General features: G+C 38.3%; 1 long non-coding RNA gene across 1 annotated transcript; it reads left to right on the forward strand.

The window, feature by feature from the left end:
- The first annotated feature begins 34023 nt into the window (after positions 1–34023).
- LOC148768003 (uncharacterized) lies at positions 34024–35829 on the forward strand. The gene is made up of 5 exons (XR_016033618.1): positions 34024–34474; positions 34800–34862; positions 34953–35017; positions 35145–35270; positions 35572–35829. It is a non-coding gene; the product is annotated as an uncharacterized LOC148768003 (long non-coding RNA).
- Positions 35830–67500: the final 31671 nt, after the last annotated feature.

The raw sequence follows: 67500 nt of genomic DNA on the forward strand, positions 1-67500 counted from the left end.
CCTTCGATACATATGTCCCGATTGAACTAGAGGCATTGGTTCGTCGAGACCTCTTTATATGTTCAATGACGGTGCGACCGTTCTAAGTGTTGTAATCGTTACGTGCATGACTTAGAGAATCGAATTCCCTAATCATCACTTAGTCAGCTCTGGCCAGAGACTTAGAATGATTACAAACTTTCAGAACGCACAGGACATCCAAGACTATTCTAGCGATCGAATCCCCGACTACAATGCACAGACCTCCCACTAGATTTCGGAGTGCACGATCACTGGCCCTTGGGATGGTCCTCGGTGGAACTCAGGGACAGGTCACGATACAGCTGGTCCTCTAGTGAAGTCACGGTGATGTCTAGGTCATAAGGACTAATGGTGTACAACTATACCATAGATATCTCTACTCGATTATTGGGAACCACTTAGAGATTTCTAGGGTGAGGGAGTTCAGTGAACTCGTCAACTTACGAGCACCCACTTATGCATGCCGATATCACAATACCGTTTACTGATGAGATGCAGTACACATACACTAAGTGCTAGTCTCTTAATGGGAAAGGCCGATATCCTCATTGGTGGCGTAACCCTTCGACTAGGAACACGTTTAACAGTTATAATACTTAAGTAAATATCTCACGATCCTAACGATCAATTACTAGTACTTGTAATAACTGTAAGGACTATATCTATGCTTGTGACAAAGGGACAAAGATATAGAATGCCAAGTTGTTTTATCATTAATATGAATAAATGTTCGTTTATTACAATAATAAATACGAAAGACCACAGCCACATGTTGGCTTGTTGCTCACCTACTCTAACAATCTCCCACTTGACCTAAAACCAACTACCCATGAATCGCAATCCCATCGACTCTCGATGTTTCTCATGGACCGATCTTGGTAAAGGCTTCGTGAAGGGGTCTGCAACGTTCTCTTCCGAGGTCACTCGTTCTACTTTAACTTCACCTCTATCAATGATCTCTCGGATCACATGATACTTCCTCAGAATATGCTTCGACTTCTGATGAGATCACGGCTCCTTAGCTTGTGCCACGGCTTCGGTGTTATCACAGTACAACGGTACTGGATCACTAGCATTAGGAATTTACAGTTCCATTCTTGTGGTGTCAAATTTACTGGAATCATCTATATTATGTGGAATATTTTCCAGTTTGTACCCGTTTTACCCAATTCGAGCTCAAAATTTTGAAACAAGATGATCATAATATGTATTTCTTGTGGCAGGTCACTTTACCCGGTTTTTTTTTTCTTCCGGCGGCAGGTCGTCGGAGCTATGGGTAGCTGACTCTGGATTAGATAACTTTAACATTAGTTGACATTCCATTTTCTTTTATCTATTTTTTTCCTTTTAATTTGTTCGGTGATGAGTCGTTGGAGCTTCGGTTACCTGACTCAACGTTAGTTAACTTCAACATTAGTTCACTTTAACATTTGTTGACACTTTGTTTTCCAGCGGCTCTTCGTCGGAGCTCCAATTAGCTTACTCAACATTAGTTAACTTCAACATTGGTTGACATATCATTTTTTTTTGCGTCGGCGGGTCGTCGGATCTCTGATTAGTTGACTTGCATTAGCAGACTACGTATTAGCTGACTTCAACATTAGCGGACATCCAACTTTTTTTCTGATGACTCAACACCGGAAAAAAAAATAAAAGAAGAAAAGAAAAAAAATAGATTGTTTAAAGTTAACTAATGCTGAGTCAGCTAACTAGGGTTTCGACGACCTGCTGCCGGAAAAAAAAAATTCAAAAAAAAGTACAAAAAAATATAAAATCTGACCGGTTGGTCCGGTCTGGAGGGCGGGTGTGATGGAATGGGGGTAGGTTGGCTTATCTCAAATAGAAATATGTAGTGCAATTTAGGGAATTCATGTTTTTATGGGTTTATTTAAAATGAAAGTTAAAGGATGTGTCTATTTGTAGTGAAACTTGGATTCGTGGATCTTTGTCAAATTCGTCCAATAGTAAATTAAATATATATATATATAGATATATATATTGATATGCCTAATTGGGCCAACCCAATTGACTTACAATTTATTTACCTACTGGGCCACGAGCCCAATATTGAAGACTAATATCACCGAGGCCCAATCACCTTCAAATAAGGTTTGGGCTCAACGATCTCATCTATGGTATAAATAACGATATAATTCATTTGCTAAAGGTACGCCCTATTATTTGAGTAATACGATAATTTGTATTCTCTCAACTATTTCCACGATCCGCACGTCTGACTTGAGCGTCGGAGGGGTTTCCGCCGGATCAACCCCCGGCCTAGTTCATGTGTTCTCTCTTCGCAGGTATCTCAGGACCATCTAGCACGTGAGCAGTGATCCACTTTGCTCTCCCAACTCCCTCGATCTCAACTACTTGAGGTGATCTATTTTTAGCATCATCATAATGGCGCCGTCTGTGGGAAGGCAGACATAATCACGTAGCGCGCATGATGGCCTTGAGACATTTGCTCAGGGGGAGTGTGACACTGCTAACAACCTCCCACCTCGTGGAGGCTCTGGCTTGCCACATCCTCCTCCTCGTGCTCGGGATCCACCACGAGACCTTCCTCGGATGTCCCACCAGATCCTCAACAGGATTCACTTCTTCCCGCCCCTCGATCGGTTCAGACAACCGACGAGGCCCTTCAATGCTAGCATGGGTTATAGACTCCCTAGGGGCTTACCTCTGCCCCGAAAATATTTCGTTCGCCAAGGGTTATCGATTCCCTGGGGGCTTACATCTGCCCCCAAAATATTTCGTTCGCCAAGGGTTATCGACTCCCTGGGGGCTTACCTCTGCCCCCAAAATATTTCGTTCGCCAAGGGTTATCGACTCCCTAGGGGTTTACCGTTCCCCATAAACTTTTCGCTCGCCAAGGGTTATCGACTCCCTGGGGGTTTACAATGCCCCCAAAATATTTCGTTCACCAAGGGTACGTGATCGCCACATCATAAGTTGGGGGTTATCCCACCCCAAGGTTAGGCATCTCACCACAAGGGTACGTGATCGCCTCATTCTAAGTTGAGGGTTATCCCAACCCAAGGTTAGGCATCTCATCCCAAGGGTACGTGATCGCTTCAACCTAAGTTGGGGGTTATCCCACCCAAGGTTAGGCATCTCATCCCAAGGGTACGTGATCGTCTCATCCTAAGTTGGGGGTTATCCCACGCTAAGGTTGGGCATCTCATCTCAATGGTTGAACTCCACCCTTACTTTTCAACCTCAAGCGGGTTCACATCCCACATCTCCATCCGGATTTACATCACTCTCGGATCCCTCTGATTCTTCACTATCACTCCTAAAATCTACAAATTGGGATCTAAAACGTCTCCTACTAGCACCAACACATCTATAATATTGGTAATTCCATTATTCGATACCAAAATTATCATCCGGAGAAGAAACAAGTTGACGCTCCGCGAAAACGGGCGAAAAAGGGCCATCCACGCGCCCTCACGCGCGAATCTGCCCCCACCCCAGCCCCCCCCCCCCCCACCAACACCCACCGCGCGCGGGGTACCCACCCCACCCCACCGCGCGTCGCGCGGGGTACCCCACCCCCCACCCGCCACCCCTACCTCTCTCCTCTCACCCACCAACCAGCCTACACCTACCCTACCCCTCCCCCCTTTCTCTTTCTCTCTTTCTCTCTCTTCTCTCACCCAACATCCCCCCACGTGACCAACCCCACCTACTCTATCCCCCTTTTCTCTCTCATCATTAATCACCCTCTCATCACCTCTCTCCTCATTAATTATATATGCCATAACACTCTCTCTCTCCGCATTAAATGCACATACAAAGCGCGCGCGACCCCATGCGCGCGCGTGCACGTGCTTCCAAGCGCGCCGCCTTCTACTTTGGAGTGCGCGCAACTCTCGCTATTCTCTACCCAATTGCGTGCGGATTTCACCTCGCTTCACCAAATCGCGCGAGAATTTCAACGCGCTCCACCAAATTGTGTCTGGATTTTTATGCGCTTCACCAAATCGCACGCGGATTTCAACGAGCTCCACCAAATTGCGCACTCACTCCTACGCACCTCACCAAATCGTGCACGCTCTCCAAGTGATAAATACAAATTATTATTTCTCCACGTCACGCCAACAATTAACGGAATACTACAAAGTCGATCTACTCTCGACACGATTCGGTACCCTTCTCATATCGAATCGAGAGTGGGGGGCTTGCGAGACAACTCCCGCGAGGAGCCAACTCGCTCGGAACTACTCCCACGAGGAGACAACTCGCTCGGTCATACAACTAGCAGCGAGACAACTCCCACGAGAAGACAACTCGCTTGGTACTACCAACCCGCAGCGAGACAACTCCCATGAGGAGCCAACTAGCTCGGTCCTACAACCCGTTGCGAGGCAACTCCCACGAGGAGCCAACTCCCTCGGCACTACAACCCGCATCGAGACAACTCCCACGAGGAGCCAACTCGCTCGGCACTACAAATCCAACCTTAGAAACACTTAGAGATATTACGAGAATCTATATAGCCTGGCCAGCTTGATTACTCAAATTTCTCTACTTGTTTTCGACGGGTCGTTTACTAAAACGTGGCCACGGTCCAAACATATGTACGACCCACGAGGTCTAACAAGGGGCACGATCCCCATATAAAAAAAATCTTGAGAGCATGATCCACTCATCAAGTACATCACGCACAAGGCTATATGTAAACACATATAAGCAACGCGTCAAACCATTGACAACGTCAATAAATAAACAACTCCCACGAGGAGATAACAACGCCGACGACTCAAGTAATTTACATCGCGACATTTTGGTCGCGCTACGCGCCAACGCGCCTTCACTCCCCTCCAACACACGCTCCAACGCGTTTTCGCACACCATCAGGCCTTACGCCAACGAGCGACTACTACAATTTTTACTCTCGACACGATCTGTCACCCATTTCGACATGGCCCCCACATCGACTCGAGAGTGGGGGCTTAATGATATGCCTAATTGGGCCAACCCAATTGACTTACAATTTATTTACCTACTGGGCCACGAGCCCAATATTGAAGACTAATATCACCGAGGCCCAATCACCTTCAAATAAGGTTTGGGCTCAACGATCTCATCTATGGTATAAATAACGATATAATTCATTTGCTAAAGGTACGCCCTATTATTTGAGTAATACGATAATTTGTATTCTCTCAACTATTTCCACGATCCGCACGTCTGACTTGAGCGTCGGAGGGGTTTCCGCCGGATCAACCCCCGGCCTAGTTCATGTGTTCTCTCTTCGCAGGTATCTCAGGACCATCTAGCACGTGAGCAGTGATCCACTTTGCTCTCCCAGCTCCCTCGATCTCAACTACTTGAGGTGATCTATTTTTAGCATCATCATATATATATATAATACACATATATGTATTTTCATTGTAAAAATATTATATATAATATAGAAAAACAACAATGCATGCAACACACTCACATCTAATAATGTCGCATATTTGCCTATCGTGTTAAAAGGATTGGGATCGGGCAGCCCACGAAGTGGCTAGACTTTCGATTAAAGATTATTAACATGTCTAATGTTTTATCTATTGAGCTGTAGCATATTGTAGCTACTGATTTCAAGTCTTGAAATGAAATTCATTTTTTATCTAAAAAAGTAAAAAACAAAAGTTAAAATTCTGGTCGGATGAGCCGATTATTTGCAATTACCGGACTCCACCCATATTTTGCCACGTGGAATATTAAATCAAATAATAAAGATTAGGATAATTGTGAATTTATGGTTAACAACTAACGAGATAAAGAAACATAAAAGAATATAAGAACATTAAAGTTACAGTAAACCTTATACGCAAGCAATAACTATGTCCAAAAAAATATTGGTGAGTATTATGATAATTTTTTTTTATTTTTAATTATTCTCTAATTTGAAATTGTTAAATAATTTTATTGGAAAAGTTTTTATTTTTACTACGGTTCATTTTTTTTCTTGTATTATGTTTTCAATACAATTACAAGGACTTCTTCGACCCTACACCTGATGATAAACACTAGGTGAGTCTTCTGCTGCCATGTGTCATTTTTTTGTATTCCTTCGCTTAGGTTTACCTTTAGGTATTCTAAAAAGAATAATAAAAAGGCATATAGCAGCAGAAGACCCACCTGATGTTTATCGGGTGTAGGGTCGAAGTAGCCCCGTTACAAGCTCATATATAAATTTATTTTTACTGGTAAATTATTATTATTTTTGTGCGTAAATTAATGATACACACATTTATCTACCATACAAAATAAATAATAAATAGATACATAAAAATAAAAAGGAAAAAGGGAAACAATTGACAGTCACAAACAAAATTAGCTAGCCATGTAGATTAAAAAAAATGTAATAATTGTTGAGAGACCCACTACGAGGGCCATTACTGAAAAATAACAATTTAAAGCCTTATTCTAAATAATCTATTTAATTTCTATCAACTAGACATTTAAAAATAATATTAATATCCTATAAATCTTATTCTATTTTTATTTTTTTAATAAATATTAATTTTACGGAAATTAGGAATTTTGAATTATTTTTAAAATTAAAATTGAATTAGAATTAGAAATTATATATACGTTTTTTACTTCGATGCAAAAAATATAAAATAAATATTTAGTTATGTTTTAAATATATATAGAAGTAAAATAATTAAATAATATTAATTAAGAAAACAAAATATAAAGAATAATGAAAATTCATTCAATAGTGTAAAACATCACAATATATTGATTATTTTTGGCTAAAATATTACTAGAAATTGAGGTGGGTTGCATGATACGATCCTGTCGAGCTCCAAGACTAAGAATTGGAACATTTGTCCGGATTTGATGACGAATCCTTTTAAAGAGGGGGAGTATGATACGATCCACACAAGCTCAAAGATGAAGAATTGGAAGAAGAGAAAGTGAGTGGAATTAATGGAGATTGTTCGTGTTGGAATTGACAATAATCTGTACAAGTGGGTTGTTTGAAGAGTTCTTGGTGAGGGATTGGAAGTAAAGAAAAAGGGAATTCATCGGACTAGCCGAATTCCATGCATTCAAAATTCTCGCCTATGTTTGGCAGTTTTAGCATGTGGGTTATAACTCTCTTATATCACGTCCAATTTAGGTGATTCACATTGCTACGGAAATCAAACTGGAAGATCTAAAACTTTGATGTTTTGATTCGAGAGAGATTTGGAGTGGAAGAGGTCAGTAAATCGAGCTTGAAGTCAACACACGTGCACAACCAAGTGTCTGCTTGAGTTATGACGAGTGTTCGTGTGATCGACTTGATGTTTGGAGTTTATATTTTATTAAATTACGTATTTATTTAGGATTTATATTATTTTGGTATTTTAGAGTACTTTTATAGTTAGAATTAGGTTAATTAGAAGTTTATTTATTATAGTTTAGGTAAGAGTCATCTTCCTTGTGAAAAATGAGTCTTTTTAGATCTTATAAATAGGTTGTCAATTTGGCCTATTTTAATGGATGAATTTTAATCCTTGTACTCGTCCGTGCTTGCTTTGCTGGTGGTATGTTGATTGCCTTTGGTGTTTCTATGCCTGAAAAATATAGGATAAAGTTTCTAAGTACTTGCACTAAAGGCTTAGTCATTTCATAAGTTGAGGTGATGTGTGTGTAAAGGGTCACGTACTCAATATGGGGATTGCTTCTCTTTTCTCGCATTTCGAGCTATTAAATCAGCTCGTGAGTTGGGGTCATGCCTGTCAAATGGGACGATATTACTATATTAGTAGAGATATCGAATATATTTGTGTGTGATATCACTTAGTAGAAGTGGGGTTACCCTTCGTGAAAAATTGCGGAGTATCTTCTCTCTTTGGGCAAGTGATGGGGGGAAGGCATCCCCTCGTAGTTGATTCTCAATCTGTAAGAAGATGATGAAAGATGGTTATGGAATGTTGAGGTAGGTTATACTAATAACCCCAGTTTGGGTGGGATGTTTACGCGCGTCGCTATGGAGTAGGAACTTCTCGAGTGTTTAGAGACATTTTTGCAAGACCATCAAGGTCGCGAAGCCTGCGAGGGTAGTTGTTTTTAAGCGAATTTTTTATGAGTAAGATGCGGATGCTAACATAAATAACTTTGAATTAAGGTGGGTGTATACCTCTAGCGCAGAACCTTTTGAGGTTCCCTATATTCGAGGTTCTGGATATAGGGTGTCCATCAAGGTTCTCGAGGTGATATGTTCCCGTGTTGACCACTTGTGTTATTTTATATGGTCCTTCCCACTTGGGGTCGAGTTTACCAATGGGGCACGAGGCTTTAGCTTTTCGGAGGACAAGGTCTCCCACTTGGAACGATTGAGGGCAAACTTTAGAGTTATAGGCCTTAGCCATGCGCGTTTTGTACATCTGTTGTCGGACACATGCAATCTCTCGTAGGTCATGTACAAGGTCGAGTCTCCCTCGCATAGCTTCTTCGTTAGCTTCGGGATTATAATTTGTGACTCGCCAAGATGGTTCACCGATTTCAACAAGTGCGATAGCCTCAGTTCTTAAAGCCAAGTTAAAAGGCGATTCTCCGGTTGTTGCTCGTGGGGTTGTTCGATATGCCCATAGGGCGCTGGACAATTCTTCCACCCACTTCCCCTTGGCACTTCCAAGCCTTGTTTTGAGGTGTTGGAGTATGTTGCGATTCGTGACCTCAGTTTGACCATTTGCTTAGTTGGTTACGGATGTGAAGAACTTTTTGATATCTAAGGCAAGGCACCAATTCTTCACTTTGTCGCCACAAAATTAGGTTCCATTATCTGAAATAATAGAACGTGGGATTCCGAAACGGCACACGATATTTTTCCAAAGGAATTGAATGACTTCTTCTTCTCGGATGCGCGCTAAGGGTTCAGCCTCCACCCATTTGGTGAAGTAATCCACGGCTACAATGAGGAACTTGCACCCTCTGGTGGCGGGTGGAAAGGGACCGACTAAGTCTACTCCCCATTGAGCAAAAGGAATGGGGCTGTCAATCGGTTGCATTAACGCCGCTGGTATGTGAGGGATGTGGCATGATCTTGGCAGGGTTTACACCTCTGTACTAATTTCTTCACGGCTCTATGCCTTGTTGGCCAGTAGTAACCTTGTCTCAATAGTTTGAGATCCAAGGTTCTACCAATCAAATGATTTACGCAAATGCCTTCATGTACCTCTCGATGTGACTGGAAGTAAGGTCAGAGCTTCGGAGCTGCATTGATGAGGGCGAGGGCGAGCTTCTCCATGTTGGTATACCGTTGTTCAGCTCCTTGCAAGGCTCGACTTATGTAGTATATTGGTTGATGACCTTTCTCTCGATTTTGAATGAGGACCGCGCTGATGGCATCAGCTGAGGTCGCTAAGTAAAGGAGGAGGGTGTTTTCGGGTTGACGTTTCGTGAGTAAGGGTGGAGATGCGAGATACAACTTCAATTCGATGAAAGCTTTTTGACATACTTCATCCCACTCACACTTTTTTCCACCCCTTAGAATCTTGAAGAAGGAGAGACCTCTATCCGCTGACCGAGAGATAAGTCGGTTCAATGATGCCAAACAACTGTTATGTTGTTGGACCTTCTTGTTTGGTGTTGGTGGAGCCATGGAGGTGCTGGCGTTGATTTTCGTGGGATTAGCTTCGATTCCTCGATGTGATATCACGTATCGCAAGAATTTGCCTCCTTGAACGCTGAAAGAACATTTGAGGGGGGTGAGTTTCATCTTGTACTGTCGTAGGATGGAAAAGCACTAACTTAAATCGGCTAGGTGGTCTGAGACCCTGATACTTTTTAGGAGCATGTCGTCGATGTACAATGCCATATTTTTGCCAATTAGATCCGCGAATATTGTGTTCACTAGACGTTGATAAGTAGCCCTCGCATTTTTGAGGCCAAAAGGCATGACTTGGTAGCAGTAGATGCCTTGATCTTTAACAAAGCTGGCCCTCTCTTGATCTTCTGGGGCGAGCAAGATTTGATTGTATCCTTGATAGGCGTCAAGGAATTTTAGGAGCTCGCATCCCGAGGTCGAGTCAATGAGTTGGTCAATCCTAAGAAAAGGAAAAGGATCCTTGGGGCAAGATCTATTTAGGTCGGTGAAGTCCACGCACAGTCTCCACTTACCCCCGGGCTTGGGAACAAGTACTACGTTGGATAACCATTCAGGATACTGAAGTAGTCGGACGTGCCCCGCTTCTAGAAGTTTTGCAACTTGCGCTTTGATGTGCTTGTTACGTTCGGGACCAAATGTCCACTTCCGTTGCTTGACTGGTTTCAACCTTTTATCGACGTTGAGTTGATGTAGAGCCACCTTAGGGGGGATTCCCGACAAATCATGGGAGGCGCATTTGTTGGCATCGTGGGAGGAGAATTTGTTCGCATCGCGGGAGGAGCATTTTCTCCTGTCGGGGTGATGTATTGGGCCACAACCTCAGCGGCTGCGCTAGTAGAAGCTTCTGCTATCATACGTTGGAGTGCTTCCTCGGTTATCTGAACCATTTGGGGAGCAGGGAGCGGTGGATCGGCGAGTGGCGGATCAGTGAGTGGTGGATTCCGAGGGGGATTCACTTGGACATCGCGAGGTGGATGCGGAGCACGGGGAGGAGGTGGCAAGCCAGAGCCTCGCGAATTGGGAGGTTGTTAGCTTTCTCATTTTCTCTCCGAGCGGATGACTCAGGAGGATCTTGTAGGCTACATGATCTGGTATGCATTCTCACAAACGACGCCAAAATGATGATGCTAAATACTTAGATCACCTAGGATAGTGTGGTAAATGAGTTGGGAGAGCAAAGCGGATCACTAGCTTGTCAATTGGATGGTTCGGAGGTCCCTGCGAAAATAACACACGTGAACTAAGCTGGGGGTTGATCCAGCAGAAACCCCTCCAACGCTCAAGTCAGATGTACGGACCTTGGAGATAGTATAGAGAATATAAACTTTAGAATACTCGTGAATAATGGAACGTACCTCAATTGGGTTGGGTTTATTTTGTTGTGCTCAAGCCTTATTTGAAGATTTTTTGGGCTTTCGTGTAGCGGGCCTAATTAATACATGAATCGTGGGCCCATTGAGTCGACCTAATTAGGTATATCAATCTCAAATACCAAATGAATATTTGATAATTCAATTTTAATATTTAACATTGCAGTTTCTCTAAAAAAAAATGGTTATCGAAAGAAAATCTCTACTAGCTCTTACACTTACATCAATATTTCTCTCTGCCGCCACTGCTCCAGTTCTGGGCCAAAACTGTGGCTGCGTGTCGGACCTGTGCTACAGCTTGTTTGGCTTCTTGTGGGGTCATGCACTTCGCACTGCCGCGTATTTGCTGAATAGAGTTAACACAAAAGCAGTTAACTCCACACCTTATGAACTTTGGCATGCCCGCCCAACTACAAACATATTAGGATATGGGGTTGTCCCGCTTATGTGACACGATTAGTGGGAGACAAGTTGGATAGTAAATCCGACTTATGCTATTTTGTGGGATATCCCGAAGACTCAATGGGATACGAATTCTATTATGTCAAGGAAGCAAAGACGTTTGTTTTGAGAAATGCCATCCTTTTGGAAAAGGAGTTTCTATCCGATAGAAAATGCAGCATGATAGAACTTGAAGTAGTTCAAGAACCACAAATTGAAGTTCAAGCGCAAGAACAAGTAATCGAACCAATACAACAATCCACTGATATACCTCCTGAACCTACGGTACGTAGATCCGAAAGAGTTCGGAAAATGCCGGATAGGTTATTCGTTCTCGAGAATGATGAAGATCATGTTGATCTTGGACAAGATCCAAGAACATACGATGAGGCCGTATCGGATGCGGACATGGGACATTGGATAATTGCCATGAAATCCGAGATGGACTCCATGTACTCCAACAAGGTGTGGACCTTGGTAGATCCACCTAAGGGAATTGTTCCTATAGGCTGCAAGTAGATCTATAAGAAGAAAATTGGAGTGGATGGAAAGGTATCGACCTATAAGGCTAGACTGGTAGCGAAAGGATACACTCAAAGGCAAGGTGTTGACTATGAGGAAACCTTTTCGCCCGTCGCGATGCTGAAGTCCATTAGGATTTTGCTGGCCATAGCTGTGTGGTACGACTATGAGATATGGCAAATGGATTTGAAGACCGCCTTCCTTAATGGAGATATTGATGAAGAAATTTACATGGCGCAGCCGGAAGGGTTCATATCTTCTGGACGTGAGCAAAAGGTTTGCAAGCTCCAGCGATCCATTTATGGATTGAAACAAGCATCTCGAAGTTGGAACATTAGGTTCGACTCAACTATCAAAGAGTTTGACTTTGAGAAGAATCCGGAGGAACCTTGTGTACACAAGAAGGTTAGTGGGAGGGCAGTGATATTTTTAGTACTTTACGTTGATGACATTCTACTCATTGGGAATGACGTAGGAATGTTGCAACAAACGAAAGTATGGTTGTCCACACGTTTCTCGATGAAGGATTTGGGAGAAGCATCTTATGTATTAGGAATACACATATATAGAGATAGAGCAAGGAAGATGCTTGGATTATCTGTACATAGACACCGTTATGAAACGGTTTAGCATGGAAGAATCGAAGAAAGGATTCATGCCAATGTCCCATGGGGTTCGTCTCTCGAAATCTATGTGTCCGCAAACACCTAGTGAAATCGAGGAGATGAAAATGATGCCTTATGCTTCTGCCATAGGAAGCATAATGTATGGCATGCTATGTACGAGACCCGATATTGCGTATGTTGTCAGTGTCAGAAGCAGATATCAGTCAAACCCCGGCCTGGCTCACTAGAAGGCCGTGAAAGATATCCTCAAGTACTTACCAAGGACTAAGGATATATTTTTGGTCTATGGGGGTGCCGAGTTGAAATTAGAGGATTTCACCGACTCTAGTTTTCAATCGGATGTGGACGACTCGAAGTCGAACTCTGGATTTATATTCACGCTTAATGGTGGTGCCGTGTGTTGGAAGAGTTCCAAGCAAAGCACAACGGCTGATTCCACTACCGAAGTGGAATACATTGCAGTGTCTGAAGCTGCAAAGGAAGGGACTTGGATAAGGAAATTCATCCAAGAGCTGGGTGTCATTCCTAATGCTAGTGATCCAGTACCGTTGTACTGTGATAACATCGGAGCCGTGGCGCAAGCTAAAGAGCCGCGATCTCATCAGAAGTCCAAGCATATTCTGAGGATGTATCATGTGATTCGAGAGATCATTGATAGAGGTGAAGTTAAAGTAGAACGAGTCACCTCGGAAGAGAACTTTGCAGACCCCTTCACGAAGCCTTTACCGAGATTGGTCCACGAGAAACATCGAGAGTCGATGGGATTACGATTCATGGGTAGTTGGCTTTAGGTCAAGTGGGAGATTGTTAGAGTAGGTGACCAACAAGCCAACATGTGGCTGTGGTCTTTCGTATTTATTATGGTAATAAATGAACCTTTATTCGTATTAATGATAAAACACCTTGGCATTCTATATCTTTGTCCCTTTGTCACAAGCATATATAGATATAGTCCTTACAGTTATTACAAGTACTAGTAATTGATCGTTAGGATCGTAAGATATTTACATAAGTATTATAACTGTTAAACGTGTTCCTAGTCGAAGGGTCACGCCACCAATGAGGATATCGGCCTTTCCCATTAAGAGACTAGCACTTAGTGTATGTGTACTGCATCTCATCAGTAAACGGTATTGTGATATCGGCTTGCATAAGTGGGTGCTCGTAAGTTGACGAGTTCACTGAACTCCCTCACCCTAGAAATCTCTAAGTGGTTCCCAATAATCAAGTAGAGATATCTGTGGTATAGTTTTACACCATTAGTCCTTATGACCTAGACATCACCGTGACTTCACTAGAGGACCAGCTGTATCGTGACATGTCCCTGAGTTCCACCGAGGACCATCCCAAGGGCCAATGTTCGTGCAGTCCGAAATCTAGTGGGAGGTCTGTGCATTCTAGTTGGGGATTCGATCGCTAGAATAGTCTTGGATGTCCTGTGTGTTCTAATAGTTTATAATCATTCGAAGTCTCTGGCCACAGATGACTAAGTGATGATTAGAGAATTCGATTCTCTAAGTCATGCACATAACGATTACAACACTTAGAACGATCGCACCGTCATTGAACAAATAAAGAGGTCTCGACGAACCAATTCCTCTAGTTCAATCGGGACATATGAATCGAAGGGATCGTACTGTACGTTAACTATATCTGAAGGTTCTTGCAGGCACTTCATTTGTATCTAGGGAATCATGACGCGTAGTTTCTAGACGCCAATCTTGATTCGTTGGGTGATTAAGGTGAAACGAGTTTCATCTTAATCATAACTCTAAGGGACGAGTTTTGACCACAAAGGGTTGTGGGCCCACGGCTAGCTTACACCTGAACCATCGAGGGTCACACTGCTCGTGCACATGAGATCTTTAAATAAACGGTCAGAGATTAAAAGATTTATCTTTGCATGATTGGAAGTCAATATGATTGAGTCCAACATTCGTAATTTGGAATTATGAATGAGAATAAGAAAAGGAAAAGAATAGGCAAACATATTAGTGGACTTTCTAAATTGTGAAGTTTCCAAATTTAGAAAGTGCACTTAATTAGGGTTTCCACTTTTGGAAAGTTGGAAATCGAGAGTTGGCACTCGTAATGACGAGGACATTATAATGATTCCGAAAATGTAATCGTTACAATTTTCCGATCATTGAATTGAGAGAGACGAGCAAGTAAAAGGACTAACGAACTTAAGCTGTTGGGCCCGGTCCAACTTAAGCCCGTTAGGGTTTTTATGCAAGACAATGTAAATACTTGATTTATAGGTCTTACAAAAAAGGAGGACACACGAACTAACCGTAGCCGCTCCCTCTCTCGCTCGGCCATCTGTTGGCCGATCCTTTTGGTAGTTCTTTCCTTCTTTCTATTCTTCCGTTTTTCTAACTATTACATGTCTAGTGCCACGTGTTTAGTAGATCGAAGTATACGAGGTGAAATCCGAGAAGAGGAAGATTGAAGATCGAAGAATCGAGGAGCTGCACACGAGCCGACGCCGCACGCATTCCCACGCGCCGCCCGAAGACAATGCGTGAGCTACACGCGCCGCCGTAGCTCGTCTTGCTGCTGCTGCCATTCCGCCGCTGCTGCCCCGGGTTGCACGGATTTTTTTCCGTCGCAATCTCGCTTTGCTTAGTGCGCCTACCTCACGCTTCAAGAGGTAAACTTTCGAATCAATGGTCGAAAAATTCGGTTACGTTTAAATTGAATATATATGTTCGTTCTTGTATGATTTTATATGACTACATGAAATTTTTTATTCATTACGAGCATGATTATTTGATTTGAACGTGAGCATGCTAATTGATTTAAATTCGGTTGAATAATTAAGCATGTATGTTGTTTTTAATTTCGCTGGAAGCGCAAAGGTACGCAATTAGTTGTTTTCAATTATCGGGCATGTGTTTATGTGTTTTAAATTTTTTTAAATTTTTGTTTTCCGCTGCGTACATGTGTCCGATTCCCAACAACGCCGACTCGAAACCACTACAATTTTTACTCTCGACACAATCTGGAACCCATTCCGACATGGCCCCCACAGCGACTCGAGAGTGGGGGGCTTTATGATATGCCAATTGGGCCAACCCAATGGGCCTACAATTTCTTTATTCCATTAGAAGAAGACTAATGCTTAGCTCGAAGCTAATGCTTAGACGAAAGTAAGAATTCTTATCATAAGCTAATTCCATAAGGAAAGGAATAATGCTTAGCTCGAGGCTAATGCCCAAAAGAAAAGTAAGAATACATAGCACAAGCTAATTCTATAACGAGCGGAATAATACTTAGCTTCAAGCTAATGCCAAAAGGAAAGTAGAAATGCATAGCTAAAAGCTAATGTCAAAAGGAAAGTAAGAATGCTTAGCACAACCTAATTCCATAAGAAGAGGAGTAATGCTAAGCTCGAAACAAATGCCAAAACGAAAGTAAGAATGCTTTGCACAAGCTAATTCCATAAGAAGAGGAATAATGCTTAGCTCGAAGCTAATGCCAAAAGAATGTAAGAATACTTAGCTCAAAGCTAATGTCCAAAAGAAAAGTAAGAATGCTTAGCACAATCAAATTCCATAAGGAGTGAAATAATGCTTAGCTCGAAACTAATGCCAAAAGGAAAGTAAGAATGCATAGCACAAGCTAATTCCATAAAGAGCGGAATAATACTTAGGTTGAAGCTAAAACAAAAAAGAAAGTAAGAATGCTTATCTAAAAGCTAATTCCATAAGGAGAGGAATAATGCTTGGAGAGGAATAATGCTTAGCTCGAAGGTAATGCCAAAACAAAAAAAAGAATGCATTGCGCAAGCAAATTCCGTAAGGAGAGGAATAATGCTTCGCTCGAAGCTAATGCCAAAAAGTAAGTAATAATGCTTAGCACAAGCTAATTCCGTAAGAAAAAAACATAAAATAAAAATTAAAAGAAAACAAAGACAACAAATAAAAAATAAAAATAAAACTATTTAACACAAATAAGTATATAAATAAATAATAAAAGAAAGCGAATTCCATAAGAAGAGGAATAATGCTTAGCTCAAAGCTCATCCCAAAAGGAAAGAAGAATGCTTAGCACAAGCTAATTCCATATGGCGAGGAAGAATGCTTGGCTCGAAGCTAATGCAAAAAGGAAATAAGAATGCTAAGCAGAAACTAATTCCATAAGAAAAAAAAAGAAAAAAAAATAAAACAGAAAATAAAAATAAAAATAAAAACAAATAAAACAAATAATAAAACTAAAAAAAAAAATATATAAAATAAATAAATATATAGATAAATAAGAAAAAAAAATTAATTCCATAAGGAGAATAGTAAGGCTTAGCTCGAAGCTAATGCCAAAAGAAAAGTAAGAATACTTAGCTCGAAGCTAATGTCAAAAGGATTGTAAGAATGCTTAGCACAAGCTAATTCCATAAGAAAATGAATAATGCTTAGCTCGAAGCTAATGTAAAAAGACAAGTAAGAATGCTTAGCTCATTCTAATTCCATAAGGAATGGAATAATGCTTAGCTCGAGGCTAATGTCCAAGAGGCAAGTAAGAATACACAGCAAAGGCTAATTCCATTAGGGGCGGAATGCATATATATATATATATATATAAACAAGCTAGTTCCATAAGGAGAGTAGTAATGCTTAGCTCGAACCTAATGCCAAAGGGAAAGTAAGAATACTTAGCTCGAAGCTAATGCCAGAAGGAATATAAGAATGCCTAGCACAAGCTAATTTCATAAGAAGAGGAATAATGCTCCACTCGAAGCTAATGCAAAAAGGTAAGAAGGAATGCTTAATAGAAGCTAATTCCATAAGAAAAAAAAAAATATAAAAATAAAAATAAAAATAAAAATAAAACAAATAACACAAATATAAAAAACATTACATATATATATATATATATATATATATATATATATATATATATATATATATATATATATATATATATATATATATATATATATATATATATATATATATATATATATATATATATATATATATAAATATAAAAAAATAATAAAAGAAAACGAATTCCGTAAGAAGATGAATAATGCTTAGCTCAAAGCTAATGCCAATAGGAAATAAGAATGCTTAGCACAAACGAATTATATATAGCGAGGAAGAAAGCTTAGCTCGAAGCTAATGCCAATAGGAAATAAGAATGCTTAGCACAAACGAATTCCATAAGAAAAAAATATACGAAAAATAAAAATAACAATGAAAATATAAATAAAAATAAAAATAAAAACAAATAAAACAAATAGAAAAACTAAAAATAAAAATATATAAAATAAATAAATATATATATATATATATATATATATATATATATATATATATATATATATATATATATATATATATATATATATATATATATATATGTAAATAATAAAAAAAAAAAGTTGATTCCATAAGGAGAGTAGTAATGCTTAGCTCGAACCTAATGCCAAAGGGAAAGTAAGAATACTTAGCTCGAAGCTAATGCCAAAAGGAAAGTAAGTATGCTTAGCACATGCTAATTCCATAAGAAATGGAATAATGCTTAGCTTTAAGCTAATGCCCAAAAGGAAAGTAAGAATACATAGCACAAACTAATTCCATACGGAGCGAAATAATACTTAGCTTCAAGAGAATGCGAAAAGGAAAGTAGGAATGCATAGCTAAAAGCTAATGTCAAAAGAAAAGTAAAAATGCGTAGCACAAGCTAATTCCATAAGAAGAGGTGTAATGCTGAGCTCGAAGCTAATGCCAAAACGAAAGTAAGGATGCTTAGCACAAGCTAATTCCATAACAAGAGGAATACTACTTCGCTCGAAGCTAATGCCAAAAGAAAGTAAGAATACTTAGCTCAAAGCAAATGCCAAAAGGAAAGTAAGAATGCTGAGCAAAAGCAAATTCCATAAGGAGAGGAATAATGCTAAGCTCGAAACTACTGCCAAAAGGAATGTAAGAATGCATAGCACAAGCTAATTCCATAAAGAGCGGAATAATACTTAGCTCGAAGCTAAAACCAAAAGGAAAGTAAGAATGCTTATCTAAAAGCTAATTCCATAAGAAGAGGAATAATGCTTGGAGATGAATAATGCTTAGGTCGAAGCTAATGCCAAATTGAAAGTAAGAATGCATTGCACAAGCAAATTCCATAAGGAGAGGAATAATGCTTTGCTCGAAGCTAATGCCAAAACCTAAGTAAGAATGCTTAGCACAAGCTAATTCCATAAAAAAAAAGAAAATAAAAATAAATTCATATAAAAATAAAAATAAAAATAAAAATAAAAATAAAACGAATAAGAAATCAAAAATAAAAATATATACACCAAATAAATATATAAATTAATAATAAAGAAAGAGAATTCCATAAGAAGAAGAATAATGCTTAGGTCAAACCTAATGCCAAAAGGAAAGAAGAATGCTTAGCACAAGCTAATTCCATATGGCGAGAAAGAATGCTTAGCTCGAAGCTAATGCCAAAAGGAAATAAGAATGCTTAGCACAAGCTAATTCCGTAAGAAAAAAATAAGAAAAATAAAAATAAAAGCAAAAATAAAAAAAACAAATAAAAAAAAAACTAAAAATAAAAATGTACAAAAGGAAAGTAAGAATACTTAGCTCGAAGCTAATGCCAAAAGGAGAGTAGTAATGCTTAGCTCGAAGCTAAAGCCAAAAGGAAAGTAAGAATACTTATCTCGAAGCTAATGCCAAAAGGAATGTAATAATGCTTAGCACAAGCTAATTCCAAAAGAAGATGAATAATGCTTAGCTCGAAGCTAATGTCAAAAGACTAGTAAGAATGCTTAGCTCATTCTAATTCCATAAGGAATGGAATAATGCTTAGCTCGAGGCTAATGCCCAAGAGGCAAGTAAGAATACACAGCAAAGGCTAATTCCATAAGGAGCGGAATGCTATATATATAAAAACAAGCTAGTTCCACAAGGAGAGTAGTAATGCTTAGCTCGAACCTAATGCCAAAGGTAAAGTAAGAATACTTAGCTCGAAGCTAATGCCAGAAGGAATATAAGAATGCCTAGCACAAGCTAATTTCATAAGAAGAGGAATAATGCTCCGCTCGAAGCTAATGCAAAAGGTAAGTAAGAATGCTTAGCACAAGCTAATTCCATAGGCAAAAAAAAAAAAGAAAAAAAAAAAAGAAAAAAAAAATAAAAAAAAAAAATAAAACAAATAACACAAATAAAAAAAATTATATAAGAATGCCAACAGGAAATAAGAATGCTTAGCACAAGCGAATACAATATGGCAAGGAAGAATGCTTAGCTCGAAGCTAATGCCAAAAGAAAAGAAGAATGCTTAGCACAAACTAATTCCATAAGAATCAAAATACGAAAAATAAAAATAAAAATGAAAATAAAAATAAAAATAAATATTATAAAGACAAATAAAACAAATAGAAAAACTAAAAATAAACAAATATATATATATATATATATATATATATATATATATATATATATATATATATATATATATATATATATATATATAAGTTAATTCGATAATTCCATAACGAGAGTAGTAATGCCCTAATGCCAAAGGGAAAGTAAGAATACTTAGCTCGAAGCTAATGCCAAAAGGAAAGTAAGAATGCTTAGCACATGCTAATTCCATAAGAAATGGAATAATGCTTAGGTTGAAGCTAATGCCCAAAAAGAAAGTAAGAATACATAGCACAAGCTTAGATTTAAGCTAATGCGAAAAGGAAAGTAGGAATGCATAGTTAAAAGCTAATGTCAAAAGGAAAGTAAAAAAGCTTAGCACCAGCTAATTGCATAAGAAGAGGTATAATGTTGAGCTCAAAGCTAATACCCAAACGAATGTAACAATGCTTAGCATAAGCTAATTCCATAAGAAGAGTAACAGTTCTTAGCTCGAAGCTAATACCAAAAGAAAGTAAGAATGCTAAGCTCAAAGCTAATGCCAAAAGGAAAGTAAGAATGCTTAACACAAGCTAATGCCAAATGGAAAGTAAGAATGCGTTGCACAAACAAATTCCATAAAGAGAGGAGTAATGCTTCACTGGAAGCTAATGCCAAAACCTAAGTAAGAATGCTTAACACAAGCTAATTCCATAAAAAAAAAAAAAAAAATAATTAATATAAAATTAAAAATAAGAATAAAAATAAAACATATAAAAAATGAAAAATAAAAATATATAAAACAAATAAATATATAAGTAAATAATAAATGAAAGAGAATTCCATAAGACGAGGATAATGCTTAGCTCAAAGCTAATGCCAAAAGGAAATAAGAATGCTTAGCACAAGCTAATTCCATATGGAGAGGAAGAATGCTTAGCTCAAAGCTAATGCCAAAAGGAAATAAGAATGCTTAGCACAAACTAATTCCATAAGAAAAAAAATAACAAAAAAAAAAAAACAAAAAAAAAAAAAACAAAAAAAAAAAACAAAAAAAAAAAAACAAAAAAAAAAAAAAAAAAAAAAAAAAAAACAAAAAAAAAAAAATATATATATATATATATATATATATATATATATATATATATATATATATATATATTTATATATATATATATATATATATATGTATATATACAATAAAAAAAAAGTTAATTCCATAAGGAGAGTTGTAATGCTTAGCTCGAAGCTAATGCCAAAAGGAATGCAATTATCAAGCTAATTGCATAAGAAGAGGAATAGTTAAGAAGAGGAATAGTGCTTAGCTCGAAGCTAATGCCAAAAGGAAAGTAAGAATGCTTAGCACATGCTAATTCCATAAAGAATGGAATAATGCTTAGCTCGAAGCTAATGCCAATAAAAAAGTAAGAATGCTTTGCTCAGAGCCAATGCCAAATGGAATGAAATAATGCTTAGCTCAAAGCTAATGCCAAAACGATAGAAACAATACTTAGCTCGAAGCTAATGTCAATAGGAAAGGAAGAATGTAAGCTCAAAGATAAGCATGTAAAGAAATAAGAATGCTTTGCAGAAGCTAATCCCATAAGGTGCGTAATAATAGTAAGCATTAAGCAAATGCCAAAACGAAATCAGGAATGCTTAGCTAAAAGCTAATGCCAAAAGGAAAGTAAGAATACTTAGCTCGAAGCTGATGCCAAAAGGAAAGTAAGAATGCTTTGCACAAGCTAATTCCATAAGAAGAGGAATAAGGTCTAGCTCAAAGCTAATGCCCAAAGAAAAGTAAGAATGCTTAGCACAAGCTAATTCCATAAAAAGAGAAATATTGCTTAGCTCAAAGCTAATTCCATAAGAAAGGGAATAATGCCTAGATTGAAGCTAATGCCAAAAGGAAAGTAAGAATGCTTTGCACGCGTAATTCCATAAGGAATGGGATAATGCTTAGCTCGAAGCTTATGCCAAAAGGAAAGTAAAATTTCTTAGCTCAACGCTAATACCAAAAGGAAAGTAAGACTGCTTCGCACAAGAAAATTACATAAGGACATGAATAATTCTAAGTTCGAGGATCCAGATCGCGATCTAGCATTTCAGATCGCGATCTGAGGGGTGTTACAGAGAGCAAAAAGGGGTTAGATCCAGATCGCGATCCAGCACTCCGTATCGCGATCTAGGGAGTCTTACAGAAGCTAGAAGTTGCGGACCGAGATCGCGATCCAGCCAACCCGAATCGCGATATGGGGGGTTTCACAGTAAGTTATAAGGACAAACCCAAATCGCGATCCAGCCCTCATAGATTGCGATCTGGGGGCGGAAACAGTACTTATTAAAAAAAACCCTCTCTTTTTCTCACTTCTTTCTTTTACAAAATTCGAAAACCCCTTTCCCCCAAACCTTAGAACATCAATTCTCTATCAAATTTCCTCTTCAAACTTGAATATTCTTAGATTTTCATCAACTATTAACGATTAATGCTTGTTGTTATTGAGAATTGGGGACGAATCTTCAACAAAGGTATGTGTTTGACCCAAATTTTTGAGTTTTGCTTGAATATTCAAATTTGTTCCAATTTACTTGTTTTGTCCCTTTATTCTTCAATTGTTATTTCTTGTACATGTATGTGTACTTTATTTTGGGATTTAAAAGCTTGATTAATTGGTTGAACCAATGTTTAGATATAGGAATTGCCCTATTATACTTAATTTCGAATTTCTTGTGAATTATTGATTTGGTCAAGTTATATTATGCCAATTTTTGCTCGTTGATCGTTATTAATTGTTGTTGTTGTGTTGATTGATGTAGGAGGGTTAGTTTTCGAAAGAAACTAACATTCAATGAATTTCAAAGAACTTGCGCACGCCAAGTGTTCGACGAATTGTCCGAACCAATTCCAAGTTTTATTTTGCACCCTCATTCACATCATGACTTCACCGGCAAACAAAGTCCAAAAAACGGGTGAGAATTCCAAGAAAGCCCAACCAAATGGCAAGGGAAAAGCGCCGGAAAAGAAGAAGGGCAGGGCTCAAGGCAAAAAGGGGGAGAAGGCTCTTCACACTCGCCTTCACATTCGGAGAAACCAACCGAGCAAGCCATGCCAAGAACCGGTGACTTGCCCCTCAACACGGTCGATGCTGCCTCAAGTGGATCACTGCAAAAAAAGACTCCCACAGACGCTCGAGACATTGTCGAGCGAATGTGTGATAATGCCTACCATTGGCCGTCCGAACGAAGTGGTATACAAAAGGTGGCCGGAGTCCACCAACTCGATCCTTTAGCCTCGGTATCAGCACATTTAGCGACCCTTTCAAATCAGGTCACCCAATTATCAGTTCGAGGGCCATATACCAAACGAGCAGCAGCAGCAAGTACTTCGCAAGCCACAAATGACGATTGGGAGCAGGCACACTTTATGAACCACCGATTCAACAACTTCCGGGGAAACAACAATTAGAACCAAAATCCTACTCAATACTACCCGGGAATTCAAAATAACGAGAACTTCTCCTACGGCAATCTACAACCACCTTCCAATTTCAACCATCAAAGAGAGCAATGAGGGCCGACGTATGATAAGCGCCTTCATCGACAAAAATAGGAGATGGAGGGCCTGAAGTCAACAATGAAGAACATGGAAAAACAAATAGGGCAAATCGCCCAACCCATGTCCACAATGGCCAAGGGTGGATTTCCGAGCAATACCGAATTCAATCCAAAAGAAAGTTGTCAAGCCAGAACCAGCCGAAGTGTTTTGCAAATGACCGATCCTCCTTATCCGATAGACGAGTCACCAAGGCCAGCTGTACAACCGCCCCCTGTCGAGCCGGAAATCACCATTTAAGGGAGTAGTACAAAAGAGGATACTAAGCCTAATAATGTTTCTTTTCTTGATAATCCTCCTCTTATGATAAATCCTATTCCTTTTCCAGCAAGACAGAAGAAGAACAAGTTCAAGGATCAATTGAAGAAGTTCATGGAGAAGATCAAACAAATTCGAATCAACATCCCTTTAGCAGAAGCCTTAGAGGTAATGCCAAACTACACAAAGTTCATGAAGGAAGTTCGATCCAAGAAAATTCGGATCGAAGAAGACACACCAGAGACACTCATGGCAACTTGCAGTGCCATTCTTCAGTCGAATCTACCACCGAAAATGAAAGATCCAGGGAGTTACACTATTCCTTGTATTATTGAAAATTCTACTTTCGATAAAGTTTTATGTGATTTGGGGGCAAGTATTAATTTGATGCATATGTCTGTGTTTCTAAAACTGAGCTTAGGAAATTTGAACCGCACTCGCATGACTTTACAACTAGCTTATCGTTCATTGAAATATCCCGATGGGATTGTAGAAGTTGTGCTAGTTAAAGTAGATAAATTCATTTTGCCTGTTGATTTTGTGGTACTTGAAATGCCTGAAGATGATGAAGCACCAATCATTTTAGGTCGTCCATTCTTAGTCACTGGTAAGGCGATGATTGATATGGAATTAGGATCTTTAATGCTTAGGGTAAATGGGGAAGAAGTTGTTTTTAATTTGACAGATGCATTTAAACACTCTGAGCATGTTGAGCATTGTAGTAGAATAGACGTGACCGAGGACTGTGTTTCCTTCTTTTTTGTTTTGTATGAATTATGTGATTCTGTTGAGTACTGCATCGTTAAATCTATTGATTTGTATTCTGCCTCCCCTGAAACTCCTATTGAAAATGATGTGCTTGATTGTGTGTTGTTTCTTGAATGTGCCGAGATTTTAGGCATAGACGAGGTAGGAATCATTCCCGAGATACCAGTTAGTGTGGAAACGGCCCCCGTATAGGAATTGAAACAATTACCGGATTATCTTTGTTATGCTTTTCTTGGAGCAGATAAGACTTATCCTGTGATTATTTCTTCTAGTTTGAGCGAGGCTGAAACAAACACACTGCTGGAGGTCCTTAGAGAATATAGGTCGGCTATAGGTTTGTCTATTGAGGATATTAAGGGAATTAGCCCATCTATTGTTCAACAAAAAATTCTAATGGAAGACGTCTATAAACCGAGAGTCCAACCTCAGAGGCGGTTAAACCCGTCAATGAAAGAGGTAGTCAAAAATAGAAGTCTTAAAACTGTTAGGGGCTCGTATGATTTATGCAATTTCTGACAGTCCGTGGGTCAGTCCGGTGCAGGTTGTGCCAAAAAGGGGTGGGATGACGGTTAGTGTGAATGATAAAAATGCACTTATTCCGTCTAGGATAGTCATTGGGTGACGTGTATGCTTCAATTACCAATTATTGAATGCAACCACTAGAAAAGACCATTTCCCCCTTCCCTTTATCGATCAAATGCTAGACAGGCTAGGAGGTTTCGAGTATTAGTGTTTTCTTGATGGTTATTCGGGGTACAGTCAAATTTCAATCGCCCTAGAAGACCAAGAGAAAACTACTTTTATTTGCCCCTACGGTACTTTTGCATTTCATAGGATGCCTTTCGGTTTGTGTAATGCACCTGCTACCTTTCAACGATGTATGATGTCTATTTTTCATGATATGGTAGAAGAACTCCTTAAGGTGTTTATGGATGATTTTTCTATGTTTGCATCATCTTTCGATCATTGTGTGCACAATCTAGAACTTTTTTTGAAAAGATGTACAGAAACTAACCTTGTTTTAAATTGGGAAAAATGCCATTTAAAGGTTCGTGAAGGTATTGTTCTAGGTCACGAGGTCTCAAAAAAGGGTCTTGAGATGGATAGGGCAAAAATCGAAACGATTGAAAACTTGCCTCCACCGAAAGATGTCAAGGGGGTTAGAAGTTTTTTAGGGCATGCTGGGTTCTACCGTAGATTCATTAAAGACTTTTCGAAAATAGTAAAACCATTATGTCATTTGCTTGAGAAGGAAGCCGTCTTTGATTTTGATTCTGCTTGTTTGCAGGCTTTCACGTTTCTCAAGGAGAAGCTAACCCAGTCACCGATTATGATTACTCCCAATTGGGAGGAACCATTCGAGATCATGTGCGATGTGAGCGACTATGCTGTAGGTGCAGTATTGGGACAAAGGAGGGACAAAATGTTCAAGCCCATCTACTATTCCAGTCTTACACTTGACCAGGCACATAAGAACTATCCAATGACCGAAGAAATGATTGCAGTTATTTTTGCAGTTGACAAGTTCAGACCGTATATTTTGGGCTCTCAGGTGATCATTTACACTGACCACGCAACTATTCAATATCTGTTCGCAAAGAAAGACGCCAAGCCCCGACTCATCAGATGGGTACTACTACTCCAGGAGTTCGACTTGGAAATCAGAGACAAAAAGGGGAGCGAGAATGCGGTAGCAAATCATCTTTCAAGACTCATACTTGACGAAGTTTCAGCCGAAGGAAATATTCAAGAATCATTCCTAGACGAGCAATTGCTCGCCATTAGTACTCACACTCCGTGGTATGCTGATGTGGCCAACTTCTTGGCCAGTGGAATCATACCTGACGATCTATCTTATCACCAAAAGAAAAAATTCCTTCACGATAGTCGTTTCTATCTATGGGATAAGCCGTTGCTTTTCAGAACCGGCCCCGATCGAGTCATCCGAAGATGTGTTCAGGAAACTGAAGTACGTGAGATTCTCACACATTGCCACTCTTCACCTTGTGGCGGGCATCACGGGGAATCTCGCACAGCCGCCAAGGTTCTGCAGTCAGGCTTCTATTGGCCAACACTATTCTGAGATAGTTACGAGTTCGTGAAACGGTGTGATCGATGCCAACGGACAGGGAACCTATCCAACAAAAGCCAAATGCTACTGAACAACGTGCAAGAGGTGGATCTTTTCAATGTTTGGGGCATAGATTTCATGGGACCATTCCCTTATTCGAACGGGAAGTTATACATTCTGCTTGCCGTGGACTACGTGTCCAAATGGGTCGAAGCAATTGCCACCACTGCCAACGATGCTCGTACGGTCCTCAAATTCTTCCACAAGAAAATATTCTCAAGGTTCGGGACACCTAGGGCGATCAATAGCAATGAAGGATCCCACTTCTGCAACAAACTGCTCACTAATCTCACAAACAAGTTGGTGATCCGACACAAAATTGCGCTAGCTTATCATCCGCAAACAAATGGCCTTGTTGAGTTGTCAAACTGAGAAATCAAACAGATTCTAGAGAAGACCTTGAGCACGAACCGAAAAGATTGGGCGTTGAAGCTCGATGATGCACTTTGGGCCTATCGAACCGCATTCAAGACACTGATTAGGATGTCTCCGTACAAACTCGTGTTTGGGAAAGCGTGCCACCTGCCAGTGGAATTGGAGCACCGAGCGTATTGGGCAGTCAAAAAGCTTAATTTTGATCAAACAGCTACCGACGATCATCGATTGCTTCAACTCAACGAAATGGAGGAGTTCAGAAACGATACTTACGAGAATGCCAAGATTTACAAAGAAAAGACGAAAAAGTGGCATGACAAAAGAATTACAAAGAGAGAGTTTGGGGTAGGTCACCAAGTCCTGCTATTCAATTCTCGGCTACGACTATTTCCAGGAAAGCTCAAGTTCCGTTAGTCAGGACCATTCGTAGTCCTGAGCGCAACCCCAGAAGGAGTTATCGAAATATGAGGACGAGACGGTTCATCGTTCAAATTGAATGGGCAAGGAGTTAAGCATTACTACCCGAATGGTGCTCCCGAGCAAGTGGAACGTGTCGCACTAATTTTCTCCCAATAAATCCAAAATAAGTCGAGCCGTCGAATGTAAAACAGGCGCTAAATGGGAGGCATCCCATTGTTGCTCATTTTCTGTCATTTTTCCTTTTGTTCTTGCTTTTGTTTTTGTTTTTAGCCTTTTCTCACATTTTTATATTTTTTTTGGGTTCAACATCTCTATCTCACCCGTTAAGTTTCAATATTTTTGCAGATTAAAGGACCCAGAGCACGATCCAGTATTTCGTATCGCGATCTGGGAGGGGGTCTTACAGTGGGGAAATTGGGGCGGAACCAGATCGCGATCCACACATCCGTATCGCGATCTTGGGTGTTATACAAAACAAAAAAAATTCGAGGATCGAGATCGCGATCCAGCATTTCAGATCGCGATCTGGGGCTGTTACATAGAACAAAAAGGGGTTAGATCCAGATCGCGATCCAGCACTCCGTATCGCGATCTAGGGGGTCTTACAGAAGCTAGAAGTTGCGAACCCAGATCGCGATCCAGCCAACCCGGATCGCGATCTGGGGGGTTTCACAGTAAGTTATAAGGGCAGACCCAAATCGCGATCCAGCCCTCATAGATTGCGATCTGGTGGCAGAAACATTACTTATTCAAAAAATACCCTCTCTTTTTCTCACTTCTTTCTTTTACAAAATTCGAAAACCCCTTTCCCCCAAACCCTAGAACATCAATTCTCTATCAAATTTCATCTTCAAACTTGCATATTCTTAGATTTTCATCAACTATTAACGATTATTGCTTGTTGTTATTGAGAATTGTGGACGAATCTTCAACAAAGGTATGTTCTTGACCCAAATTTTTCAGTTTTGCTTGAATATTCGAATTTCTTCCAATTTTCTTGTTTTGTCCCTTGATTCTTCAATTGTTATTGCTTGTACCTGTATGTGTACTTTTTTTTGGGATTTAAAAGCTTGATTAATTGGTTGAACCAATGTTTAGATATAGGAATTGCCCTATTATACTTAATTTCGAATTTCTTGTGAATTATTGATTTGGTCAAGTTATATTATGCCAATTTTTGCTCGTTGATCGTTATTAATTGTTGTTGTTGTGTTGATTGATGTAGGAGGGTTAGTTTTCGAAAGAAACTAACATTCAATGAATTTCAAAGAACTTGCGCACGCCAAGTGTTCCACGAATTGTCCGAACCAATTCCAAGTTTTATTTTGCACCCTCGTTCACACCATGACTTCAACGACAAACAAACTCCAAAAAACGGGTGAGAATTCCAAGAAAGCCCAACCGAAGGGCAAGGGAAAAGCGCCGGAAAAGAAGAAGGGCAAGGCTCAAGGCAAAAAGAGGGGAGAAGGCTCTTCACACTCGTCTTCACATTCAGAGGGACCAACCGAGCAAGCCATTCCAAGAACCAGTGACGTGCCACTCAACACGGGCGCCCGTGCCTATCAACGCACACTCGTGAAAGAAGTCACTTTCGACGAGCACGACGAAGAAATTTATGTAAATGTCGAAGCCAAGAGCGAGTACATCGACCTCCTGCCACGATCGGTCGTCCCATAACGTGAATTGGATGTGTGCACGATAGGATCCCCTCGGTTGTTAACAACATACAAGAAAGGCATTGGAGAGTACTCGTCGCCAAACCGGGCACCTACAACGAGAATTTGGTCCGGCTCTTCTACGCCAGTGCCGATCAATACAAGGGCTCGGTGGTTTTCATCCGGGGCATGGGAATAATGCTTGGAGAGGAATGATGTTTAGCTCGAAGCTAATGCCAAGAGGAAAGTAAGTATACTTAGCACGAAGCTAATGCCAAAAGGAAAGTAAGAATGCTTAGCATAAGCAAATTCCATAAGGAGAGGAATAATGCTTAGCTCGAAGCTAATGCCAAAGGAAAGTAAGAATGCATAGCACAAGTCAATTCCATAATGAGCGGAATAATACATAGTTCGAAGTTAATACCAAAAGGAAAGTAAGAAAGCTTAGTTAAAATCTAATGATAAAAGGAAAGTAAAAAGGCTTAGCACAAGCTAATTCTATAAGAGAGGAAATAATGCTTACCTCGAAGCTAATGCAAAAAAGAAAGTAAGAATGCTTAGCACAAGAAAATTCCATAAGTAGAGGAATAATTCTTAGCTCAAAGATAATGCCAAAAGGAAAGTAAGAATTCTTAGCCCAAGCTAATTCCATAAGGAGATGAGTAATGTTTAGCTAGAAGCTAATTCCAAAACGATAGTAAGAATACTTAGAAAAAGCTAATTCAATAAGCAGAGAAATAATGATTAGCTCAAAGCTAATACCAAACGGAAGGTAAGAATGCTTAGCTCGAAGCTAATGCCAAAAGGAAAGTAAAAATTCTTACCTCAATAAAAGCTAATGCCAAAAGAAAAGTAAGAATTCTTAGCTCAATAAAAGCTAGTGCCAAAAGGAAATAAGAATGCTTAACACAAGCAAATTTCATAAGTAGAGGAACAATGCTTAGGTCGAAGCTAATGCCAAAAGGAAACTGAGAATGCTTAACTCGAAGCTAATGCCAAAAGAAAAGTAAGAATGTTTAGCACAAGCTAATTCTATAAGGAGAGGAATAATGCTTAGCTCGAAGTTAATGCCTAAAGGAAAGTAAGAATGCTTTCCACAAGCTAATTCCATAAGGAGAGGAATAATGCATAGGTCGAAGCTAATGCCAAAAGGAGAGTAAGAATGCTTAGCTCGAAGCTAATACCAAAAGGAAAGTAAGAATGCTTATCACAACCAAATTCCATAAGGAGAGGAATAATGGTTAGCTCAAACCTAATGCCAAAAAGAATGTAAGAATACTCAGCTCAAAGCTAATGCCAAAAGTAAACAGGAATGCTTAGCACAAACTACTTCCATAAGGAGAGGATGAATGCTTAGCTCGAAGCTAATGCCAAAAGGAAAGTAAGAATGCTTAGAAAAAACTAATTCCATAATAACATGAAAAATGCTTAGCTCAAAGCTAATGCCAAAAGGAAAGTAATAATCCTTAGCTCGAAACTAAAGACAAAAGGAAAGTAAGGAGGCTTTGAAAAAGCTAATCCCATAAGATGAGGAAGAATGCTTAGCTCGAACCTAATGCCAAAAGAAAATTAAGAATGCTTAGCAAAAGCTAATTCCATAAGGAGATGAATAATGCTTAGCTCAAAGCTAATGCCAAAATGATAGTAATAACGCTAAGCTCGAAGCTAATGCCAAGAGGAAAGTAAGAATGCTTAGCTCAATCAAAGCTATATCCAAAACGAAAGTAAGAATACTTAGCAAAAGCTAAGTCCATAAGGAGAGGAGCAATGCTTAGCTCAAAGCTAATGCCAAAAGGAAAATAAGAATGCTTAGCTCAAAGCTAATGCATAAAGGAAAGTAAGAATACTTAGCACAAACTAATTCCATATGGAGAGGAAAATACATAGCTCGAAGTTAATGCCAAAAGGAATGTAAGAATGCTTAGCACATGCTAATTCCATAAGGAGAGGAACCATGCTTAGCTCAAAGCTAATTCCAATATGAAAGTAATAATGCTTAGCTCGAAGCTAATGCCAAAAAGAAAGTAAGAATGCTTTGCTCGAAGCTAATGCCAATCGAAAAGAAAGACTTCTTCGCACAAGCTAATTGCATAAGGAGAGGAACAATTCTTAGCTCAAAGGAAATGCCAATAGGAAAGTTATAGTCCTTAGCTCAAAGCTAATGTCAAAAGGAAAGTAAGAATGCTTAGCTCAAAGTTAATGCCAGACGGAAAGTAAGAATGCTTAGCACAAGCTACTTCCATAAGAAAAAAAATAAAAATAAAAATAAAAAAATAAATAATTTAATCAATAAATAAACAATAAAATAAATAAAAATAAATAAAAATAAATAAATAAATAAATAAATAATATAAATATTAAAAAAAGGGTAATTCCATACGAACATGAATAATGCGCTCGAAGCTAATGCCAAAACGAAAGTAAAAATGCTTAGCACAAGCTAAATCCATATGGAGAGGAATATTGCGTAGATCAAAGATAACGCCCAAAAGAAAAGTAAGAAAGCATAGCTGATAAGTGTTTGTTTTGCACGATTTTTGCTTATGAAATCTTCGAGTTTTAATCTTTGTTCGTGTGAGTTTCGGCTTTATTTGTATATATTATTGTGTTTCTTGTTTTATTTCTATTTCAAGGTTGTATTAGATATTTTCGCCAAGTCGAAGCCATTAGAAAGCAAAACCGAATTTTCAAGCCAATTTTGGGGCCAAGAAACCCAGATCGCGATACAAGAACTGCGTATCGCGATCAGAGGGGTTGTCACAAAACGAAATAGGATCAAGACCCAGATCGTGATCTGACATTCTGGATCGCGATCTGGGGGTTTATACAAAAGACTTTTTGATCAAGATTCAGATCGCGATCCAGCATTCCGTATCGCGATCTGGGGAGTCTCACAGTGCAAATTTGTTGAAGACCCAGATCGCGATACGCATATGTAACACCCCACGTTTTCAAAACACTAAATTTACTAACAGTAAATTTCACATCACTTAAATATTAAATATCTGCTAATAATAGGGCTATACATGAATTATTATGTGCTAAATTAATAGATATCGAATTTTATATGTGACCTTATGTGCGTATGTGTTTACGGATGAATTATACATGCATGCTATAACTTAGCATATTCACACACTCATCACATATGCCATGATACATAATAACTATATATGTGTGTGTAGGGTACCGTGTGTGTGTGTGTTTAAGGGGGGATTATTAAACTTTTAAATAATTATAACAATGATAACTAAGCCTAGCCTAATACCTACTAAGGCTAATCCCACACTCCACCTCAAGCATGCCTATTAGAAGCCCAAGAGTCTCCTTCTCCCTCACACACTTCGGCTCCCTCACCCTCTCTCTCCCTTATCTTCCTCTTTTCTTCAAACCACCGAAACCGCCAAAAACTTGTTGGATGCTAAATACCAACACGCAAGTGCACGTATCGCAAACAAGTAGTAAAGTAGACTCGTGAGAGTCGGATGTCGATCCCACAGGGAATACGCAAATTATTTAATCCTAAGTACCAAATTTTAACAATTACGATTTTTATCCAGCCTACGCAAGTTTGTCAAATTAATTAACTAATTAAATTAAACTAATTAAGAAAGCAATTAAACAAGAGAAAATATCAATATAAAACGGATCTAGGATTTTATCTTCCCCCTATGCGATAATTCTTCACCCAATTAATCTCCTATCATGCAAGTTATGATTCCCGATTATTAACCCAAGACACGAAATTACTCATAACCAGCTGTCGCTGTATTATAAGTCTATTATTCATAAAAGATTCACTATATGTCTATGCAAACCTAGTATGAATAAAGCATTAAATAACAAGTCTCGAAAACGGCTACCTAAGGTATTATCTGTATGTCTACGATAATACATGCAATCAACACACGCATTCTTGAATTGAGGTGATTACGCCGAATTTTGCAAGATAGGCGTTTGAAACAATGAATTCACCTCTAAGGACTTTAATAAACTCGATTCTTATGAGTTCAAAAGTCTCCACTTTTGCTCTTAAGAGAAGGGATCGAGTTTTCAAAACAATTCAACTACTAGTCCTTATTTCTCCCTTCTAATCTCTTCTTCTTCTTTTCTCTCTTTTTTTTTTCTTTTTTTTTTTTGTAATATATATATATATAAAGATGCACATATATATTTCTGTTTTTTTTTTTTCGAAGAAGAAGAAGACCTTATAAGAATTTTCGACCGAACTTCACGGGGTAATTATTCAAGAATCTCCACTTTTCTACCTTCTACATATTGGCTAAAAGAAAGAACACCTTTTCTCCAAGGCTCAAATCAAGGTTCACTAGGCCAAAACTGCATTCTGGCGACGATTTTGTAGCGACGAAAATTAATACCGTCGCACTCTCGCGACGATTATTGCCAAAATTAGTTGCAACACAAAAATCTCCCTTGCAAAAGAAAAATTCTTGCGACGAAATCATGATTTTCGTCGCAAACATGTAAAATGTTTTTTTAATATATGTTTTTTGTCAATCTTTGCGACGATTATGTAATAAACATCGCGAAATTTGGTGAAAAATAAGTTCCCGCTCTTTTTACGACGATTTTAAATGATTCGTCGCATGATTCTAATAATAGTTTTTTTACAAAAATAATTATTGCGACGAAAAGGTAATTTTCGTCGCAATGTGCTTTGGTTTATATATTAAAACAATTTATTGGGACGAATGTGTGAAAACTCGTCGCACAGGAGTTGACAAAATTTACTCGGTTTTCTATTGCGACGAATTAGTTAATGGGATTCGTCGCAATAGTTAAATGTATTTTTATTTTGAAGTACTATTAAACGTCGCAATTCACTGAGCATTACATAAAACCCTAATTTAATTCTTCTCTCTGCCCTTTTCTCTCCGTGACTGATCTTCTCTTTGCCGCCACACCTCGTCCCCACGCTTCACCGCTGCACTTCGAATCTCAGATCCAGCAGTTTGGCAAAGTCACGCAGCCGGTTTCCGGTGGTGAAGAGCGACGCTGCTGGAGAGTTGCCGAGAGACGGGGCGGGTATGCCCGAGATCCGAATCCGGTCGGGTCCCGTCTCTTCACCGCCACGATTCACCGTCTCTTCACCTCCATGGTTCGCTGCCACGATTTGCCGTCTCTTCACCTCCACGATTTGCCGTCTTTTCACCTCCACAATTCGCCGCCACAATTGTACAGGCTGTCATAACCTCGTTCGTCTTCTCCTCGTACACAACCATCTCCCCTTTATCCTTCTCCCTGTGGAACTATCACTTCGTGAATGCTTTTTTCCCTCTCATTCTCTTTACAAGGTAACGAGTTCTTGAATATATAATTGGTTTGAAGGTCCATTAAATCTATAATTGAGTTTTTGCACTCATAGGGTTGTGATATCTATAATTTGATAATATAAAGTACACTCATAGGAATGAATAAATTGGTGGTATGTTGATTATTTAATGTTTTAAGTGTGATAAGATTTTCACTGAAGTCTGCACCAATACATTAGAGTGACTATTTTTTTTATTGTTTTTATTTATTTATAGTTTAATAGTAGAGATTTAAGTAAAATATATATGGTTTGTTCTGGGAGTTTGTTTGGAATTAATTAGAAGCTGCATTTGGTGCATTTGCTAGCATATAAAGAGCTGTAATGTATCAGATGGTGGATGAAGCAGGGAATTGTTTGTAATGACACGGGTATTTTAAACATCAAATCAGCTTTTTTTTTTTTGTCTTTCATGGAGAAATCAGATTCCCTTATGCTAGCAAATTCATTTTTTTATGTAGACAAAGAGAAAATGATGACAAATGAGAACACGATCTTTTCTAGGACAGTGAACACCAAGTCACAGGTATGAGTTTTTTTGAGTAAATTTTCAGCAATATATTTATGTGATGTTTGTTTTTGTTTTTGACACTATGTTATCATAGCATCTACTTCGTCTAAGATGGCTCTGATTTTATTTATGATCTGGCAAGATCTCTGAGTTGGCGTTGGCATAACAGATTTGCTTTTTAAGCTCCAAGGAAAGTATTGATCAAGCTAACTATGTGCGAAGGGATATGTTTCTGAAGGCGCAAGGGATCTACGTGAGAAGCTCTCGGGTAAATTTGTCTCGTATATGAGATCTATCATTTGGTATTTATATGAGCCGCCATATGATGTTTGGTATACATTGTATAAAGTGTTTGGTATCTATTGCGCAGTATTGGGAGTTGTTTTTCGGTATATGCTTATATGTTGAAACTTTTGTTTTATATATGTTTCAAGATAATTTGGGTGTTTTGTATTGCCGCATAGACACTTTGGGTAACTGAGCTTTAGTTGTTACGGTGCCGTATTTTTTGTTTAACTTGTCCTTGTTCATATTTATGGAACACTTATGTACTTATACATTTTTTGCAGGCACAGATGGTAAGAGTTTATTAAGATCAGGTGGATAACTTCAGCAAAGCTTTCAATACCGAGAACGAGCATTTGAGACGACAAAGTCATGTATTTCTCCACAGCAAACTACTTCTAATGAACAATGAATAAAGCATGGATCAATTTTTTTTTTTTTGTTTGTAATGCTACAATATTTTTTTAAGTTTGAGTGTAGTTTCGAATTTGTAGTGTATTTCACTTAATATTTTGATTTTAATGTGATGGAATAAATTTGAATGTGATGTTTTCTTTGACCTAATAGTTAATTTTCTGTTATTAGAATTGGTAATTAATTATTCTAAAGAAAAAGAATTAAAAATCAATTACAGGTTAATTTATTATTTAATATGTCACATAAAAAAAAACTTGCGACGATTTTGTACAACGTTGCAAATAAGTGGGTAAATAATTGCGACCGAAATCATTTTCGTCGCAAATTTGCACAAACCAATTGCGACGTTTTTCGCTCAATCGTCGCAAGATGGCTAGGAGATTTGCGTCGATTGTCAAATTTCGTCGCCTACAAAAATAAATTGGCAAATACGAATTTTTGCGACGAAACATGGAAGCGTCGCAACATTCTGCGACGAAAATAATGTTTCGTAGCAGGCTTTGCGACGAGCCGTTTGGCGACCTTTTTTTGTCTCCGTTGCGACGATTTTATTTCGTCGCAAGTGTTGAATTTTCGTCGCCAATATCCTTTTTTCGTCGCAACTTTTCGTCGCCAGTGTTGTGTTTTGGCCTAGTGGTTCTAAGGATAAATTGGACAAAAATGGTAGGCTTGAAAGGCTCAAACGGTTCAAAGAAGGCCCAAATCATATCCCAAATCACTTACAACCCAACACTTCGTATCATAAATGTCCTAAGATGAGATTTAAAACCGAACAAAGCATGATTTAGCACAAATAAATTCCAAATTTAAAATACAAAACATTCAACCAAAGCAATGCACAAGGTGTGATTCCTAGCAATAATTAACTTCTACGTTCCGTTGAATCGAAAGCTAAACGTATATCTAATCCTTATCACATAAAGCAAGCAATTTCATCATCAAACATTGACCATCTCTCATCATCGTAATTCACCGATGCATCGAACAATTTCTTCTTTTTTTTTTTTTTTTTTTTTTTTTTTTTTTTCAAAGCAAAAAAAATAAAACGGAAATAACAAAACGCAAATAAAGCATGCAAACTAAAAAAAATTAAAACACAAATAAAGCGCACATAAAATAAAACAAGTAGTTAACCACCCCCAAACTTAAAATTCACATTGCCCTCAATATGATTCGCCCGGAGTTTAAGGATAAAAAACACCTTTTTAAGCGTTGGGACCATCATCGGGTTGCTCACCCACTCCACCATGTGTATGAGCATCACCATCCTCCTCATCATCCTCCAATAGCTCGGGTACGGGCGGGGGCACTTTTCTGTCTCTTTCCCTTCTCTCTGGAAGATGATGCTTTGCGCATGCGGCCTCGTTTGTTGGACGCCATAGTTGGGAGAGAGGTTGGAATAGATTCGGTGAGAATTGGTTGACAATCGAACTCAAAATTTGGTTGGAGAAAATTGTCGAACACCTTGTGGGCGTGCCTTGAAAGAGTAGATTTTTTTTGAAAGTTTGGTTCGATTCTCTAGCCTCCCTGTCAATACCAACGCAAAATAAGAATTGGGGAGTGCGTGAGTGAATTATATGTGTGAAATTGAAGAATTTTTGGAAGAGAAATTCAAAAATTCGAAAATTCGTGTGTGGGAGTAAGAGAGAAGGAAAGAGGAGGGTTTAAGAAATAATGGGGGAGAAAATCTAATTTTCGAAAATTTAAACGCCCCCTTTTTAGTTCGGACGGCCGTCCCACATGTTTGCCTATTTCTCGGACGGCCGTCTGAGAATTTGTCGTCGCTCACTGGTTTGGGGACGGCCGTCCCGGTTTTAAGGCTAAAACTCGGACGGCCGTCCAAGGCTACTGGTTCCCTTCTGGTTGTGGGACGGCCGTCCCACTTTAAAGGAACATTTTGGGACGGCCGTCTCAAATGCAGTGCTGCAAAAAAAAAAAAAATTTCTTTTTTTTTTTTAGAAAAATAAAATAAAAACAAAACAAAAAATTTAAAATAACATAAAATAAGAAAAACGAAAGCTCGGGTTGCCTCCCGAGAAGCGCTAAGTTTACAGTCTTCAGCCGGACTTTGTCTGCTTCTTTGTTCAAGCTAACGTGACCGAAGTCATTTGGCAGTTGAATTCCTCTCCCCGAAGATGCTCGTTTGGTTCTTTAGGTGGCCACATCCTCCTTGCACGTTCGTCACCGTTAGCACCCCAACTCTTTTGACTATCTCTCGGAGGAGTTGAATATGAGTCCACACAATAAACGTGCTCCTTCCGATTCCCTTTTCCGCCGTCATCTCCTGCACTCAACGATGCTTTCCCTTGGTCCAAAATTGAAACATCAATTTTTTTATGATTTGTAAAATCCATAAGATCAACAGTAAAACACTCATTATTCTCACAGGGATTTTTATTAGCACAAAAAACATTAAATTTGATTGTTTCATCATGCACTGTCATTGTAAGATCACCACTCGCACAATCAATTAGAGTTTTTGAAGTGGCTAAAAATGGTCTCCCTAAAATAAGGGGTATCTCCCTATCTTCATCTATATCAACCGGGAAGATAAACCGGGAAGATCACCACTGTCATTGTAAGATCACCACTCGCAAAATCAACCGGGAAGATAAATTTGTTCACCTTTACTAGCACATTCTCTAAAATACCTTTTGGGTAAACTAAAGACCTATCGGCTAATTGAAGAGTTATAGCCGTAGGTTCAATCTCACCTAACCCAAGATTTTTATAAGTGGAATAAGGCATAAGATTAATGCTAGCACCTAAATCAATAAGCGATCTAAAATTTTTACCTCCTATAGTACAAGGGATAGTGAACTTACCTGGATCGCCGAGTTTTTGTGGAAGGGGCCGTGTAAGAATTGCACTACATTGTTCCGTGAGTTGGATCATCTCGTTTTCTTGCAATTTCTTCCTCTTTGTCACGAGATCCTTGAGGAACTTCACCCACTTTGGCATCTTTTGAAGGGCTTCAATAAACGGGATATTTATGTGGATTTCCTTCAACTTGTCCAAAAATCTTTGGTAATCGGCATCGAGCTTCTTCTTTATAAGCTTCTGAGGATATGGAATTGGGGGGGCTCGTGACTTCACTGTGGATGATGGTCGCTCTTCATGAGTTGCTTCTTTTTCCACAATCACGCTCGGCTTCTCGATTACCGTGCTTTGCTTCTCTTTTCGTGGGGCTTCCTCCAATTGTCTCCCATTCCTTAAACTCACAGCGTTGCACTGCTCGACGTTGTTCTTCCGAGGATCTTCCGTATTCGATGGCAGTGCTCCCGATGGCCTCGCGGTTAGCTGGGTTGCAAGTTTACCCATTTGTGTTTCCAAATTTTGGATAGAGGCTTGGGTGGTTGTCATAAATTGCGCCAATATATTTGCGAGATCTCCACCTTGAGGTTGAGCTTGAGGCGGATTTTGGAATCCGGGAGCTGGTCGTGAATAATTAGGCGGTTGACCTTGAGGTGGTGCTTGCCTTTGTCCTTGCTGATTTCCTCCCCACCCAAAGTTAGGGTGATCTTTCCATCCCGGATTATACGTGTTGGCGTACGGGTTCCTCTGTTGTCGGTTGGTGTCATGCACATAATTCAGAGACTCCGTTTCTTCTACGCGCTGGTCGGAAACTTGGACTGCATGGACTTGCTGAGTCTGCAAAGCCGCTACTTGCTTCGATAGCTTTTCTAACTGGGCCTTGATTGCAGTGACCCCGTCTAACTCCAAAATTCCTCCCGTCTTGACTGCTCCGCTATTCGACCTATCCGATGCTCGCATGTATTTATTTCTCGCGATTCGCTCCAAAAGCTCGTATGCTTCATCGTAAGTCAAACTCATGAACATTCCTCCAGCTGCAGAGTCGAGCACGGTTCTCGAGTTGTCTTGTAGCCCATCGTAAAAAAATTGCAGTTGGCGCCACTCTTGAAGTCCGTGATTCGGGCACCTCCTTACTAACTGTTTGAACCGCTCCCACGTCTCGAATAATGCTTCACCGGCTTCTTGTATGAAATTTTGAATTTCTCTCCGGATTCTCTCAGTTTTTATTGGGGAGTTATATGTGTTCATGAAAAGTTGTGCTAGCTGGGCCCAAGACGAGATGGAATGCGGTGCGCGAGTTTGTAACCATTCTCGGGTTGCGCCTTGTAAGGAGTGCTTGAACAGGCGGAGTTGCAGTGCTTCGGGCGTTACTCCGTTCATCTTGTGCGAATCACACGTCTCGAGAAAGTTGACCAAGTGGAGATGTGGATCTTCGTGAGCCAATCCGCTGAATAATCCATTGTTTTGGAGCAGAGTTAGGAGTCCCGCTCGAATTTCGAAATTGTTGGCTTCAATGGGGGGCTGCTGGATGCTTGATTGAAACCCATTGAGTGCCGGAACGGTGTACTCATGCAATCTCGTTGACGAGGTGGTGGATTAATTAGCTGGCGTTGGTTTTGCTCGTTGACGATTTCTCCTGCCGCATTCGGTGGGCGCCTTTGGTCACCTTCCCCACGGTTAATCTCTTCTTCCATTGTTGCGGGAGCGTTCTGAGCTAACCTTTGATTTCTCCTGGCTTGCCTAAACGTTCGCTCAATTTCGGGATCGAGAGGTAACAAGCTCGTATCGTGTCCTCTTCGCATAAAAAGTACCTAAAAAATAAAAATAAAATAATTAAATAAAATAAATAAACGGCTGAAGTAAGAAAAATTGCTCAAATTTAATATTAGGATAAATAAATAATTTAGCCGTATTCCCCGGCAACGGCGCCAAAAACTTGTTGGGTGCTAAATACCAACACGCAAGTGCACGTATCGCAAACAAGTAGTAAAGTAGACTCGTGAGAGTCGGATGTCGATCCCACAGGGAATACGCAAATTATTTAATCCTAAGTACCAAATTTTAACAATTACGATTTTTATCCAGCCTACGCAAGTTTGTCAAATTAATTAACTAATTAAATTAAACTAATTAAGAAAGCAATTAAACAAGAGAAAATATCAATATAAAACGGATCTAGGATTTTATCTTCCCCCTATGCGATAATTCTTCACCCAATTAATCTCCTATCATGCAAGTTATGATTCCCGATTATTAACCCAAGACACGAAATTACTCATAACCAGCTGTCGCTGTATTATAAGTCTATTATTCATAAAAGATTCACTATATGTCTATGCAAACCTAGTATGAATAAAGCATTAAATAACAAGTCTCGAAAACGGCTACCTAAGGTATTATCTGTATGTCTACGATAATACATGCAATCAACACACGCATTCGGTGAAAAACTACTCGAAGGCTCTTCTATCCCTGTTCTAATTATTAAAACGATCTGTCAATCAATTCTAACAATAACAAATAGCAACATAAATTAGCTACGTTCATGCGCTAAATAAGATCAAGATAGAAGAAATAATCGAAGAATTAAACTTGCATAAAAGTAGAAAAATAGGTTCGACTTACCACATAGGGTTCCAATAAAATCCTAGAATAAAAACTTAGCTACTCATGTTCTCTACGAAAAGTATAATAAAAATATGAAAAAACATAAAAGCTATGAATAAAAATAAAGAGGAGAACTATGATGAAGATTCGTCAAGTCTTCGTCTTCGTTCTTGTGCTTCTTGATCGCGTGTAGAAAGATGAAAGATAAAGGATAAAAGAAAAAAAGATCCCTAATTGTGTGCCTGACTTGGTCTTATATAGGGTGAAGAAGTTGGGGAAGAAGGCAGTTTCCTTGTGCAATTAAAATCCCTTTTCTGCGCAACTTCGGAGTCTCGGACGGGGGTCCCACGATTTGCACTAAAACTGGGACGGGGGTCCGAGCTTTAAATCTTCAGAATTTTGATTTTTTCACTTTTGGCCCATATTTTCTACAAAATTGCAGTTTTTACCCCATACTTTTCCAATTCTTCAATTTGTACCTAAAATACAATAAATTAACTTTTTAAGCACCAATTATCTTTAAAACAGACCAAAAGCTCAAATAAAAAGGTACAATTAAGTGTATAAATATACACTTAACAATTGTCATCAGCTCCATCAAGCTCGAGCCACCCCCAAAATCAGCAAGATATTTCTCAAACCAAAAGATGAGAATTCCATATCTAACCCTTGCTCTTGAATACTCCAAAAACACTATAAATACATGGTGTCCTTTTCACTAGTGAAAACACCTCTCACATTGAAATCTATACCGTGTCATTCTCCATCAAAGTAGCCTGGTTGAATCTCCATACTTGAAGAGGTAAGGACTGCCATTTGAGTTCTAAATCCCTTCCTTTTTTTTTTTTTTTTTTTTTTTTCCTTCTAACCTTCGGTTTCCTTTGAAGGACCTCAAGAACCTTTCCCTTTCAGCTAGCTTTTGTTTCTTTCTATTTTGAGGTAAGGAATCGAAATCCTTGCTGCAAATGGAGGTATCAAGTATCAAGAAAATAATTTAAAAGACACCCCTCTTTCTTGTTTTATGTTGTTCTTGCATTTAAATGTTCATTTTTGTTAGTTCATATGATTTATATCACTGCATGTATGATCAGAGGTCATAAATGGTGGATTCGAGTTGTGTACTTCAAAGAAATTTTTAGTTATTTCAAAAAATTGTGGAGAGAATCAATTTGGGCAAAGTTTTGGGGTTGCATGTGTAAATCTGCATATTTTCGGGCCAGATCTGTAATTTGTGAGAAGTCAGTTTTATATGGGTTTTCAAAACTGTTTTCTAGCATCTATTGAACGAAAATTTCATATTTAGGGAAGTTTTACAAGAACAAGTGATTTTTGAACTCCTAGTTGTCTTGCACGTATGGATCTAAAGATTTTTGGGGTGAAAAATGTAATTTTCGAAGTTGTTGCACAAATTAACTTTCTAACTTCGTTTTCTGCATATGTTGAACAAAATTTCGGTTTGTTAGGGGTTTTTCATAAAAAGGTGAATTTTGAACTTGTAGTGTGGTTGCATGTGTAAATCGAAAGCTTTTTGGGCCAAATCTACAATTTTTGAGAAGTTAGTTCTATATAGGTTTCCAAAAACTGTTTTCCAGCATTTAGTGAAGCACAATTCCAGTTTTTAAAAGTTTTTGCAAGAAAATGTATTTTTGGAATTTCTAGGGTCTTGCATGTGTAGATCGAGAGAATTTAGGGTGAAATATGTAATTTCCGAAAATTCTGCATAAAGTAATTTCTAAACTTGGTTTTATGCATTTATCGAAATATTCAGACGGGTTAGGGGTTGATTTTCATGAAAATGTGGATTTTGAACTTTTAGGTTAATTGCATGAGTAGGTCTTGAACTTAGGGGTCAAAACTGTAATTTCCAGAAATTAAGGGGCATTGTGCTGAATATTCTAAACGTTCTAAACTGATATGTTTTCTTGATCCTAAATTAATTAGCAAAGAAATTTTGGGGTTAAGTAGCTTAAGGAAATTATAGAAATTAGGTAGGTCTTTAATAGTCTTGTGTTGTGATTGAATTGAGTGCATATGTGGGTGTGCATGCATGAATACATAACTTGATATATGGTGATAATTGATCTTTTGTGTGGTTTGTGATTGTTTGTCACTTGATTGATATTTGTGATTACTTATGGTGGTTCAAATTCCTTATGGGTTGTTGTGGAATATTGGTAACTTTATGTACCCAAACGGGATTCTAAATACTTCAACCATGCCACTTTTGGCATTAAGTGAAATAATTTGGGGAGGTTAATGGAATACTTAGAAAGGATGAGAAAGGATACGGAGGGGCCGGTATTCCAACCATAGGTACTACAGTCGGGTGGTTTGATTCCACCAAAAACGGGCTCAGAATAATCTTCTTATTATCTAAGTAATGAAATTAATTTCTCATCGGATCCGATAAAATGAAAAAGCTTTCTAAAGTTTACGATTTGTAAATCCAAGATATGTGTTTTATACTTACTTTCAATTTAGTTGCATTGAATACAATACGATATACGTAGTAGAACTATATTTTCAAATCTCGGTATCTTTCGAGATCCTTACTGAGCTTTGTTAGCTCATATATATATTCTCCGTTTGCAGGTATTAGTGGTACTAACTCCACCGGATTGTACTAGTCGACGGTTCGAGAAGCCAACTCCGGGTTTTTGCTCGTATGGAGGATCTACTTATAATGCTTGTAATCCTATCTTTTGTGTATATTGCCCTTAGGACAATTACTATTTCCGTAGTAGCTCATGTGTATTATTATCCGTGGTAAAGGAGGATAACTCCCCCGAATATGGACCCCCTTTTTGATATTTATGGTCCATGTATAATATTTCGCTATAAGTAATGGCTATATTATGTTAGATTAATATTTTGTTTTAACTATGGACTCTAATATATTATCATTATGTATGATCATGGTGACACCTATTCCAGATTCTATAAAGGGTTAATAGAGTAGCTGGTGAAAGACTTTTATTTAATTTTATGCGGAAAACTTTAATCACAGAATCTTGAAATCAAATTCAACTTAAGAACATATTCACATAATTGGGATTATCGACATACCGTTCGCCATGGATTCCGATAGAGACGATGAACGATAGCAATCTACAAGCCGAGCCTAGCCAGGCCTCCTTCGAATCTCCTTGAGAACTTTATTCGTAGCGCACCTTCTTCTCTCTATCTCTCTAATATCACAACTCACTAAGTGTTCTGTGATTGATGGAATTCTCAATTGTGTCTGATGGTTGAGGAGAAGAGCTGTGGATTTCTTTTATAGACGAGAGAAGAGGGCCACGATTGATTTGTAACGGCAGAAGACAAATCCCACCCATCATGGTCTTTTACTGCCTTCAACGTTACAAATCAATTACCATAAAATCACCTTAATACCATGATTTGAATTACCCACAATTTAATTAATTAAAATAAAGATTAGTGGACCAAAAATTAAAACGTTTTAAAACGTAAACTAACATTCTCCCACTTCGTCCACTGAATCGATTTAAGAAACATAAGTTTAAAAAATATTTGACTCGGTGGGTTCTTCATACAAAACATTTGACACGTGATCACGATTTTAAAAGAAAATTAAGGTGATTACCATAATAGGTAAATAGAGTACTTTAATACTAGAACTAGTTTGAGTTATTAATGTGAATCATAGTGGTTATATGATTCATTCATCATATTCCCTTCTATGTATCACGCCACTAATAACCCTTACTATTCTAATCCATAATAGCCCCTTTAATTTTGTCTTGTTAGGACAAACCCTGTTAAATCCAAATATAATATGTGCACACATAATTGGAAACAGGAAAACAGAAACATTTCATTAAATAAATTAAGTGTCAATTACATAATCATAACTCATTAAATCATGGATTGCTCAAAAGACCCATTCTAATAACATGTTCCTCATATGTCTTTATAGGCAATCCCTTGGTTAATGGATCAGCAACCATAAGAGTTGTACTTAAATTTTCTATTGACACTTGTTGTTTCTGGACTCTTTCTTTAACAACCAAGTACTTAAGATCCATGTGCTTGGCTCCACTTGAATACTTTCCATTCTTAGAGAAGAAAACGGCTGCGGTGTTATCACAATATATCTTCAAAGGCTTAGCAATTGAGTCAACAGCCTTAAGCCCTAAGATAAAATTTCGCAACCACAGTGCATGACTCGAGGCCTCAAAACATGCTACAAACTCAGCCTCCATTGTGGAAGAAGCAATAATACTTTGCTTTACGCTCTTCCAAGATATTGCTCCACCAGCTAGTAGAAATACAAAGCCCGATGTGGACTTTCTACTATCTACACAACCAGCAAAATCGGAGTCTGAATAACCAATAACCTCTAATTGGTCCGATCTTCTGTAAGTAAGCATGTAATCCTTTGTTCCTTGAAGATACCTCATAACCTTCTTTGCTGCTTTCCAATGTTCTATTCCCGGATTACTTTGATATCTACCAACTACTCCCACTGCATAACTAATATCTGGTCTAGTACACGTCTGTGCATACATCAAACTTCCAACTGCTGATGCATATGGAATCAATTTCATTTTCTCCTTTTCCAAATCATTCTTTGGACATTGCTTTTCACTTAATTTATCACCTTTCGTGATAGGAGCATTAATGGCTGAACAAAACTGCATATTAAATCTTTCAAGAACTCGATTGATATATCCTTTCTGAGACAAGCCTAACAATCCTCGAGATCGATCTCTAAAGATCTCTATCCCAATGACATAATTTGCCTCGCCCATATCAACCATCTTAGAATTCTTGGAAAGATAATTCTTAGTTTCGTGAAGCAAACCAAGATCACTACTTGCTAGTAAAATATCATCCACATACAAGACTAAAAAGATAAACTTGCTCCCACTGACCTTTAGATATATACACTGATCAACAGTGTTTTCCTTAAATCCAAAGGAAGTAATGGTATCATTGAATTTTATATACCATTGTCTAGAAGCTTGTTTAAGTCCATATATGGATTTCTTTAATTTACAAGCCAAGTGTTCCTTTCCTTGTTTTGCAAATCCTTCAGGCTGGTCCATATAGATATCTTCATCTAAATCCCCATTCAGAAAAGCGGTTTTAACGTCCATTTGGTGCAACTCCAAATCATAATGAGCTACAAGAGCCATAACGATTCTAAGAGAGTCTTTCTTAAATACTGGAGAGAAAGTCTCTCTATAATCAATGCCTTCTTTTTGAGTTAAACCTTTGGCCACTAGTCTAGCTTTAAATCTTTCGATATTGCCTTTAGAGTCACGTTTGGTCTTGAAGACCCATCTAAAACCGACTTTCTTACTGTTATTAGGCAATTCGACAAGATCCCAGACACCATTATAGTCCATTGATTTCAACTCTTCATTCATAGCATCAATCCATTTACTAGAATCTTTACTTTTCATGACTTGTGAATATGAAACTGGATCATTTTGAATACCAATATCAAAATCAGATTCTTGTAGATACACCACATAATCATCGGATATGGCAGATTTCCTTTCCCTTTGAGTTTTCCTCAAAGCTACCGGTTGTGGTGGTTCTACAGTATTGCCAATAATAACATCTTCATGAAGTGGTGAATGGAGTGACGAATCATTTGTTTCATCAACCTGCTGTATAGGTTGAAGAGTAACGTTATCTTGAAGGAAATAAGATGGTAAAATATTCACCCTAATTTCCTCAAGTTCTACCTTTCTTGATTCAAGACTCCCACTAACTTCACCATTCTCTAAGAATTTGGCGTTTCCAGTTTCAACTATCCTCGTAGTATGGTTAGGACAATAAAATCTGTACCCTTTAGACTTTAGTGGATAACCAATAAAATATCCAGAAATTGTTCTAGGGTCCAATTTCTTTTCATTTGGATTGTATATTCTAGCCTCTTCAGGACAACCCCAAACATGTAAATGTCTTAAACTAGGTTTCCTACCAGTCCACAACTCGTAGGGAGTTGTTGGGACTGCCTTACTGGGAACCCGGTTTAAGATATACATAGCGGTTTTCAAGGCTTCATTCCAAAGTGAAATGGGTACAGTTGAATTACTTAACATACTCCTAACCATATCCATTAGAGTACGATTACGACGTTCAGCAACTCCATTCTGCTGTGGTGTTCCAGGCATTGTGTATTGAGCACAAATACCACGCTTTTCTAAGAATTTAGCAAATGGGCCAGGATTTTGTCCCGACTCATCATATCTACCATAGTATTCCCCACCCCGATCTGATCGTATAACTTTAATTTTTCTATCTAATTGTCTTTCGACTTCCGTAACAAACACCTCAAGCATGTCAACGGCTTGAGATTTTTCATGAATTAGATAGAGATAACCATAACGAGATAGATCATCAATAAAGGTGATAAAATACTTTTCTCCACTAAAACATGGAATAGGTAGTGAGCAGATATCTGTATGGATTAACTCAAGAAGCTCTTTACTTCTTGTGGCACCTCTTTTATTGTGTTTGGGTTTGCTTACCCTTAATGCAATCCACACACATTTGAAAATCAGTAAAGTCTAGATTTTTCAAAATTCCAGTTTTTACCAATCTTTCGATTCTTTCCTTGGAGATGTGCCCCAAACGTTTATGCCACAAGATAGAAGAATTTTCGTTATTTAGGCTTCGCTTTACGCCAACTTCCGAATGAGTGGTTAATAATGATTGTTCAAACTCATGATTCAATGATATTTTATATAAACTATCACATAAAATACCGGAACCAATTATTATTGAATTAAACATAAAACTGAGTTTTCCACAACCAATTAAAGCTGAATAACCACAAACATCCAGTTTTGACAAAGAAACCAAATTCCTAGAAAACGAAGGTACATAAAAAGTGTTTTCAAGATCCATCTTGTGACCCGTCTCTAATATGAGGCGATAAGTGCCAACAAACGCCACTTTAGATTTGAGACGGTTCCCCATATAGATGTACTTTTCACTTTCCTCTGGTTTCCGAGTTGTAAGGAATCCCTGTAATGAATTTGTGATATGAGTTGTAGCACCAGAATCAAGCCACCAAGTATAAGAAGGAACTTCAATAAGATTTGATTCATAACATACAAAAGAAATATGAATACCTTTCTTTTCGAACCAAGCCTTTCGTTTCTCACAATCCTTCTTTACGTGTCCCTTCTTGTTACAAAAGTAACAGGTGACAACAAAAGCCTTTCCATGACCCTGACTACTTTCACCAGGTTCATATCTTTTGTTTGGTGCGAATTTCTTTCCACTCTTCACAAATTTCCCTTTCTTCTTCATACTTCCATGAGTTACAGCCAATGCAAAGTGATTTCCTTCTTGCTTTAATCTCACTTCCTCTTGAATACACATACTAGTCAGCTCATTCAAATTCCACTTATCTTTTTGAGTATTATAGTGGATTTTGAATGGGCCGAACTTTGATGGAAGTGAGTTAAGGATAAATTGCACAAGGAAGGACTCTTCCACTTTCATGCCAAGAGCTCCAAGTTTGGCAGCCTTATCAGTCATATTCAGGATGTGTTCCTGAATTCCTTTATCACCACCATATTTCATGGTAGTCAATTCAGCCATGAGTGTCCCTGCTAACGACTTGTCCGCTGATTTAAAGCGTTCTTTAATAGCCGTTAACAGTTCCATAGCATTGTCAACCTCGGGAAGGGAAGTCTTAATGTTATTAGAAACAGTCATTCTAATAAGCATAAGACTAAGCCTATTGGACTTGGTCCAGGCTTCAATTAGGCTAACTTCTTCCTCACTGTTAGCATCTGTTATTTCCCCAGGTTTTTCAGTAAGCAATGCTAGGTCCAAATCCATAACACCCAAGGTGAATTGAATTTGTTCATACCATTCGGAGAAATTTGACCCACTGAGAGTCTTAATACCAGAAGCATGCGAGTACAATGAAGTAGGAATAGCAACTGAAATAAAGATAGCAAATATAATAAGGTAAAGATAAAAGGATGCTCACATAAGACCTTGAGTCAAATAAGATGAACTATTGATATCACTACAAGTTCGCCTTTGGGTGAAATACAGCATACCTATTGTTCACTCTATGTTGGTGTAAATAATCTTTTATAACACCTAAGTAGGGTCTAACATAATTTATCTCACTCGTCAATTAGTCATGTTACCTTTAGGTAAACAATTCTAATAGCTAAGTAATATAAATTATGATACCCTACCCAGTTCATAATTAATTAAAATTGACTATCCTTTGAGCTAGTCTCAATTTCTTAATTATGACTGCAATTTGAGAATATTATAATCTTTAATATCATGTAAATGATTAAACTTTCATATAGTTCTTATTCTTATATTTATTAGATTTACTAATCTAGGTCACTTTAGCAACTACAAGATTAGTAAATTTCATAAATATAAAACTAACAATATTCTCATTATTTTATTTCAGTGATAAAACACTTACAGAATACATACAATGCATGTACTTCGATAATAACAAAATCAATTCATTCAGAATACGTATTTAACAAGTTGCACATATAATTATCGCACAAAATGCATGGTCTCGGCCATACTCATATTTTATTGTAATGATGCATATGTATGTATATCTTAGTAGTTCATGCAAATCATATCTGATACATATACTCACATAATAATAAAAAGCTGTCAAATCCCACTATCATATTCAATTAATTAGTATTAATATCTTATTAGCATAATGAATCAGTTTCGGTATGCAAGAATTAAACTTCCTCTTTTTTTTTTTTTTTTTTTTTTGAGAATGTCACGTGTGTACACATATCACACACACATCACGCCATCACGTTGTACTATGTATTTATATAATAAATATAAATTCAATCAACAGCCATATACATATATAATACTGGGCGGGTACAGCGTTGATAGTCACGAAATTGTGATTTTTCGGATTTATAGAAACAGAGACAAATCGATAAAATTATATAACAAGATATTCACATACCAATAATTTTAAGTTCTAAGATGAATCGATTTCAAAACCCTGCTCTGATACCAATTGAAAGACTTTTATTTAATTTTATGCGGAAAACTTTAATCACAGAATCTTGAAATCAAATTCAACTTAAGAACATATTCACATAATTGGGATTATCGACATACCGTTCGCCATGGATTCCGATAGAGACGATGAACGATAGCAATCTACAAGCCGAGCCTAGCCAGGCCTCCTTCGAATCTCCTTGAGAACTTTATTCGTAGCGCACCTTCTTCTCTCTATCTCTCTAATATCACAACTCACTAAGTGTTCTGTGATTGATGGAATTCTCAATTGTGTCTGATGGTTGAGGAGAAGAGCTGTGGATTTCTTTTATAGACGAGAGAAGAGGGCCACGATTGATTTGTAACGGCAGAAGACAAATCCCACCCATCATGGTCTTTTACTGCCTTCAACGTTACAAATCAATTACCATAAAATCACCTTAATACCATGATTTGAATTACCCACAATTTAATTAATTAAAATAAAGATTAGTGGACCAAAAATTAAAACGTTTTAAAACGTAAACTAACAGCTGGATGAATACTCCTCCACCCTACTAAATCCCTTCGCCAAAATTCTTCCGAAGCCCACCTCGTCCTTAAGTTTTAGGTCGTGAAAATATTTTCTTAAACTTTGGGTTTTCCCCATATATATATATAAAGCTTCCGTTCATTCTGTTAAAGGCAAACCATATCAGTTTACCATACTATAATTAGGGGGTGTCACAACATATCTGGATTGCGATCCATCATGGCGGTGGGTAGTTCCCCGAGGCTGCCAGATCCCGATCCAGCTAACCCAAATCGCGATCTGGGCAAGACTTTTGAGACATATATTTATTTTTGCAAAGCTTATTGAGGAAGCTTTGCATTTCACTATAAATAGAAAGGCCCTTTCATTCTTCATTCTTCTACGACTTTTTACGGTTTTCGATAGTTCTTCGTGGGAATCATCAACGGGGGTTTCCACTTGGGTTTTTCTTACGCAATTTCTTTACGTTTTGTTCTTCATTTCTTATGTACATTCTTTTGACATTTTCTAGGGTAATGAAACCTTGTATATATTGATTTCGATCATCATTTCTGTTATCAATTTGTTCTGTTTCGATTTCGTTAATGTTTCCTGTATTAAATGCTTCTGATTGTTTGATCAGCTCCGGGATTGATATTAAATAGGAATGAACTCGAGAGAGGATTTCTTGTTTGAAGTTAGGAAAACATAGCTCGGGGTGTGGAAACGGAGATGTGGTGCACTTCGGGTAGCCCTTAAGGACTTGACCTAAATGCTCTCTTCATAGCAGGTACTGAACGGAGACGTCGGACCTGTGGGTAGACTCTAACTACACTGGAGATGGGGGTTAGAGAACATTAGCGTCTGGGTTAACGAATAGGAATGTGGCGTTAGATAATGGATTTGTAGATCGTTGTTGATTATACATAGGTGGATTTGGCCCTAGAAGTCCCTTTTAAATCGAAGCCCTCCCGCGATGAGTTGTCGCTACTTTATTTACGTACATTCTATTTTTGCATGTTTACGATCTTGCATGCTTTGAAATTAGGGTTTATCAGCATTCCAAATATTTACGATCAACTAGATTATATAACGATAATATAATTACACTACTCAGCATGTGAATCTACGATGATAAGTGTTCATTTTGCACGATTTTTGCTTATCAATTCTTCGAGTTTTGGTCTCCGTTCGTCCGAGTTTTCGGCTTTATTTGTATATATTATGTTGTTTTTGTTTTATTTAGATTTTAGGTAAAGAGAAGCTATTTTTGCCGATTCGAAACGATTTTGGAAGCGAAGCCGAAAATCAAACCAAACACGTGCAAAAGTGCATTATCGCGGGTGTGGCACTATTTCGTATTTCAAGCATAACTTTTGCATTCGACCTCCGATTGAGCTGATTCAAGTGGCCTTAGAAAGCTAACTTCAAGATGTACAACTTTTGTGCAATGCAAAATTGTCAAATTTGGGCTAGAAAAGGGTCAAAACAGTGTTTGAAGTTGGCGCAGAAGACCAGATCGCGATCCAACCTTTCTGGATCGCGATCTGGGGGTCTTACAGAGAGCAAATTGGGGTCAGATCCAGATCGCGATCCAGCCTTCCTGGATCGCGATCTGGGGGGTCTCACAGTACATTTTTTGATGAAGAACCAGATCGCGATCCACCATTCCGTATCGCGATCTGGAAAGGCGGTGCGCAGTTTCCAAGGCTGCCAGATCGCGATCCAAGAAGCCCATATCGCGATCTGGGCACAGAATTCGAGACGAGATATTTTTCAATGATTTCTTACTATAAATAGAAGGTCTCTTATTCATTTTAGAGAATCTCTACCAACTCTCGATTATCTCTCGACTTCTTCTTCGGTTTTCTCTTCGGTTCTCGCCAGTTCTTCGCGGGAAGCTTCGACGAGGGTTTTGACTCGGGTTTTTCATAAGCTTTTCTTTACGTTTAGTTTATAATTTCTCGTGTTCTTCATTTTGATGCTATGTTTGTAATGAACTGAGCATTTTCTTTTAGGGAAATGAAACCTTGTATATATTGATTTTGATTTCCAGATCTGTGATCTATTTGTCGTTCTTTGATTATGTTTATGTTATCCTGTATTAAATGCTTTCGATTGTTTGGCCAACAGTTGAATTGATTATAAATGGGAATGAACTTGAGAGAGGATTTCTCGTTTGATTTTAGGAAAACATAGCTCGGGTTGTGGAAACAGAGACGTGATGCACCTCGGGTAGCCCTTAAGGACTTGACCTAAATGCTCTCTTAATATCAGGTTCTAAACAGAGACGTCGGACCTGTGGGTAGACTCTAACTACACTGGAGACGGGGGTTAGGGTATTTTAGGGTCTGGGTTAGCGAATATAGAATTGACATTAGATTCGGATTTGTAGATCTTTATCGATAGTACACTAGTGGATTTTACCCTAGAAGCCATCACACGTCATAATTCTTCGCTTGTTCTGTCGGGCCGTTGTTTTTATTTTTGTTTCCTTTTGGCTTCATGTCATCTCCCATCTTTTTCTCCCGTCTAGATAAAGTTTAGGATAGTGTAATTACGGTACTTGGTAGATTTAGGAACTTAATTCCCCGTGGATCGATATCCGGAATTCACTATTCTGCAAAACGCGATACTGTACACTTGCGGTTATTTATACGTAGGTTTTACGCGTATCAAGTTTTTGGCGCTGTTGCCGGAGAATTAAAGTTAATCTCTAATTTACTAATATCGTTACCAACTATTCTTGCTTTATTTTAGACATTTTTTCTTTTATTTTTTTTTTTCTTGTTTTCATTTTTTTCATTTGGTTTAGCAGATTTGTATACATTGATGGCCTCGATTTATGATCTCTCTCTTTGCAAGATTCAATCCAGAGCTGATTACATTCAACATGAGGTGGAGGATATTGAAAGACATCGAAAGTTGAATCCAGAAAATGGAATTGCACAAACAAATGAGCACTTGTGCTATTTACAAGACGAACTCCACTTTCTGGCAAATATTTTCAAAAAATTTCAGAGATGTCACATTCACAAACCACATCCGACCATCCTATATGAAGACAACGAGGTATTTACAGATTTTCGTATGAACGATGAGGTTGAACACCTTGAGGGAATTATTCATCCCAGTTCTGTAGATACTTTTGCGTGTGATGAGAGTGCGATGAAGATGATGGTAGAGGAACTTGACGAACAAAATCCTGTCCACATTGCTACGCCGGATTTGAGTGTGAGCGAGGAGACGAGTTTCAAATTTGAGGTAGAGCTTTCTCCAAATCTCGAGTATCTTGTATACGAGTTTGAGAGATCGGTAGGCAAGCAACCCATCCTAGTCTCCTACCGACTGATTTCCAAAGCAAACGAAAAGTACCATGGGTTGGGATGGTCATTACAAGATTGCAATCTAGTCCATGATATGATTGCAAAGTATGTATCAAGACTGACGGATGGATGCGCAATCTACAAGGCTTTGGATTGGACATAATCCGTCCAAATCGTGTCGAGCCGTCGACTGTAAAACAGGCGCTGAATGGGAGGCAACCCATTATTTATTTTTCGTCATTTATTTTGTTAGTTCTCTTTTATTTTTGCATTTTTTGGTTTAAATCTAAAGTTCACCCATTTTTCTTGATTTTTGCCGGTATCTCGTCCCCAAGGAAAGAAGAGTAAGAAGTCGGGAAGTCTAGGCAATTCCGGCAATTCTCCCTCGGTGCCAAAATCCACGGCACCCCGTGCAACCAAAGAACACTTTCGCAACCGTAGAACACTGATCAATCTGCGGCACGACTGTTCAGGGCGTATTTCTTTCTCATATCTTTTATTTTTCGCATTGAGGGCAATGCATGATTTAAGTTTTGGGGTGAGTTTAGTTTATTTTTCTTTTTGGTCTTTTGATGCATATCATATAATTTATTTTCATTTATGTATTTTGATTTCCGTAATTGTGTTATGTTTGTCACATGCATTTAATTTAGGATCGAGTGTAAGTTGCATTTCCGGATTCTATAGAAGCAAAGCAATTAATGAATTAGTAGATGGGCTAGTTGATTTTAAAATTGAAATTATGGATAACCGGCTAATTATAGATGTACCTTCCGACTGCGTTTTTGCAACTTGTGTGGATAGCCTTTCGAATCCTTTCCGATTAACCTTGAGCGCACTTTTCTGAGGGGTATAATAGTCTGAGGTTTGGGGGGCGAGTTAGAATTGAATTATGTGTTCACGATTTCCAGTTGTTGGCTAAAAGTTCTATCAATGGTCTTTACGTTTTTATTTTATGTTCGATGTTAAAAAAAAATAATAATAATAATAATAATTTGTGGTATTGTTGTGATTCACGCTCTGATTTCCCCGCCTTTCTGACTCGAGCTTAACCCGTTGGGTGCACCTCATCGCCTAAGTCTCCCGAGCTGTCGAGCTTGGGGGTTTCTTGGACTAAAGTTCGATAAATGGGTCAGGGAGATAACACAGTGGTGTCGGGCCTTGCACGAGTCACGATTATGCCCGTTTCAAAAAAAATGAAAAAAGGAAAAAGTTGTGATGAAAATCACCAAAAATATTGTAGTTGTCATTTCTTTTATTTGAATAAATAGACCTACTTATGCCCAACTCGAGTTTTTGAATTTCTGAATCAAAACTTACTTTTCACCCACATTTCTACTCAAAACCCTTGATAATTGTGTTTATTGTTTAATTACGAATTCTTGAGTCTATCTTTCATTTCGGTGTAGAAACAACTAATTGCGTCGGTAAGAAAGTCGAATACCTTAAGCCGTATGCCATTCTAAGATTTTAGGTTATCTAGCTCGTTTCATCTTTCGAATTAATTGCAATGCTTTGACCAATCCGGCAACTTTGTGGGTGTGTTGTCTGAAAACCCTCACGAGACACAAGTCGTCCTTTGGGGGTACCGAGGGGTTCAACGGCTTGTTGAATACGCTAAATGCAATCGTGATTCCCTGCGTCAGTGGCCTAGATATAGTTTGTTGTTTTGTTTCCTTTTGGTTGTAGGATTGTTTTGATTTACTCGGGACGAGTAAAGATCTAAGTTTGAGGGTGTGATAAGTGTTCGTTTTGCACGATTTTTGCTTATCAATTCTTCGAGTTTTGGTCTCCGTTCGTCCGAGTTTTCGGCTTTATTTGTATATATTATGTTGTTTTTGTTTTATTTATATTTTAGGTAAAGAGAAGCTATTTTTGCCGATTCGAAACGATTTTGGAAGCGAAGCCGAAAATCAAACCAAACACGTGCAAAAGTGCATTATCGCGGGTGTGGCACTGTTTCGTATTTCAAGCATAACTTTTGCATACAACCTCCGATTGAGCTGATTCAAAGGGCCTCAGAAAGCTAACTTCAAGATGTACAACTTTTGTTGGATGCAAAATTGTCAAATTCGGGCTAGAAAAGGGTCAAAACAGTGTTTGAAGTTGGCGCAGAAGACCAGATCGCGATCCAACCTTTCTGGATCGCGATCTGGGGGGTCTTACAGAGAGCAAATTGGGGTCAGAACCATATCGCGATCCAGCCTTCCTGGATCGCGATCTGGGGGGTCTCACAGTACATTTTTTGATGAAGAACCAGATCGCGATCCACCATTCCGTATCGCGATCTGGAAAGGCGGTGCGCAGTTTCCAAGGCTGCCAGATCGCGATCCAAGAAGCCCATATCGCGATCTGGGCACAGAATTCGAGACGAGATATTTTTCAATTTTTTCATCTATAAATAGAAGGTCTCTTATTCATTTTAGAGAATCTCGACCAACTCTCGATTATCTCTCGACTTCTTCTTCGGTTTTCTCTTCGGTTCTCGCCAGTTCTTCGCGGGAAGCTTCGACGAGGGTTTCGACTCGGGTTTTTCATAAGCTTTTCTTTACGTTTAGTTTATAATTTCTCGTGTTCTTCATTTTGATGCTATGTTTGTAATGAACTGAGCATTTTCTTTTAGGGAAATGAAACCTTGTATATATTGATTTTGATTTCCAGATCTGTGATCTATTTGTCGTTCTTTGATTATGTTTATGTTTTCCTGTATTAAATGCTTTCGATTGTTTGGCCAACAGTTGAATTGATTCTACATGGGAATGAACTCGAGAGACGATTTCTCGTTTGATTTTAGGAAAACATTGCTCGGGTTGTGGAAACGGAGACGTGATGTACCTCGGGTAGCCCTTAAGGACTTGACCTAAATGCTCTCTTAATATCAGGTTTTGAACGGAGACGTTGGACCTGTGGGTAGACTCTAACTACACTGGAGACGGGGGTTAGGGTATTTTAGTGTCTGGGTTAGCGAATATAGAATTGACATTAGATTCAGATTTGTAGATCTTTATCGATAGTACACTGGTGGATTTTACCCTAGAAGCCATCACACGTCATAATTCTTCGCTTGTTCTGGCGGGCCGTTGTTTTTACTTTTGTTTCCTTTTGGCTTCATGTCATCTCCCATCTTTTTCTCCCGTCTAGATAAAGTTTAGGATAGTATAATTACGGTACTTGGTAGATTTAGGAACTTAATTCCCTGTGGATCGATATCAGGAATTCACTATTCTGCAAAATACGATATTGTACACTTGCGGTTATTTATACGTTGGTTTTACGCGTATCATACGATCGAGAGCCATGACGAGATCTCGAGCAACCAAGACCGATCCTACCACCTGAGCGAACAACGCGAGAATACCGAATTCCAGGTGTAAATGAGAACTATTCGGGAATCAGGAAACCGACGATAGCCGCAAACAACTTCGAACTAAAGATGGGGCTAATCAACATGGTCATGGCGAACCAATTCACCGGATCAGCCACTGCAGATCCGAATCTCCATCTTGCCAATTTCTTGGAGATTTGTGACACAATCAAAGTCAATGGTGTTTGATGCTGCTGGCGCCAGATTTCCGAGTATTGAAGATCGAGGAAATCCGCCGAGTTTTGGAATTAAAAGATTGGCAAAGATTTGTTTTCCATGTTTATTTTGGAATTTATTAGAGTCCTATTTTATAATACATCTATTAGGACTTAGATTTATTTCCATGTATTTTATTCTAGTTAGGTATCTTTTGTACTTATCTAGAATAGAAGTAGAGATCAACTAGGATTCTATTACCTAGTTAAATAGATTTCTTGGGGTTCAAGTTAAGTCTTAGGGCTTATTTTCGTGGCTATATAAGCCTCCAAGACATACAAGAACCGTGCGCATTATTTGGAAGAAAAACCACTTTATAGCGTCGAAGGTTTGCTAAGGCGTTCTGCGGAGCAGGACTGTGCCATCGTTGCACTGTGCCATCGTTGTGTGTGCCAATATATACAGATTTGCTGTATAGATCTCAAGGGAGATCAGCCGCGTTTCTGAAGGGAGTTCAGGCCTGAAGGGAGTTCGAGGCACGCGGTGTGGAGCTGCTGTTGGAAGAGACACGGGGTTCAAGTTGTGTACAAGAACGGCATATTACATAAAGAGTCCACGTGGATGTAGGGCACATTTGTGTCTAAACCACATTAAATTCTTGTGTTGTTTACTCGCTTTCAGTAGTTTATAACTGTGTTAACACAAGAATTGTAGTTGTAACTGCATACTGTTCCCACAACAACGGTTACAACTTCGGTTAACAGATTTTCATAGGCATTTAAAATCAACAATTGGTATCAGAGCCGGTCACTAGATATACTTAGTGTCTGATTTTGGGAATTTGATTTATTTGCTTTACTTGTTGTAGGATGAGTATTCACAAGGAAGGCAGTTCAACTACACGACCCCCTTTGCTAGATGGAACGAACTATACGTATTGGAAAACCAAGATGAAGATGTTCATCAAATCAATGGATGGAGATTCATGGCGTACAGTTCTAACAGGGTGGACGAGACCAGTGGCCAAAACCAGAGAAGGTGTTGAGTATGAAAAACACGAAGAAAACTAGAGCAAGAAAGAACAGGCAGTGGCAAATACCAATTCAAAGGCTTTAAATGCTATATTTAATGCGGTTGACACCAACCAATTTAAATTGATATCTGGTTGTGAATGTGCCAAACGGGCATGGGATATTCTTCAAACTGCGTATGAAGGAACAACCTCAGTAAGACTGTCAAAACTCCAGATGCTTGCCACTCGCTTCGAAGATCTTAGAATGAAAGAAGATGAGACTATAGCTGACTTCAATTCGAAGTTGTGCGACATTGCTAATGAAGCTCATGGCCTTGGAGAAACATATTCTGAAGAGAAACTTGTGCGCAAAGTTCTAAGATCTCTTCCAGATCGATTTGCATACAAGATAACTGCAATTTAAGAGGCTAATAATGTTGATGAACTCCATCTTGACGAGCTCATAGGAAACTTGCAAACATTTGAGAACAAGCTGAGTATGAGTAGAATGGACAAAGAAAGAAATTTAGCTCTGCAGTCAACCGATGTTCCAACTTCTGTTGTTCCGACTACTGTTGTTTCCACTCCTGATGCACCAACAGTGTCTGCTGTTGAAGCAGAACTTATCAAATTAATGGCACGTATTGCTGAAAATTTTGATAAGATGGTCAAAGTAAATGAGAATCCCTCAAAGGCTGACACACGCCTCAAGAAAAAGAAGAATTCAGTGTAAAGAATGTCAAGGATTTGGTCATACTCATTACGAGTGTACCAATAGACTAAAGAAGCGGGGAAAATCTGTTACTACTGCCAAGAGTGATGACATGAAAGACTCCAATGAGGAGGAAGACAAAAAGGATGGAAACCTTTTCTGTGGAACTAGCACGATTATTCAACGAATAGCTGAGGCTACAGTGCCTGTGCAGACATCCGTCAGGTATGAACATTCTTTGTCTGATCACCTTGTTAGTCTAAACTCTTCTTTTAATACAGGTGAAACCAGCTCAGATTATGAAGAGGAGATTACTGCAGAAATGATTCAGCAACAACAAAATGAACTGCTCAAAACATGTCTTGCTGTAGATGAAATGAATAAGGCCTTGAAGACACAAGTTGCTGAGCTCGAGAAAGATAAAGAGGTACTTTTGTTCAAATTGAATGCCGCTACAAAATATGTTGAGAAACTAAAACAACAGTTAAATTCAAAAAAATCTCAACCTCCTAAGAATAAGAAAAAGCATGTGTGTAAGTTTGACAAAAAGGTTGATCCTAAAAACACTTTTGTGAAGAAAATTGATTGTCCTAACAATTCGCATGTCTTAACAAACCAAGAGTTTTCTTGTAAAACTAATGGAAAAAAGTATGTTCCAACTTGTCACTTCTGCCATAAATTGGGTCACATCAGACCAAAATGTTTTTTAAGATGGAAGTTGATAAATAAGAGTTTGTCACAACATTTACCCGATTCCGCTATGTTGCAACATGCTCCTAAGATGGGACACTCTGATATAAAACAGAAATGGGTGAAAAATGATGACATTAATTGTTTTTCCGCTGCAACTACTCTTAATGCTTGTGCTAGTAACTTGTGGTACTGTGATAGTGGTTGTTCTAAGTATATAACAGGTAATCCGAAGCACTTGAAGGACTATCAGAAATGTGCAAGTGGACATGCAACTCTTGGTGATGGAACTAAGAAACAGGTAAGAGGTAAAAGCACTATTAATCTTGGTAGAGATCTAGTTGAACAAAAGGTTGTGTCAATAGATTGTGTGTCAACAGATAATCAGTTTGCTGATTCTTTTACAAAATCTTTAGATTCCCCTCGATTTGATTCCTTGTGTAAATCGCTTGGAACTTGTTGTGTTCATAAATGAACAATGAAATGATAGTGTAACCATCCTTCTGTTATGTCCGGGTTACACTTGAAAGTTTGATAGGACATACTGAGTTACCACACATATCTTGTGGTAATATGTTTCAGCCTTTGTTGATCCTTGTTTTACTTTGAAAGGTTTGATTGTTTATTCTTGTTATCTGAATTTGGGTCGATAAATTTTGTGGATTAATTTTTTGTTCCTGCGAGGACTCTAGATAGAAGAGAGATGCCACCCTCTATCGGGAGTGATCAATGCCTATAACCTCATTCATCTCAAAGATCATACTTCTATAGGAAGAATTATGCCATATGAATATGCATTCCCGACTTCTAATTAAAAGTTATGTGAATTCTTAAGAAGGTTGCCCTCCTAATATTTGGTTGAACTACATATCAGGAAACACACAAAAAAAAAAAAAAAAAAAAAAAACGGGCAGAATATAACAAGGGTGTGATTTCTTGGGATGTTGTTCAGGTATTTATTAGTGAAATTCTTCTTGAAGTTCACGATCGAATTGCTGTGCTAATTGCATATGCATTCATAAACCCATTAAAATACCTAATTTATGATTTCTTGAGTATGGTCATGAGGCTATAGGTATATCGTGCATCCAAGAGCTTGTTGATAGCATTTTATCTAGTTTCTTTCAATGTTCTTTTAATTAATCTTTGAAAAGAATCTTCCTATGTGGCTAACTTGGTCTACATGATTTCCTTCATTTTTCAAACTTGGTTCATGCTTGGGCTGATGTTCTTTAGTTTTTCGAAAATATTTTAAATTCCAGATTTATGAGGATTTTCGAATTAAGGGGATCTAGATATTTTTGTATTTTTTGCGGCTTACCTTATTTGCTGACTGCATGTCTTAACAGACCTTTGTTCTAACTACGACTCTAAGTCTATCTTTGGCACAGACTGATTAGAAAGGGGGAGTAGTAACAACCTCTGCCGTACCAACTTGCGTTGTGATAGAAATAGTAATAACATCTGCCGTAACAACTTGCGTTGTGATTTCATGCGCTTTGAATATTTTTGTTTGATATGTCATGCGTTTAAGTTTATATTCTGATATTGGAGAGGAACATTTAGTTGGTTACGACATTTTTATGTCGAAACATTTAGTGTCCTAACAGTCTGTGTTACAGGGGGAGTATATCTCTTCTGCAGGGGGAGTAGTTCTATTTTGCAGGGAGAGTTCTTGTTAAACATGGATTCTGACCAATCTATGCCAAAGGGGGAGATTGTTGGCGCCAGATTTCCGAGTATTGAAGATCGAGGAAATCCGCCGAGTTTTGGAATTAAAAGATTGGCAAAGATTTGTTTTCCATGTTTATTTTGGAATTTATTAGAGTCCTATTTTATAATACTTCTATTAGGACTTAGATTTATTTCCATGTATTTTATTCTAGTTAGGTATCTTTTGTACTTATCTAGAATAGATGTAGAGATCAACTAGGATTCTATTACCTAGTTAAATAGATTTCTTGGGGTTCAAGTTAGGTCTTAGGGCTTATTTTCGTGGCTATATAAGCCTCCAAGACATACAAGAACCGTGCGCATTATTTGGAAGAAAAACCACTTCATAGCGTCGAAGGTTTGCTAAGGCGTTCTGCGGAGCAGGACTGTGCCATTGTTGCACTGTGCCATCGTTGTGTGTGCCAATATATACAGATTTGCTGTATAGATCTCAAGGGAGATCAGCCGCGTTTCTGAAGGGAGTTCAGGCCTGAAGGGAGTTCGAGGCACGCGGTGTGGAGCTGCTGTTGGATGAGACACGGGGTTCAAGTTGTGTACAAGAATGGCATATTACATAAAGAGTCCACGTGGATGTAGGGCACATTTGTGTCTGAACCACATTAAATTCTTGTGTTTGTTTACTCGCTTTCAGTAGTTTATAACTGTGTTAACACAAGAATTGTAGTTGTAACTGCATACTGTTCCCACAACAACTGTTACAACTTCGGTTAACAGATTTTCATAGGCATTTAAAATCAACAGATGCCATTCGGTTGAAGCTATTCTCATTTTGTGTCAGATACAAAGCGAAGAGTTGGCTTCTGAGTCTTAATCCAGGATCACTCACCTGTTGGGAAGAATTATCACAAGCCTTTCTGGCACGATTCTTTCCACCTTCGAAGACTGCACAACTACGAAGAGATGTAGGCAACTTCAGACAGATGAGCCAAGAGCCGATGCACGAGTCATGGGAGAGGTTCAAGGACTTATTACGACAATGCCCTCAACACGGATTCAACCCGTGGGATCAAATGAAGTTTTTCTGCAATGGGCTCGATCAACCTGCCCGATCTCTAGTCGATGCTGCCTCAAGTGGATCATTGCAAAAAAAGACTCCCACAGACGCAGACGCCATCGATTGAGTCCATAAGATTATCCCCCATCTTCCAGACATCCCGACCGCGCCGTTCCATGCACTGAAGATGGAAACGACCTACCAGCACCTCATTCAGGCCCTGTGCCCCCGAGGATCGTATTGGCCACCAGGAGATAAGTGGTTCTATCGAGCCGAGCTTTCGAGGGAGGCCAAGATTTGGATGTACTTCGCTTGCTCCCAACTCATGCCGACAGATTCAACGGCCCGGACCTATGCCACTCGCCTCACGTTGATGTACGCGATCACGAAGGGAAAGTAGGAATGCTTAGCTAAAAGATAATGTCAAAAGGAAAGTAAGAATGATTAGCACAAGCTAATTCCATAAGAACATGAAAAATTCTTAGCTCGGAGCTTAGAAAAAGGAAAGTAAGAATGCTTAGCACAAGCTAATTCCATGAGAAGAGGAATAATGCGCTCGAATCTAATGCCAAAACGAAAGTAAGAATGCTTAGCACATGCTAATTCCATAAGGAGTGGAATAATTCTTAGCTTGAAGCGAATGCCAAAGGGAAAGTAACACTGTTTAGCACAAAGCTAATGCCAAAAGGAAAGTAAGAATGCTTAGAAGAAACAAATTTCATAAGGAGATGAATAATGCTTAGCTCAAAACTAATGCCAATAGGAAAGTAGTAATGCTTAACTCGAAGCTAATGGCAAAAGGAATGTAATAATTCTTAGCTCAAAGCTAATGCCAAACGGAAACTAAGAATTTTTAGCACAATCTTATTCAATAAGGAAATAAAAATAAAACAAAAATAAAAAAATAAAAATAAAAATAAAAATAAAAATAAAAATAAAAATAAAAGTAAAAATAAAAAAATAAATATAACTAAAAAAAATATTTATAAATAAATAACAAAAAAAAGCTAATTCCCTAAGAAAGGGTTTAATGCTTACCTTGGAGCTAATACCAAAACGAAAGTAAGAATGCTTAATTAGCATAAGCTAATTCCATAAGGAAATAACAATGCTTAGATCGAAGCTAATGTCAAAAGGAAAGTAAGAATCCTTATGTCAAAGTTAATGCCAAAAGGAAATTAGAATGCCTCAGGATTTTAGTTTATTGGGAGCACTTCACTTCGCACACACTCACACACCACACACACATCACGACCATGTGCCTTGCTTCATCTTTTGGTTCTTATGTACTGCAAGGAATGATGGCAAGCACAAGGATATCACGGTTCGCGCTTCTTCTATCATTTATAGGGCCATCCAGTACATCAGGATTCTTCACCAGACCAAATTACTCTCGGCGTACAGCGGGACTGGCATTCCCCACGTGACCGAGTCTCTTGGCCTAAATTACCGAGCCAGAACACCAACTCTCACACCTCATCGAGTTTTTTGTCTTCCCCTGGATCCGGGGTGGGTGAAGCTAAACACAGACGGAGCCCGTAGTGTTAGAGTAGGTGACCGAAGAGCCAACTAATTGTTGTGTTTTCTCACGCTACTCGTAAATAATCTATTTCGTAATCATGATAAAACCCCCCTTTGGCATTATGTATCTTTGTCCCCTGCATAAGCATAGATATAGTCCTTACAGTTACTTAATTACTGTAAATAGATCTAGTAGAATTATGAGATTATTTATTTAAGTATAGTAACTATTAAACGTGGTTCCTAGTCAACGGGTTACGCCACTAATGAGGATATCGGCCTTTCCCATTCGAGACTAGCACTTAGTGTATGTGTACTGCGTCTCATCAGTCAACGGTGTTGTGACATCGGCATACATAAGTGGGTTCTCATAAGTTGATGAGTTCACTGAACTCCCTCAGTCTAGAGATCTCTAAGTGGTTCCCAATAATTGAGTAGAGGTTTCTATGATATCGTTGTACACCATTAATCTTTAAGACCCAGACATCACCGTGACTTCACTAGAGGACCAACTGTATCGTGACCTGTCCCTGAGTTCCACCGAGGACCACCCCAAGGGCCACTGTTCGTGCAGTTCGAAATCTAGTGGGAGGTCTGTGCATTGTAGTAGGAGATTCGATCGCTTGATTAGTGATGTATATCCTGTGTGTTCTTGCGATTTATAATCCTTGAAGTTTGTGGCCACAACTGAAAGTGTCGTGATTAGAGAAATGTGTTTCTCTAAGTCAAACACGAACGGATTATATAATCAAGAACGTCCACACAGTTATTGAACTCAGAAAGAGGTCTCGACGAACCAATGCCTCTAGTTCAATCGGGATATATGTATCGAAGGGATCGTACTGTACGTTAACTATATCACAAGGTTCTTGCATGCACTTCATTTGTATCTAGGGAATCATGATGCGTAGTTGTTAGACGCCAATCTTGATTCGTTGGGTAGTTAAGTTGAAACTAGATTCAACTTAATTTTAACTCTAGGGACGAGTTTAAACCACAATGGGTTGTGGGCCCAGGGCTAGCTTACACCTGAACCATCGAGGGTCACACTAGTCGTGTACTTGAGATCCTTAATGCAACGAGCTAAGATTAATAAGTTAATCTTAGTGTAATTGGAAGTCAATGTGATTGAGTCCAACATTCGTGAATAGGGTTCACACACTACACCAAAATGGACATTTTCTAACACCACTATTTTTTAATTTCTAACAGATATATCTGTTAGTAATTTGTAACCGAATATAACCGTTAGAAATAAGATTTATCCGTTACAATTAATGATAAGTTGTTCATATTACTATTTAATAATTAAAATAATATTTCTAACGGCTGTTGTGCGTTAGTAATACTAATACTGCGTTAGCCTATTTTATAACAATTTAGTAAATAAAATTTATGCCCTTATATTTTTTTGGTCCCCTTCATTTTTTTTCTCATATTTTCTCAGTATTCGTCTCTCCGATCGACATACAACTTCCTGTCTCTCTAACCTTCGATTTCGTTCTCTCGCCTCAACCACTTCTAATGGCGGCCTTTACTAATCGCATTCGCCACCGTACGTGTATTCGTCAGGTAAAGTCTCTCTCCCTCCCGCCTCTCTCTCTCTCTCTCTCTCTCTCTCTCTCTCTCTCTCTCTCTCTCTCTCTCTCTCTCTCTCTCTCTCTCTCTCTCTCTCGCTCTCTTGTTTCTCCTTTTATCAACCATTCTATCGTGTTCCCCTTTCTCAGTCGCCAATTCTAAGTTAGGAATTTTACTGAAGAAACCCTAAATTGGATTTTGTTCTCAAAATTAAATTAAGGAGATTGATGTTTATTTAGGGTTCCGAATCCTATTTAGGATTCTGTTAATTGCAAAATTATTATTCTCATCTACTTTCGAGGAAGTAAAATTTATTTTCTTTTTAGTCCAGAGATAATTATTCTTTGATGTCGTTTTAGCATCTAATTTGCAATTCTCAGGTTGTTTAATCTTAATCAATGTAATATGTCATTTATCCATGATGTTCTTTAAATTGTGCATTTTCAGAAATTATAAGCAACCAACTACATGTAGTCTTGGACTTGGCTCTCTTTTGAAGTATATCGTGGTGCAGTAAATCTCTGAAATTGAAATTTGAATTGTTTCTTTTGTTCATTTTGTTTTAGTATGTCTATTTTCCCTTAGATATGTTATTCTTATTTAATTGCTAAATTTTCATATGTCATTTCAGTATGCTCGTCGAGAGCCTTGGGTGTAGAAACCGGATTCATGTTAAGATGAATTTCTCTAAGGTACATTTATTAAATAGGTTCCATGTAGCATACAAAACTGAGGGGATATTTTTTTTCTTGGGTACATATACGTTTTGTCGGTTCCAATATAAAAATTAATGTTTGTTTGTTTTGTTTTTTGTGGGACAAGATGTATAAATTTAGAAAAAATATAATATTTTGGCCCATTTGTTGTTTTTCTTAAATCTTCCATAGGGCTGGAGATCTGAGGCTTGTCGACAAAGGTTGTTCGAGTTTGCTTTGGAGGGTAAGGTTTGTAACTTATGATTATATTGGTAAATAAACATAATCATTTCTTTGGTATTAGATTTTGGAGAGTTTAAGTTCTCTCCATGGGTTATCTCGATATTATTTGAACGGCTATGATATTATATATTTTGATGCTTAAAAAATTGTTTAGAAAGTGGAACTCGTACATAGTGTTACTTTTTGTAGTGAAATTCAATATGTATAGTTTCTCTGGTAAGGAGAAACATCTTGGGGTTGTTTGTAATGAAGAGAGTTCTGAATTCTATAAAACTAAAATCTATTAATTGCAAAACTTATATCCTTGTCCATTTTTGGAGAGCTCAGTCTTGTTGTGTTGTTAATCGGGAAAGAATTAGTCGTTGATTTATTTTTTTATCATCTATTTTGAAATTGTCGGATTGTAAACTGTTATTAGTGAGATAAAATTTGCAAATAGTATAATATCAATTAGTTGTAACAAGTTTGGATTAATTGTGTTTGGTTACTCTATTTTTGTTGTGATTTTAATTACTCGATGAACATTTTACTTACGTTTTTCATATAAGGATATGATCCTTATTTTTAAAAAGAGCTTCATATTTGTTCTTTGCATATGTTAACATGCAGATATATGGTAGTGGGGTTCTTTCTGTTCGAATTCTTTTATGGTTCGTGTAGATGCGTATATCCACATGATTTCGAGTCATTCTTCATCAACAGGTTAATGACTTAGCATTATCTTACAATATCAGGTAATTGCATTTTTATATTTCTCACATATTTTGAAAATCAACATAAGTTTTTTCGTTTCCTCGAATAGTAATTAAGTAAAGATACCATGTGATGAT

Source organism: Erythranthe guttata, chromosome 9 (assembly GCF_056151865.1).
Source record: "Erythranthe guttata isolate IM_541 chromosome 9, IM_541, whole genome shotgun sequence".
NCBI lineage: Eukaryota > Viridiplantae > Streptophyta > Magnoliopsida > Lamiales > Phrymaceae > Erythranthe > Erythranthe guttata.